The sequence below is a fragment of the Pinus tabuliformis genome, chromosome 1_2, assembly GCF_031772625.1.
Source record: "Pinus tabuliformis cultivar Carrire ecotype Pingquan chromosome 1_2, CPIR1, whole genome shotgun sequence".
Taxonomy (NCBI): domain Eukaryota; kingdom Viridiplantae; phylum Streptophyta; class Pinopsida; order Pinales; family Pinaceae; genus Pinus; species Pinus tabuliformis.
The window spans coordinates 182,606,187-182,678,275 of record NC_142298.1 but is presented as its reverse complement, the minus strand read 5'-3'; the positions used below and the strand labels follow the sequence as shown (position 1 = coordinate 182,678,275).

At 40.5% G+C, this 72,089-nt stretch overlaps 1 pseudogene; it reads left to right on the top strand.

Annotated features, from left to right (window-relative positions):
• The first annotated feature begins 38,011 nt into the window (after positions 1 to 38,011).
• Positions 38,012 to 67,524, top strand: LOC149205099 (putative magnesium transporter NIPA1; annotated as a pseudogene).
• Positions 67,525 to 72,089: the final 4,565 nt, after the last annotated feature.

Sequence of the window (72,089 nt, the reverse complement as noted above, 5' to 3'; positions counted from 1 at the left end):
CATTGTTTCCAGCTAATAACCCATGTTCAATGGGTTGAGGAGATGCTCCCGCAAAAGTACCAGAAAGTGGCTGATACCCAGAGGGAACAGAAGGACTGCCTACAAGAAAGATTCAGGAGATTGAGTGAACACGGACGACTGACCAGACATATTTACAGGAGTATATATACCTCCAGGCGGATAAGGAGTACGAGGTGTAGAAAACTTGACCCTGAGTTGTCTAAATAATTAGTTAACGAAAGATACCAAGTAGTGCTTCTAGGAGGACTGTAAAAGATGGATTCATGCTCCCTTAGATCAATAGTAGGTTGATCTTCAAGGATAGAGACGCCAAATTCTTCTTCTGGAGCAAGTTCTTCAATAGCTATCAAACCAGCAGGGAGATTTTCGGTGATGACTCTTTCTACCCTAGGTGAATCAAGAGCACTAGAAGTTGGAGTAACAGGTTCAGATATTTCAGGTTCTTCGCCTATATCACTAGTAGATGAAAAACTACCAGCAAGCTCGGAAACTGCAACAACTTCGGGATTATAACCTGTTTCTAGACCTTGGTAATCTGGATGGACTACCAACGACGACTCTCCTTCTTCAGGTGAACCTACTTTACTGCCACTAGGAGTTACAAGGACTTTCAAACCTTCGTAATGACCCGGGACGTCTTTAGGAGGTTCGCCCCGAAGTCTACGGGACTTCCTCAACAAATCGGCCACGGTAACAATCTCAGGAGACTTGCCCCGAAGTCTACGGGACTGTCTCGGTAATTCAGCCACAGTTAAAAACTTTTAACTACTGCACACGCAAACAAAGTAAAATCTCAAAGCAAACCACCTAAAGTCTCTAAAGAACCAAACAAATTCGAATCACACGCCTAAAGAATCTAGGGCGTTAAACCATACACAAACAGTAGCCTTCCGGACCAAAAACACTAGTTGGAGATGAAACCCAACATCGCCGAATTCAGTACAGAAGTGGCGGGTGGAACAGTTACCCCGGCAACCTGCTTAATGAATAGACCGGCACAAGTTCCTCCACTTTAACCGTCTCGAGTGAAGTGAACCCCCTGGAAAATCCAAGTGAGTCTAGCCGACGTCTGCTCCAGGTACAGTGGGATCTTCCCTCCACCGTCACCTCGGTAGAATCCTAAAGATAATGGTCACTAAGGTTACCAACAGCAACAAATATACCTGGGGGAACAGTCTATGACCCGATAGCACGCAAGGGCAGAGTAACAAGCTCAATCCCCTTGCCGGCTCCTTGACAATAATCCAAGGTTTACTGACAAGTGACCCCAGGCTCCTCGACAATAATCTGAGGTTTACCGTTTTTAGTACGTGCGTATCTGGCGTCTTTCCCAATGAAGGAGGATTGATCCCCTCACTGGTTCGGACACGGTCTCGTGCTTCTCCTTTAAGAGGAGCTTTCCCAGAGTACAATTGAAACAGTTGGATTTTTCCTACCACAAGATGAGCTACTTGTTTGGTTTTACTGTCTTGGAGAGTTAATTACTCTCCTACTCCAAGACACTAGCCTGATCTATATTGGTGTTTCAGAGCCCTAGTAAATAAAAGTTACTAAGTTGATTTTACTTTAAGCGTTAATTTTATGGCTTTTCTTTAGGACAAAAGGTAGTGGAGATGAAACTGATGGTGTGTAGACTCGACTGAAATCCACTAAAAAGATGCACTTAGGATGATTTATACTAATTTTCTTTTTCAATGAATTCCCTAGCTAAGAGAGTTGGAGAATGCAAAATTGATATAAAGACAACTTTCTTGGCAATGAAAAACAAAGAAACAAACTCTTTATCTTTTCCAAAGCATACAACAGATGACCACTAATTACTTCACGAAAATTCCTTATCTTTTCAAAGACTCAAATGCTACTAAAGCAAACTTTTCTTCAAAAGAGTTTTTCGTATTTTTCCCTAATTAACAAAGCATGTAAAACTTACTTTAACAGAAATCAAAGTTAAAAAATCTATGGCAATCAAATCAACTCAATTTCACACAAAAGCAAATCCAAGAGAAATGCACCTAAAAGTAAATCTAATGAGGCAAAAGCCTACCAAGTATGATTCTAGGATGTTTTACTCAGTCAAAATTTAACTAAGGACTAGTTAATGCAGAATCAAAAACCAGTCAAAAACAAAAATCAAAATCTTTTGTTCTTTTTCTTAAGAATAAAATTCAAAGTTCAATCAACAAACTTTTTCGAGATTCGGCAAAGAGACAACACAAAGGTAGGTTTCTCACAAGGGTGGATTCTATGAAAGGTCCGAGTCCTAAGAACACTGAAAAGACCAGGGAGATCCAAGGTTTTACAACTTCTAAAGCCAAAGTCACTACAGGACCAGTGCAAAAATCAAACCCTAGGGCAAAATCTCTATGAATTTCACTAAAACTCTTGACACTGATGAAACAAGCTTAGGTGAAGATTTATGACAGGTAACCAGTGGATCTGGGTAGAAAAAACAAATTAAAAACAAAATCTAAAAGGCAAAAAAGAAGAAAATTGAAATTTTCTCAATTTTGACAGGGTACGCAGGCAACCTGTTTGCACAGGTGCGTGTACGCTCTGTGCACAAAGTTGTAGTGCGTACAGGTACGCACTGTGCTTAACTCAGAGGGTGTGTACTGCTAGCAAAACTAAGAAAAACTAAAATCTAATTTAACCCTAAGCTAGCCCACCCAAATACACAGTCAAACAGCCAAAAACCAGAAAACAAACGACTTTTCTCAAATCAAAGTTTCACACAAAGGAAAAATCATTCACATCAATGGAGTTCCCCAGTATGGTCACCATTTTGTCATGCGGAAAGAGTCAATTTTGCGGACAAAACCGACCTCCCTAGAAGCTAAGGCTTTCTAGTGACAAACAAGACAAGTAAACACTACCTTTCTCTAAATATGCATTTAGAATACAAGTAATCAGGTGATAATAACATACCTTTAGTCCAACGCTTTGTAGTAGTCCAGCCTCGCCGATCCGGATGAGCTCCTCTTTCTCTTCGAAACCTGCATTCACTAACAAGCCAAAAGATTACATAGCACCTGATAAACTTATAAAATAACACATATTCATCATACAGACCAAGGAGTATATGAAACAAATCATGAATAACAATCTGTTGAGAAAAATGAGTTTATTTGTATTAAGTGGAAACAAAAGAAACCATTACAACCTGAGCTTTGGTGTTGTACAGGTCCCTCCTAGGGTCCAGCAAGAGCTTTCCTTTACTTTGATCAGCTCACCCACTTCCAAATAAGGCTAGGAAAGGATGGGAATCTCTCCTCTCAAGCTCTATAAGGGAGTCCTAATTCCAGCAGCATCTACCCTTAGGAATGTTCAGCTTTCAACCTCCCCTCCCTCTGGCCCAATGCCTATATTTATAGTGCTTTAGAGGAAGTTAATCAAGTCCACCATGAATGGGATAAGCCCCTCTTTGAATGGGATAGCTCCCCTCTTGATGGGATAAGTTCCTCTTTCATAGGGATACATGAACCATCCAGAGGCGCTCAATACACGTCAAACAAGCTTCTAGAATGCTCTAGAAATGACCACAAGTAACTTTTTGAAGTGAAACTTGCGCCTTTTGACCTTTACAGGAGTACGCACCCACCCCTTTACAGACAGAGCGTACACGTACGCAGGTATTGTGAACTTGGGGTGCGTACACGCAAGTAAGGCTAAGAGAAACTGCGTACCCAGAGATATATAGATTTTTAAAGACTTTCTCTCTTTCTTGAAGTTTGACATGAAGAGCAGAGGTATGAGACTTGCCAAGGAGGATAGTATGATAGTTGATAGAGCCATACTAACTGTAAATAGTCATGGTGACAAATTTTAGTGTAACAAGGTGTATTCTGAAAATAACTTTAAGATGTCTAAAGTTGCATTATGATAGGCCCGCATCCTAGGATTTTTTGCTTGATACTCACCTCTGACTTGCTTTATTACCAATTCGGAGTGGCCACATACCGAAATCCTTTTTGCATGCAGCTTTCTAAGAATCTTCAGGCCAGCAATTAGAGCTTCATACTCAGCTTCATTGTTTGAACACTCAAAGGCCAGCTTGTAAGAGCAAACCCTCACACTGCTAGGCACTTTGATTGGGGCGGAGAAAGGACTGCGTATCCAAATTCCAATTCCAGTGCCATCATTTCCTACTGCTCCATCAAAATCCATGGTCCACAAGCCTTCTTCCTCCTCTTGTAAGTGCTGGAAATCTGTTTGTTGTGCCTTGTCTGCTTGCTGTCCATTACTTTCAGCTAATTGCCCAACATCTTTATGCTTTTCTTGTCCTTCTTTCTTCAAAATTTCTCTGAAATTTTCTGTTATTTCTGGAATATCATCTGCTTCTACTATCTGACTATCTATATCATTTAAACTATCTGAAAACAAAACAAAAGACTCTAAATCTGTATGTACATAGTTAATAGGATGATTTACAGGTTTCTCCTTTCTTGTGATCATATATTTCATTTTTTGTTCCCGATATAATTTCCTCATTTGTCCAAACACTAGGATCGTTGCATAGGAGAAATCTAGCTGTAGTGTCCCTTTCAATTTCGCTACCCAAGACCTGGAAAGAAGCATGCCAAACCTTGGAGGAATTTCTACTACCACCACATCCATCAAAACATTTTTCATGGGAAGCTGATCCAAACTCACAACGAAGTCTTTGATAAGTCCTATACATCTTACTCTGCTGGAATCGAATGAATAGAGATCATGATATTGCCAGGTGATGTCCAGACCAAGCTTATCCATGATAGCCTTGGGTTTGAGATTGTAAGAAGCTTGATAATCAAACATGGCGTTGTGTAACACAAAATCATGTAAACTTAAACTGATATAGAAGGGTGGCACATCGCTGTCAGGAGACTCACCATTTGATGCTGGTCCAAAAATCATTTCAGGCTGATCATCTTCTACATTTACCATGTCGGACATTGGGTCCAAATTCAACATCTTAGATATTTGTCCTCTATAACTGTTGTTCTTCATTATTTCAGTCAAGGGGATGGATACCTTTAACTTAGAAATCTCATTCTCTAAGCTAAAAGCGGGTGCCTTTTCTACCTCTTTGACTGGGATCTCTTTCCTTTCTTTTTATTTTGATGTAGCTTGCTGTTGTGATTGTTCTGTTGATTTTGATTTGCTGCTCCCCGGACCAACCGCCTCCTTTCCTTTTCTTTGTGTAGTTGATGAATCGTTCTTTGTTGTTTCAACCTCCTTCTTTTTCTGAATTGGCTTGGCTGGCACATCTCTGTTTCTAAGTGAATAACGCTGCTTCTGTGCGGACAGAGCATTCATATACCCCCTTTGATATTCCTCTGATTCTTCTTCCAAAACAGGGTCACTAGGTAGAATGAAATCTGCATCTTTGTGTGTAGCTGAATTCACTGCACATTCTTCTTCTTCGGTAATGTAAGTAGGCAGCTCATCTGGAGTAAAGAGGTGGTTTTCTTCACCTATTACATTCCTATCCTCATCTGACTCCGGTCCATGCACAAAATTTTGCTGCAAAGGCGTTTGTATCGGCTGTTGTGCTGTCTGCTCTTGGGGTCGCTGATCTCTCTGTCTTATTCTATATTGTGGCTGCTACTGGCCACGGAAGTTAGGATTCCTAACTTGTGGCTCAGGCTTGTCGAGTTTTACCCTTTCAAGCATCTGCTCTACCTTTTTGAGTAGTTGATCCATTGAAGAAGACTCTTCTTTCACAGTGATTTTATTTTCTGCTTTCGCTCTAGCTCTTTTGGACAACAGATTTGCTTCAACGCTGACCGCAATTTTCTGCATGTCTTCCATTGTGGCCGGTTCTCTCTCTCTTAATTAGTAGTCCATGTCAGCATCAAAACCATATGGAAACATCATCATAGCTAGTCCCATAGGTGGCTTTAGATGATCTGGAATTTCGTTATAGACTGCATTAAATCTAACACAATAATCTTGGACCGACTCACCAGCGTTTCGTTTGATTTGTTCATATTCGGCTAGAATTTGAAGGGGATTCTTTTTCACTTCCCACCGGTTTAAAAATTGTCTTTTTATTTCAGCGAAGGTAGTGATACTTGCTGCTGGCAAACCTCTGAACCATTTCCTCACATCACCTGCAAATGTCTGTACAAAGAGCCTCATTGCCACGTTCTCCGCATCGATCTCATGGAGTTCATAGAAATATGCCATTTTGTCTACATGTTGCTGAGCAATAATGCTGTTAGGAGTGCCATCAAAAAACAGGATTTTACTTTGATAATCCGTTGGCATATCATCTAGAACTTGGGGCAGAACAAGGGGTGCAAAACGGGCAGCCATCATTCTTGGTGGATTTGGCCTTGGAGGTGTTGGAGGAGTGTGAACAGTTTGTAAGGGGCTTGCAACTGGAGTTTGGGGCTGTGTTGCAATATAATTATCAATTAACCTATTAGCTCTTTCTGTTTTGAGGTCTACAAGAAATTGCGGATTGGGGAGAGTATAATCAATAGCCCTTTCGGATTTAGACTCAAACAATGATATCTCAAACCGTTCGTCAAACTCAAGCTCTTCAAGATACTCAAAAATGTCGGGACATGAATGGAATTTGAACACGGGAGTTGTGGTGCTTTCTTGACGAAGGAGTCTCGGGATCAAATTGGGGTTTTCGTAAATATGAGGAGGATCCGGGTCTGGATTGGCTCTGGTATATCATCTCGAAGCCAGCGTGCTATTGAGAAAAATCACAAGACACAACCAACTTACTCAACCTTTCCAATCCTAAGATCATCATCTGGAAGCTTAGAATTATTATGAAACAAGGGGATTTGATTTCAGTTTCTCCCCAGTGGAGTCGCCACTATGTTAGCACCTAAATCTGCCTTAGGCTGAAGGAAGGCAAAAATTAGGGTAACCACAAACCACGCTCAGTCTGGTAGCTAGCCCTACCAGAGCAGGAGAGGGCTCTCTCCGAGTCATGCTCAGTGGATAGATAATCGAAAACGGTCTGAGATGACTTACAATGAAATATTTAACTTAGGCTAGTAATTGAATAGGGATTCGGGAAACAATTTTCATGAATGACCGAGCTTCTGGGATGGTATGGGACCAACAGTTAGCAAAGAACAGAGAATTTAATACAAAGGCACAGATTATTTCGTGAGGCAAGGTGGGCGGAAAATGTAACAATTTAGTTTGAGGTACCGCGGCATGAATAGGTTGCTGAAGAAAGTGAAAAGGGCATAGTGACATGAATCCTTTTCAACAGAAGAATAACACTGAACATGAAATTTTCCCACAGGCAGAGCAATAAAATTGAATTCTACCTAATCTCACTCAGAAAATTTCACTGGAAATGAACATGAATTGAATTATGAAACATAATGTAATACATATGAAAACATAACAGACACATTTGCTACACTCACGACCACAAGAATCTCATGAAACAGAGCCGCTGCTTTTCATTAATTCTCTGTCAAAAATACACAGTGAAGAAACAAAGTTTCTTTCCACAGTCTCCCAGAAGTTACAAGCCAACCAACCCTTTGCAAATAGTTTTCATACAATATATAGAAAGTGTAAGGAAGAGATAGAGCGCCCAAGGGTTGGGGAGTTACTCGAATCATTGCAAAATGGGGATGGAGAGCCAACCATCAGCTACAGGTGCAGCGCTACAAACATGACATTTGGCTTAGGTGACCGTTTGCCTTCTTTTGCCACTTGGATAGAAGCCAATTTGGAGAAAAAACACTTTAAATGCCGCCTTTGGTGCCAAAAAACTGAAGTGTAGATGAGCGGGCCAACTTGGAGAAGTCGCGAATCGAAATTTTGCGAAACGGAAGCAAATTGGGCAATTTTTCCTCTGTGCGCCGTGCTACTTTGGGGCCTATTTTGGGGCACTTGCAGGTGTCCAAAATGTGCCCAAGTGGGCTTGTTGGAAATCCTGTCCTGTCTACTTTCTGACCCCACTGGAATTTTTGAATTTGGTGCTCATTTTCCCCTCCAAATCTTCATTCTCCCAAGACTGCTTCATGTGTGTCAAAAAAGTGGCAGAGAGGCCATTGTTTGGTGTTTTTTGACCTTTTGGAGACTCATACCTTGCCAAAATTTCTTGTCCGGACACCAGTAGTCGTGATTTTCCATGCGGAATCCAAAAATGCAAACCATTCCTCATTTGGAGCTCTATAATTTTAGCGCGGCGCCACACAGGGAGAAAAACCTTGTTTTTTGCCCAAAAATTTGTGAAGTGACCAAAAATTCCGCAAATTTCTTGAATTTGGGGTGGAGTGTAGAAATTTTGAATAATTTAACACATATTCAATGGAGATTATCCTGTTCATGTACTATTGCGGAATACATACACAATACATAAGCTCCTCTATGTTGATCATCAATATAGCAGCATCAATAATAATAAAACATCAAGAGCATTCACACATTAACACAGTATGTAACCCGGGGAAAGCATCTCGCTAAAAACCCCACACTATCTGTATATTAATGATTGAGACCATGTAACGTTACAAAGTACAATGCTTATCACAAGCAATCCAGTACCAGCTCCACCTGTTACACACAATACAGCTAAGATCTGATCTCCAAATCTATTCCGCTGCTTGCCTGCCTCCACTGCTCAATACCTGCTCAAGAATGAATGAGAATGGTCTACGAAACTCATATTTCACCTCCAAAGAATCACTCACAATGTGTAAGACATGAGCAGAAGCTACAAACTGGGCAAATACATGAGCAAACTCATTGGCATACTCAATCCCTTGATTGTGCAAGATCTGATGCACAACTATAGTCACAACTGATAGCAATCTGATTCTCTAACACCTGTCCCTGCTGAACTGAACATGCACTGACATGCAACTAAGTTAACTGATGTATTCTATAGTTGTATTATGAGTTAATAATTATTTTAACAACTCATCATTAGTCTACCTGCAGTTAGACTAACTACAACTAGTTTAACCAAGTCAAACTGAACACAACTCCATCAACTCCACAATCAACTCCACCAAACTCAACTGATTGAGTTCTAACTGAAGTCATGCATGCAACAACTCAACTGACTCATAAGAAAAGTGTACTTCCTTCTGACAGCTGCATGGGCCACATCTATAGCTCAAACTAAAGTGCTCCAAGAGAATAAGATCAAGTTTATAGTCCAAATATTATTATGAGACAATAATATTTGACTTTTCTATTTTTGACAGCCAGTCTAAAAATACACTTTGATCACCCACACTGTGGTCACCCACACTTTGGTCACCCACACTATGGTCACCCACACTTTGGTCACCCACACTGTGGTCACCCACACTGTGATCACTCACACTGTGATCAAAAATAGAACTTGCGCCATAATTTGCCTGCGGGCCCACTTAGTCAAGGCGACTCTTTTCACTAAGCTCCATCATCTTGTTGCAATCTCAACACTCCCTCTCGACAAGATATGGATTATCAGCAACCCCTATCCTGCCTCGGTGGTACTCGAATTTGCTCCTGGTGAGAGCCTTCGTCAGAATATCAGCATCCTGATGCTCTGTTGGAATGTATGAAAGCAACATGATCCTCCGCTGCACACAATCTCTGATATGATGGTACCTGATGTCAATATGCTTAGATCTATCATGAAATACAGGATTAGCCAAGAGTTTAATGCAACTCTGGTTATTACAGTAAATCACAGTAGGATCCAAATGAGAACCGAACAAACCAACCAAGATCTTCCTCATCCATATAGCCTCGCATGCAGCCAAACTTGCTGCCATATACTCGGCCTCCGCTGAACTGAGTGCCACGGATCTCTGGTTCCTGCTGTACCAAGAAACTACTATCGATCCAATACTGAAGACCCCTCCTGATGTGCTCTTTCTGTCCATTGGGCTCCCTGCCCAATCTGCATCCGTGAAGCCACATAGCTTCACCTCATCCTCCTGTCTGTACCACAAACCATATCTCGATGTGCCTCTCAAGTAGCGCAATACATGCTTGCCCGCCTTCCAGAAGAGCTTGGTAGGCTTAACCATAGCTTGTGAAAGCTGGGTAACTGCATAGCATATATCAGGTCGTGTATTGACCAAATACATCAGCGACCCCACCAACTGTCGATAAACAGTGGCATCCACTTCTTCTCCCGAAGTGGCATCCTCCTTCCTCCAACCTCCAGGAAGAGAAGTATCAACAGGCTTACAGCCATGCATGTTGAACGTCTCCAGTATCTCCCGAGCATACTTTCCCTGAGAAACAAACAGTCCACCACTGCGCTGCCATATTTCCAATCCTAGGAAATAGTGAAGGAGGCCCAAGTCCTTCATCTCAAACTCTGTAGCAAGATCCTTCTTGCATGACAGTATCAACAACTCATCACCCGTTAGAATCAAATCATCAACATACAGTACAGTGATAAGCAACTTACCCTCCACCACAATCTGGTATAGGTTAGGATCCGCCTCGCTCTTGGAGAATCCAAGTCCTGTGAAATAACTGTCTATCCGTGTGTACCAAGCACGTGGTGCTTGCTTCAACCCATACGACACTCTCTTGAGCCTGCACACATGCGACTCGCTGCTGAAGACCTCAAAGCCTTCGGGCTGCTCAATGTACACCTCCTCCTCAATGACTCCATTGAGGAACGTAGTCTTCACATCCATCTAATGAATGTGCCATCCCATCTGCGCTGAGAGAGCAAGAATCGTTCGTCTGGAAGAATACCTTGCGACAGGTGAAAAGTTCTCCTCATAATCGATCCCCTCTATCTGTGAAAAGCCTCGGGCAAAAAATCTTGCCTTGTACTTCTCCACGCTCCCGTCAGCTGCCTGCTTGAACTTGTAGATCCATCTCGAACCCACCACTGATTTCCCTCCCGGTCTAGGAACAATCTCCCATGCACTGTTTCTAACAATAGAATCATACTCTTCCACCATGGCGTCTACCCATGCGGGATCCTCCACAGCTTCCTCGAAAGAGGATGGCTCAGTCACAACACACTTGCTCATCAGAGCCATGTATCCAGTGTACCGATCAGGTGACTGTCTCTGCCTGCGTTGGGCTGTAGGTGGTCCTACAACTTTCTCTACATCTTGAGCCAGTCGCTCAGCTTCTGTCAAGCGCTTTCGCCCTTTGATGGTTGGCGCTGCATGAGTGGTCTCTTCCACTCCATGAACCTCGTCCTGTGGCTGATCCACATCCTGAAGCTCATCCTTAAGAACTAATAGCTCCTCATTTGCATGCAAGTGTAGCTCCCTTTCAAGTGAACACTTCATGGCTTTCTCCTCCTGAAATTTTATATCCCGTCGCACAACAGTTTTACCACTGTCTGGAAAATACACACGATAGTTGTGGGGCGTATCAGTGTACCCCACAAATATCCCAACCTCTGCGGTCGGCTCCAACTTCTTCCTGGCATCCTTCGTCACATGCATGTAAATGTTAGCACCAAAAATCCTCAAATGAGAAAGATCAGGCTTCTTACCAGAATAAGTCTCCTCAGGTGTACTCATGCCAAGTATCCTATGAGTACAACGGTTCTGCACATAAACTGCTCTATTGCATGCTTCCGCCCACAAGTGAAGGGGCAGGCCCTGATCATGCAACATTGCCCGTGCAGCACCCACAATTGTTCTGTTCTTCCGCTCAGCTACCCTGTTCTGCTGTGGGTTATGGGGAGCTATGAGCTCTCTACGAATCCCTTCTGCCTTGCAGAAATCCTTGAACTCGTCCGAGATGTATTCACCACCATTATCGCTCCTAAGAGCCTTCACCTTCTTCCCCGACTCCTTCTCGACCAGTGCTTTGAATTCACAGAACTTTGAATATGTCTCGCTCTTCTTCTGCATGAAGAAGATCCAGCACTTACGAGAGAAATGATCAACAAAAATCACATAATACCCGTGTTTTGCTGTCGAAGCTGAGAAAGGTCCACACACGTCTGTGTAAATTCTCTCAAGGATCATCGTGGCGCGACTATCCTTCTCGTGAAAGGTGGCTTTCACAAACTTCCCCAAATTACACCCCTTGCACTGATCTGACTGCGCAAGTGTGCATTTAGGAAGCCCTGTAGTGATCTGCTGCAGTATCTTCAAGGCTCCATGGTGAAGGTGACCCAATCTCCTGTGCCACAACTCGCCATCATCCCGGCTCACCAATCCTTCTGCCTTGCTCGCCATTGCTGCGCATCCATCTACATGCAACTGATAAAGGTTCCTCACTCGAACCCCTATCTTCCGGGTCTCACCAGTTGTCTTGCTGCGCAGGAAAGTCTTTCCCTCGCTGAAAACAACATCATACCCCTTGTCTTCTAACATCGCCACTGAGATGAGATTCTTCGTCAATCCTGGAAAATGCATGACTTCCTTCAATACGAAGGGTTTACCAGACTCCCTCTCAAAGGAAATGGTACCGATACCAGTCGCACTGTATCTATCATCATCGCCCATCTCGATGTGCACTCCAAGATCTTTGTCCTCCAGATCAGAGAACAAATCTCTATCTCCCGTCATGTGAAAAGACGCACCACTATCCAAGAACCACACCGATCCCATCACACTTGAAACCAAGCATGCGATCAATGAAAAATCAAGCTCAAACTGTGACGCTAGAGCCTCTCCTGCTGAAGATCCATCAGCCTGCTTGTTCTTCTTCTTCTGCGGACAATTAGTGGCATAGTGTCCGTGCTGGTGACAGTGAAAACACTTCACCTTGGACATATCCTGCTTCTTGCCTTTCGCACCAAACTGAGAAGCTTTCTTGCTCTTCCCTTTCTTTGCTTTGGCAGCCAAAGCACAATTCTCTTCATCAGCTCCCTTTGACGAAGATCCATCCCTGGTACTCCGCCTGATCTCCTCCTGCACAAGATCTGACCATAGTCTTTCCCATCCTGGCAATTTCTCCTGACCATTGACAGAGTCCTGATAGGAATGCCAACTCTTTGGAAGACCAAGGAGAGCCAAGCTCACCAAGTCCTCATCATCGACAGTAACCCCCACACTTCCCAGCTCATCTCGACATTGAGTGAACTTCGTGAGATACTTGGGAATACTGTCACCCTTCTCGCATTTGATGTTTCTGAGTTTATCTTTGAGCGCCAGCTTCCTCTGATCGCTCTTGCTTTGGAATAATTCTGTTAATGATTTCCACATCAAATATGGAGTAGCCTTTCCATGGAGGCTGGACACAATGTGATCCTTCACGCCCTCCAACAGAATCCTTCGACATTTTGCGGTCTTCTTTTTCCAAACTTCCGCCTCAGCAGCATCAGTAGGCTTTGGGATATCCGTATCTATGAACTCCTTCAGCCCGTTATCATCCAATACTGCCTCCATCCTGTCCTTCCATGCAATATAGTTTGAGCTGCCCTCAAGAGCATACTCCAATCGCAATTCGTTGAAATACATTGCTGCGTTGTCACCAAGAAAACACTGCTGCAAATTCGAATTCCACCAACAACCAACTCAACCGCCTCGGATCTAAAATTCGTGAGAACACAATATTTCTCGTACAAAGATTGACTGTATGGGCATTCACCGGATATCTCACCTTCCAAAGGAAGGATGAATCCAGAGGCTACCTGGCCCGACTACAGACTCTGTCTGAAGAAATAGAATGTAAACACTTCTTGAATAGTAGATCTGATGATCAATCCTCGCTTGATATCCTGTAAAAATCTCTTCTACAAATCAAGCAGCTCCGATACCATGTAGAAATTTTTTCTACAACTATCTAGCTCGCTCTGATACCATGTAGAAATTTTGAATAATTTAACACATATTCAATGGAGATTATCTTGATCATGTACTATTGCAGAATACATACACAATACATAAGCTCCTCTACGTTGATCATCAATATAGCAGCATCAATAACAATAAAACATCAAGAGCATTCACACATTAACACAGTATGTAACCCGGGGAAAGCATCTCGCTAAAAACCCCACACTATTTGTATATTAATGATTGAGACCATGTAACATGACAAAGTACAATGCTTATCACAAGCAATCCAGTACCAGCTCCACCTATTACACACAATATAGCTAAGATCTGATCTCCAAATCTATTCCACTGCTTGCCTGCCTCCACTGCTCAATACCTGCTCAAGAATGAATGAGAATGGTCTACGAAACTCGTATTTCACCTCCAAAGAATCACTCACAATGTGTAAGACGTGAGCAGAAGCTACAAACTGGGCAAATACATGAGAAAACTCATTGGCATATTCAATCCCTTGATTGTGCAAGATCTGATGCACAACTAGAGTCACAACTGATAGCAATCTGATTCTCTAACACCTGTCCCTGCTGAACTGAACATGAACTGACATGCAACTGAGTTAACTGATGTATTATATAGTTGTATTATGAGTTAATAATTAGTTTAACAACTCATCATTAGTCTATCTGCAGTTAGACTAACTACAACTAGTTTAACCAAGTCAAACTGAACACAACTCCATCAACTCCACAATCAACTCCACCAAACTCAACTGATTGAGTTCTAACTGAAGTCATGCATGCAACAACTCAACTGACTCATAAGAAAAGCGTACTTCCTTCTGACAGCTTCATGGGCCACATCTGTAGCTCAAACTGAAGTGCTCCAAGAGAATAACATCAAGTTTATAGTCCAAATATTATTATGAGACAATAATATCTGACTTTTCTATTTTTGAAACCAGTCTAAAAATAGAATTTGATCACCCACACTGTGGTCACCCACACTTTGGTCACCCACACTTTGGTCACCCACACTGTGGTCACCCACACTGTGATCACTCACACTGTGATCAAAAATAGAACTTGCGCCATAATTTGCTTGCGGGCCCACTTAGTGAAGGCGACTCTTTTCACTAAGCTCCATCATCTTGTTGCAATCTCAACATGGAGTTTCCCTATGGGGTGTTATGATGGGCCAAGGAAGCCTCAGCCAAGATTCGAAGCCGATCTTGCTCTTTTGCCTTTCTTGTTGCTTTCCTCAATTTCGCTTTCAAACTCCTTATTCGGTCCTGTGCACTCATGTTTCGCACCCTGTAACGGAAAGCCATGTGTCTCAGTAGAGAAAGGTCCTGGTTGGCCTTGTTCAGTAGCCTCTCGAAATGCATGTTGACCCTCTCAAGGTTGGACTCCCAATCCTCATTGATTTCTTGCTCCAAAGATGTGAGCTCAACTCTTCTCCTTTGAGGAGCTTGGCGATGCTCACGAATGTTTTGCAGCTCCATAATCGCCTGCTGATCCTCAAGCTGCTTGTTTCTCTGCTCCAGGTACTTCATGTTCCACTTGGCCCTCTCCAAGTCAAGGGATAAGGACTCAATCACTGATTGCTGCTCCTGGATGATCTCTGTAAGCTTCGCATTTGTTGGTTTTGCATCTGTCTCATCATCATGAAGGAGAACGAAATCGGTCTCTCGTTCACCTGATGGCCCTTCCTCCTGCACTGGCTCCTTACCTCTGCCTTGCTCATGTGATACCGATGTCAGAAGCGAGGCCCCTTCCACCCCGGGTGGAGATAACACTCGATTTGCTGCTGCAAATAAGGGTCTACTGCCTCTCTGATAGGTGATGTATACTGGCATAGTAGCAGTCTCATGTCGCTCATACTGATGAGATGGGCCACCTATCTCATGCTTTGCCTCTGATACTACCTGTGGAGCGCTGAAGAAGTCAGGGGAGATGCAGTCCTCCCAAGCAATACCCTGCAATCCCAACTGATGGTCCACCAAAATCTGGATAAGAGCAAAGTGATAAACATTGTTGAGCTGCTGTCGAGGGGTCTTATGCTGCATGAAATTTTTCATCCTCTCTATGTTCCCGCAAATGAAAAATGGGAGGTTCATCATTCGCACCCTGGTAAAGTGCATGAGCAACCTGATGTGATAGGCGTAAAGGCGAGAAAACCTCCCCTCACAACTGAAGTATTTCATGATCAGTTTCATGAGCGGAGCACACTCATTTCTCAAAAATCTGAACGGGAAAACTCTCGTGAGCTGACTCAAACAACTAGCCTTAATGTAAGGCTCATAATGATGCCTCTCCACCTTCTTCTTCTTATGCCATCGTTCTCCAATGTTTGGTATGCCTGTTGCCACTGATATGGTTTCGGGTGTCAATGTGAAAGTGACCCCAGCCAAGATAGACTGTCCTCCATGTAGGTGAAGTGCAAAAAGACGGGCCAGCTCATGATGAACTCTGACATTTGCCACCCTCTGACAAAATTCAAAACATGCTAAGTGTTGGAAACAAGACATAGCAAGAGGGCATGCCTGCAACTCAGTGAGGATGTTTGGCTCATCTCTAACATGTTTGCCACTTCGGTGATGTCTCCTGGGGGCCTGTTCTCCTGAAGCTGTATCATTGTTGGTCTCCTCCTCATATTCTAATGAAACCTCGGATGCCATAACTGCTGTTTTGTAAACTGAATTTAGGCTGCCCTTTGATTTAAATGAAGCTGGTAGTTGCTTTGACAATCTTTCAATTGGATGAGCTCCACAAAATTTTTTGGGTGAATTGGGTGGTTTCTGGGCGTTTTACCCCTGTGTGCCGCGCGCAATGCCCAGTGCGCCGCGCCAGTGATAATTTTCAATGGTGGGCAGGCTCTGTGTGCGCCGCGCCCGGTGAGTGTGTCGTGCTCCTGTCTGTGTGCGCCGCGCGCTCTGAGATCACCCGAAGTTGCTCCAAATCGCTCTAATTCTTCAACTCACGACCTTGCACCCTTCTTCCAACACCTTGCTTGCACAATGAGCTTGTTTTATGGTGATATTTGTGTATATAGGCTTGGAGGTCATTTTTAAATTAACTTTTTCAAAAACCCACTTCTCTAATGTCTTGTTTTCAACACTTTTTTCACTGACTTTAATACACCTTGATTTTCGCTTTTTCTTTGGATTTTGGGCTCAAATGATGAAATTTTCGACACTTTTCGCAGGGATTGCATGACAGAGCACTTTGGCCATGGAAACCATGACTGCACCTGAAGAAATCGATTGTCGACCCCTTTTTTGAAAATTTTGTCACCAATAGCACTGTTGGACTTTTCTTCAAAACAGAGTTTTGAAGAACCGTTGATTTTTATCAATAAGATGATGGAGAGATGTGGATCATTACTTTGCAAGAGAATCACTCTAGCCTGCATGGCTTTACTGGGCATATTTCAAGACCAAACTGATCAATTCCTAGACCTAATGAACAAAAATGACTTTTATCCGTTGAAGGACCAGACCTTGACTATTATGGACGTTTTGATTATTTGACACAAAGACATAAGCTAGCAGGAGCCAGCCATGAGGGGAAATGACTAGTATGACCTTCTCCGTCAGATTATGGCATGCCCCTAGCGGAATGTAGCTGAGTGAATGGAGCGGGACACCTAAAAATGAAATGCATAAAGAGTTTTGATCTCTGACGGAGGACTGACCAGACCGACTCTAACAGAGAGAAAGCCGGCCAAGTCGAGGGTTCCTCCGGCAACACATATGCATTGTGAGAAGGTTCATAGAGCTGGGGGTAAACTTCGAAATTTCCAGAAAACTCTTCACTATAGTTTAACATACCTTCTGAGGCAGCATACGTGGACTGCCAGATGGAGCCTTCCTCCAGAGGATCCTCTGAATAATCAACTGCATCAATATCCATACCGACAACTGCACTAGGATGTGGGAAAACTGCCTTGAACAAGTTGGCCGATGGAAAAACGACACTGACAGGAATGAAAATGGTAACTGTAGTGCGAAATCCCCAGGGAGCAGGGTCTGGTGCAAGGTGATTGTAACAGGCTTTACCCTCCGGTGGAATGTAAAATCTGAGAGCGACCTGTGAGCGCTATACCCTCGCGGCGTAGAACAAATAATGTAAAAACCCCAACGCGTAAAAGTGAAGAGGGAAAATGGGAGGGTGAGTTCCAAAATGCTGACGAGGGTAGCTGCAGGTCGGGTGACTGATAGTTGCAGTACCCCATACCCCTCATCCGTTTCGTTCTGTCATTTTCCATCTCGGTCGTTCTGTCCAGAAACCCCGAACTTGCTCCATCGCTCCTCCCAACGGTTCCTTCCCAGACATCCATCAAAAATAATAAATTAATTACATGCTCTAAATAAATATAAATAAGAATAAACAAAAAAATAGTAAAAATCAGTAAAGCTATCAAAAAGTAAAAACAAAAGAAATAAAACAAGAAAGCAGTAAAATTGCATGTTGACACATGGAGTGTGTGCATGTGGTTCCCCTTCCAGTGTTTGCTCTATTTAATAGATGGGGAGGAAGATGAGAGGCATTCCATCATTCCATGATTCCACCATCCATTCTCTTTGGAGAATAGTGTTGTGAGACAAAGGATTCCCTAGCAGTAGTACGTTGATTGAGGGCTCGGGGGTGGCCAGTTGTAGCAAGATTTTGTGCAATTGAGCCTACGGTTGGGTGGAGAGTCGTCCCCAAGAATTTGTTGCAGTTAGCAAAATTCAACTAGTGTTCAACCCCGAAATCACAAGTGAGAAACATCATCGCCACAAGTAAGTTGTCTCTGCTCATATTTCCGAAATTTGATGTTAATTAGTTGATAAATTGCATGCTAATTATAAATCGCATGATTAATCTAATTAATTACATGTTTTTATTTCGGGGCTGTTACAGGGAGACCTATGCTGCAGTGGTCTCGGATTTAGCTCATAATGGCGAACCAATAGAAAATCATCCCCATGGGGTGGTTATATGGCGTAACAGTTGATATTGAAGGTGCGAGCGTGGTAGCAGACTTTGAAGTTATAGAAATCGTTGATGACAGTAATCCCTACCCCGCGCTCTTGGGAATTAACTGGGCTATTGATATGAATGGGGTCATTAATTTGAAGAAGAGGACAATGTCGTTTGAGAGGAAGTCGCTTTAGGTTATAGTACTGTTGGACCCTGCAGAAGGGGCACGATATACTGAACCAGTCTGTGATTATGAAGAAAGTGATGATGAACTGGATCAAATCTACAAAATAACAGCGCGAGATCAGGACTGGATCAATTCGACGACAGATGGGAGGATTGCATGGGACCGGGAGAGTTCCTACACCTCTGATTCAGATGAGGAGTTAGAGCATTGGCATAATTGCTTACATGAAGTGTCTACCTTGCGATGCAATATGATGACAAAGTCACTGCACTGTGTTTCATCGGAGGTAAGGAAATTGCCCTTTTATGATGGTTTAACTGACATAGATCTATTTTTGGATGAATTTGAGCGTGAAGTCTCTAAGGATCACCGCTTCCAAACATTAGAGTTGGCACTGCGCACTATGCCCACACGATGGTGGAGTATGCGCAAGGATAGTTTTGTTGGATGGAGAGATTACAAAAGAATGATGAAGCTATGGTTTGGGTGTGCTAACACCAGAATGACTGAGATATACAATGGAAGGGATGATCTGCATGATCACCTAGCAAAATGGACTAAAGCATGGGGAACAGAACCGCAGCCAAAGTGGGTACACATATTTTCCATACCTTGGACACCATTCCCATGAACTGGTATCTGGAAACGGAGCTCCGCCATGGCACCGTGGAATGGGACGTATTGAAGGAAGGGTTATTACTAACCTTCAACTTTGAAGATAGCTTTGCAAGCATCGATGAAGCGCTACAAGAAATTAAGGCGATTATCTTCAGAACACCGACGAAACCTATGAAATAGACCCAACCAGACTGGAGCACCTAGCTGCACCATGCGTTGGAATGCTATAATGTGAGAGGAAGATGAAGATCCTAGAAACATTAATATTCCAGAGGCAGAAGGGCACCGCAAAGTCGAGGGCCCACAAATAGAAAACCCAGACATCTCCACGCCTTTGAAGACAAAGAAAGTAAACATTGGCACTAAAGAAGAACCAAAGTTCGTGAAGATTGGAGATTATTGGGACGACGCTACCGTGGATAAAGTTGCTGAGTTACTCCGCGAATTCCAGGATCTCTTCCCTACCAAGATTTTGGATTTAAAGGGCATAGTTGGCGATTTGGGCGTTATGAAGATCACTCTGAAGCCAGACGCGAATCCTATTAAATAGAGGTCGTATCGTCTTAATCCTAAATACAAGGAAAAGGTTTGGCAAGAGCTAGATAAAATGTTGGAGGCAGGTATCATAGAACCTGTTGAAGAATCTGACTGGGTGAGCCCAATGGTGGTTCAGGAGAAGAAACAATGGGTGATCCCAATGGTGGTTCAGGAGAAGAAACAAAAAGTAGAAATAAGGATTTGCGTAGATCTGTGGAAGCTTAATGATGCGTGTGTTCATGACCCATTCCCAATGCCATTTACAGATGAAGTATTAGAAAATGTTGGAGGGCAGGAGGCCTATTCCTTTACTGATGGGTTTTCCAAGTATTATCAGATAAAGATTGCGTCAGAGGATAGGAGCAAAACGACCTTCACGACAGAGTGGGGTTGTTTTCAATACACGGTGATACCGTTTGGGCTTAAGAATGTGCCTACGATATTCTCCCGCGCAGTTATAGCAGTGTTCAAAGAGTTCATTCACAAGTTCCTGGAAATATACTTCAATGATTGGACGATGTTTGGATTAGTGAAGTGCCATGTTGCAAGTCTGTGCTTGATGTTGGATATGTGTCGTAGATACTAGATCGCGCTGAATTTGAAAAAATGCATATTCTGTGTTCCTTTTAGAATCTTGCTGGGTCATGTGGTGTGAAAACAAGGATTGATGGTGGACCTTGAAAAGATTGCAGTAATTGTGAATCTGGAGGCCCCTAGGAACGTCAAGCAGCTGCGCGCGACATTGGGACATACAGGATACTATAGAAAATTTATCAAAGCTTATGCTCAAATTACTGCGCCCATGGAGAAACTGCTAAAGGACGCCACATTCTGTTACGACGAAGAATTTCAGCGCAACTTAGATATGTTGAAATAAAAAATGGTCATAGTGCCGATCTTGGTATTCCCTGATTGGAAAAAGGAGTTTCACGTACATGTGGATGCCTCTTGCATTGTGTTGGGTGTAGTGCTAACACAGGTCGGGGAAGGAGAAATGGACCATCCTATAGCCTTCACAAGTAGGAAGTTATCGAAGGTTGAGAAAAATTATTCAACGACTGAGCGTGAAGGATTGGCTATGGTGTATGCGCTGCAAAAATTCAGGCATTATCTGTTAGGAGGGCACTTCAAGATGTACACAGATCATTCTGCCTTGAAATACTTGGTCAACAAGCTTGTGTTGGGGGGGAAGATCTGCAGATGGTTTCTACTATTTCAGGAGTATGACTTTGAAGTCATTGTGAAGCCAGGGAGGTTAAATGCGGGACTTGACCATTTGTTGCGGATCAAAATAGGAGAGGAGCCTAATAATCTGGAGGAAGGGTTGCTAGATGTGCAATGCTTTGCGGTGCATGTAGCAGATGACCATTTTTGCAACATTATTCATTTCTTGACTACGGGGATGGAACCAGAAAGATATACAAGCCAAAAAAAGAAGGAATTAGTAGTGCACGCGATCGATTTTTTAGTCATTGCAGGACATTTGTATAAAATGGGGCCGATGAAATATTGTGAAGATATGTACCGAACTTTCAGCAGGATAGAATTCTTGTTGAAGCACATGCAGGAGCTGCGGGAGGCCATTATGCAGGTAAGGCAATTGCGCAAAAGATTTTGCGCGCAAGTCTATGGTGGCCAACATTGCACAAGGATTCCAAGGCATATTGTAAGGCATGCGATGCATGTCAAAGAATTGGCAGACCCTCACGAAGGGATGAGTTGCCACTACATCCTCAGGTGTCCTTGTATGCATTTGAGAAGTGGGCGATTGATTTTGTTGGGCCAATTCAGCCCTGGGAAAGAAAACAGGTGTGCGCTATATTATCACCGCGACAGAATATCTAACTAGATGGGCAGAAGCACAGCTAGTTAAGGATTGTACAGGGGCTACGGAAACAAAGTTCTTGTTTGAGTATGTCTTAACCAGATTTGGCTGCCCAAAAGTCAAGATTTGGCTGCCCGAAAGTGTTGATGAGTGACTGGGGTACGCATTTTCTGAATGAAACAATCAACGTGTTGACTAAAGAATTCCAGGTCTAGCATCAGAAGAGTACACCGTATCACCCATAGGAAAATGGAACTGTTGAAGCCTTTAATAAGATTTTGGAGAACGCATTGGCAAAGAATCTGCAACGTGCAACGAAATGACTAGGATGTGCGCATACCTGCAGTACTCTGGGCTTATAGGACTACTTGTAAGAAGTTGATGGGGAAAATGCCATTCAGATTAGTATATGGGGTCTAAGCCATAATGTCGATGGAGTACATTGTACTTAGTCTGCACATAATAACGCTGACGGATATGGTAGATCGTGAGGCCTTGAGGAACGGTTCGTGCAGCTAATGGAGCTCGAGGAAGATCGATTTTTGACAGGATTCCATCAAAAAGTACAAAGGGAACGCGAAAAAGCGTGGCATGATCACCATATGCTTTGCATGTTCAAGATAAACGATCTTGTCCTATTATATGATAGTAAATTCACTAAGTTTCCAGGTAAATCCCAGATGCATTGGTTAGGGCCATATATTGTGAAAGAAATTACAGATGGAGGCACAGTTTAGCTCGTGAAGCTGAATGGGGAAGCCTTCCCGGGAAGAGTGAACGGGAGCATGTTGAAGTTGTATACTGGGGATCCTGCACAATGAGTATATGGCAGCAGGATAGTCTTAGTGCTCCAGTCAGTTGCAAGGGACTGCGATACTATAAACTATATTGCCTAGCTTGGTGGAGAACGTAGCGAGCAGGCTACGCGAAGCGTGATGAATATGCAACTCATGAAGATGCATTCAGGAAGCTGCGCCATGGAGGAATGCACCTCACAGCGCATTAGAAAAATGACCATTGGAGTTAGTGTTCATCACTTGACGACCATAAGATGGTTAAGTGGAGGGGGGTGGCGACAATTAAGGAAAAAATATTTGAGGATCTGCCGCCAAAACAACATTTATTGTCAGAAATTGGGGGGAACAGTCGGATTTGAAGCCCCCTATAAATTGCGCGTGCTGGTCCAACAGAGAACACTTTGCGCTCTCATAATTAATCTACAACGTGCAATGAAATGACTAGGATGTGTGCATACCTGCAGTACTCTGGGCTTATAGGACTACTTGTAAGAAGCTGATGGGGAAAACGCCATTTAGATTAGTATATGGGGTCTAAGCCATAATGTCGATGGAGTACATTGTACTTAGTCTGCACATAACAACGCTGACGGATATGGTAGATCATGAGGCCTTGAGGAACGGTTCGTGCAGCTGATGGAGCTCGAGGAAGATCGATTTTTGGCAGGATTCCATCAAAAAGTACAAAGGGAACGCAAAAAAGTGTGGCATGATCACCATATGCTTTGCATGTTCAAGATAAATGATCTTGTCCTATTATATGATAGTAAATTCACTAAGTTTCCAGGTAAATTCCAGATGCATTGGTTAGGGCCATATATTGTGAAAGAAATTACAGATGGAGGCACAGTTTAGCTCGCGAAGCTGAATGGGGAAGCCTTCCCGGGAAGAGTGAACGGGAGCATGTTGAAGTTGTATACTGGGGATCCTTCACAATGAGTATATGGCAGCAGGATAGTCTTAGTGCTCCAGTCAGTTGCAAGGGACTGCGATACTATAAACTATATTGCCCAGCTTGGAGGAGAATGCAGCGAGTAGGCTACACGAAGCGTGATGAATATGCAACTCATGAAGATGCGTTCAGGAAGCTGCGCCATGGAGGAATGCGCCTCACAGCGCATTAGAAAAATGACCATTGGAGTTACTGTTCATAAATTGACAACCATAAGACGGTTAAGTGGAGGGGGGTGGCGACAATTAAGGCAAAAATATTTGAGGATCTGCCGCCAAAACAACATTTATTGTCAGAAATTGGGGGGAACAGTCGGATTTGAAACCCCCTATAAATTGCGCGTGCTGGTCCAACAGAGAACACTTTGCGCTCTCAAAATTATTGGTGAAATTCGTTGTCTGTTGTCTATGAACCGATCGATTTGGGAAGATTTAGTCACGAGCCCTATGTTTGCCAAATTTCCTGAGATAAGCCAGAAGCTTATTCATGAGAAAATGTTTGCACCAAGTCCTGCTGAAACTGTTAGTACTGGCGATGTTGCCTCTGAGACTACTGCCCCAGAAGTTGTAAGTATGGAAGATCTGGCTACTGTTCCTATGGCGCTGATGTTGGCTAGGCCGAAGCCTACCCCTACCAGAGAAATCCAACCTGCCAAGCCCAAAAAATCCGTGAAAGATAAGTAGAAAAAGGTGCTGGTCTATGCCTCCCCAAGAAAACATATCGAAACCCAGGCAAAACAAAAGAAAGATAAGCAGCTAGAGAGGTTAGTGGACCTAGAGGCGGAAGAATTCAAGGGAACATAGGACATTGATGTTGAAGGGGTGGAACCCATGACAAGGCTACCTAAATATATCCCTCCGCGGAAGGGCAAAGCGAAGGTCACGAAAGACCTGGATGCTGAGAAGTTTACAGTATCCACGCCCCTGCTACCTGAGCAGGTCCATTTTGAAGGCCCTCGGCTCATGAGGATCCCATTGTTAAAAATGGAGGTTTGGGACCTCGCAAAACACACTAAATTTCTGCATTTGGTGACAGACAAATATATGCGGAAGGTCTATTATGAAGAAACATGTGTTGCAATATTGGAAATGCGGGAATGGGTCTGCGGTGTCGAGCAATCAGGGTTTCTCAATTGCTGTTGGTGCCACATTATCACCGCACCCCTATTAATAAGATATGTGTGCGCCAGCTCCTCACACTGGTTCACAATGGGTGCTTATGGCTAGGAGAGCCTATCCCCATCATGGACATGCTAATTCACAGAATCACACGACTTCCTTACAAAGGTGCAAACCCAACTAAGGATATTGGAGGAAAGACTAGGGAGAAAGATCTTGCAAAAAAGATGAAGAGGGAGTACGACCTCCTCAAGAAATCGCGAGGGTATTCTATTCTTTCCATAACAGACCCGATAGTTCAATTTGCTGCCCATATTTTAGCAGGGAAGGTCATGAGAAAATTTCGCGCGGATGAAGTTCCCGCACCCATAGTTTCCCTTGTTTTGTAGTTCATGAAAGGTGTGCGGTTTAATTGGGCAAGGTACCTCTGTCAGGAGTTCCTCACGAACTGCCGAGAAGCCCAGGACGAAACCAAATCGTTCCACTACGCTTGGTTGTTGCTTTCCATTTTGATCGTTGCATGGAGATTGCCGGAGGATAGCCAATTTCCTCCGCTCGAGGAAGGATTGCCGAAGGCAACACAATTTGCTTCCTTATGGTCTACAAAGGATGTTGCGCGAATCACAAAGACAGATATTTTGGATTCTAGTGGAAATGGATCTCCATATGGAAATCATTTAGCGTTCGAGGTTGTCCCCAACCTTGTTCATGCAACGGTCAACCTATGCGGCATTCAAGGTTGACTTCCACAGAATCTATATCCATGCATGGAAGGATCCAGAGCAGAAATGGCACCAGTTGCCCTATTTGGTGTCAGAAATGGACGTGCAGGAAATTGTAGTGAAATGGCCTACAGAGTGGCGTGCCCCGTTAGACTTAGATGCTGGAATAAGCACGGGTGCAGAAAGTTCTGCTGCGCAGAAGCGAAAGGAGGCTGCTAAGAAAGCTGTGCATACCCTAGCAAAACAGAAAAAGAAGGAAGTTGCAGAAAAGGCTCACATAAAGAAAGAATGCACTATTAAGGAGCAGGTGGAACAAGAACAACGTGAGTTACAGAAAGGTGACAAGTCACCTTCGTTGGAGACAAAGAAAGAAGAACTTCAGGACAATGTGGTGGAGGCGATGAGGGGCATAGCACCCCATTCATTTTGAAACGACGTGGCAAGGAGCAGCAGAGTGGAATGCGGAAAAAGGAGAAATATGATAAACCACAGGTTGATACCATGGTGTTAATAGAAGGCGATCTTGATGAGATCAACGATAAAATCAAGGCTACAACCACAAAAGTGTTGCATCAGTTTGAGCATCAATACATGTAGATGTTGGGGAGTGTCCAGAAGGATCTGCCTGAGCTGTACATCCAAACAAGCAGAATACAGGTGGGCATTGGAGAAGCGAGCGTGGAGAAAGCGATCCTGACACCTGGGACAAGCCAAGCAGCAGAGTTGGTAAGGACCCTAGATCTCAAGCCATACCATTTCCAGACGAGTCCATTCGTGCAGAGTCCATAGATGATCGTATTATACTAAGTATAATCAAGAACATAGGACTGAACATAGCGACGCTCTCCAACGAAACCCTCCACACGTTGCATATGGGGGTGGCAGATGAATTGAGAACCAGGGAGCAACGTGCCTTCAACCTCATAAGTGAGTACAAATTCACCAATGAGCAGATGTTCGTTGAAAAGACGTAGGCTTTGAAGGAAAAGGAGGCACTTCAGACATGTAGTTCAATTTTGGAGTCAGCAGTAGTAGAGGCATGCAAGATAGTGTCTGAGCTTCACATCCCAGAGGATGCACAGCCAGAAGCCAAAATCATAAAACTCGCCGCTAGTGTGCGTGAGGCTAAAGCAGAAGTTGGACGAGTCACTTTCGAGTTCAACATGAAGATTGTAGACGTGCAGTTAAAGTTGCAGCCCATGACTTCCCTTGAGGTCCGGGAGCAGCACAAACTCACAGTAAAGAAAGGAATGGATACCATGGATGCCACAGTCACTGACTGTTCAACAATGTTTGAGCAGGCTATGGAACTATTGACCAATCTGCAGGAGGACTTGAACCTGCAGAAATTGAACACAGAACAAAGGGAGCTGCAGCGCCAATATGATGAGGTTAGGGTGACTATGTGCACCTTAGCACCAGCGCAACGGCTTGCCAAATTATATGAAGGAAAGCAACTACTAGCACAGGTAGAGGAAGCGCAGAAGAAATAGGCCTTGCTAAAGGCCAGGTTGCAGCCTTGGTTAGAGGAGGCTTATCAAGTCATGACTTCCCTTCAAGATAAGATTAAGGGACTGCAGCAGACACATCAAACGATGAGGTTGACAGTAGAGGGACCAACCACTAAAAGATTGGTCAAGGAGGTTCGACAGGCAACGACACAAAGCACTGCTGAAGTTGCAGTGATCTAGTTAGAGCTGGGAGATCTTTGTAGTATGATTACAACGGCAACAAAGTGACTCGAGGGAAAGTCACGATATTTGTGTTGGGGGCTATTGGGATGGGGTCCCCTAGGTTAGTTTGGGGTTAAGATAACCCAATTTTTGGTACAATTTTGTAAATAATGTAAAGTCTCCGCGATTTGTGGATGTGGAGCACGTAGATGAATAGGAATCAAAGGGGATTAGCCCCTTGTTTTGGATAAGTTTTGAGTCGGTTTTGAGATTCACCCATGGTCCGCGGACCATGGTATTGTATGAAAAAGTCTATAAATAATGAGTCTTAGTGAAAGGAAGAGGTAACTAACTAAAAAAAAGAAGATAGAGAGTTGGGTTGATTGAAGAGTCTAGGTCAGGAAGGCTCTGCTTCCCGCACTTAGAGAGGAAAAGAAAGGCTTCATAGCTAAGTGCGCGGAGGCCTAGGTAGAGTCCGCAGTTGATTGTGCGGACCCTTGCAGCTGTGTGCGCAAGGTAGTTTTGAGTCTGTAATCCTGAATTTAAGATCAATAAAGACAGTTTTCGAAGAATTCTTGAGTATTTTTGTTTATCTTTGTTAATGCTATATGTCGTCAATGAATGATTTGTTTTATGAGATATTGATTGAATTTTACACGATTCTCTTGAATAAGTGTTAATGATGTACGCAATGCATGTCTAAGTACTTTCACAAAGACTCTGATGAATTCACTTATGTTTACTAATAACTTAAGTAAATCTGCGTGAACACTAATTTAGGAATGCTCTCTGATGCACGTAAGTAGGAAAATTAACAGTTAAAGGTTCGCAAGGACTGATCGTAGACCTTCACAAAGGTCTGAAGGCTGTTTTAGAAGAGTGCAGGAGCCCTAAGAGTTTATCAATTTGCACAAAGGCAAATCTGAGGCACTAAAAGACATCACACTAGTCTCTAGATGCAGAAACTTGGTTCTTGCATCCCCCCATACTGCTTCGGGTGAGAGTGCAGCCTGCGCTATGTGGGTGTTTCCGAAAGGGCTAGTAGTGTAGGGTTTCGTTGGTTGGCGCAACTAAATCCAAACCTAGGTCAGGACCCCCTAAGCCAACACAAGGTCGTAAGGGGAGTACAATTGGGAGTTCTAGAGAAACCCTCTACAAAAGTACATAGATAAGGATTACAACACTAGCAACCCACCTTTATACATTGGGAAGAGCAGGGCAGAGTTCTCCAAATGCATCATGTTTGGTGACCGAGTGGAACAACATGAGTTGAGCATCGAGTAACATCAACATAGTAGATTTGTAGGTATTCATCCTTCTCAAGGCATGGATTGGCGAGAGATTATGAGTTGGTACTCTATTGATGGGTTGATTTCTAGGAGGATACTCACAACTAAGGACATCTTGCAACTTGGGCCCTTTGGCATGAATAGTGGTGGAGGGATGAGATGGTATCATAACCCACAGGTCCCAATACTTAGGTGGCATTGGAATCTAGGAGAATCCATTGGGGGTAAGATCAATTGGAGGATTGTTTGGGATCCAGGTGAATCTATCAAGGGAAGGATTGACCAAAGGATTGCTTGGGATCCAGGTATTGGAGGCATAGAATAACACATTGGGTTGTAGGGGATCCTGGTATTAATGTCCATATGATTTTGTTGTGGATAGCAATGGATTGCTTGAGGGCAAGCAATCTTTGGGTGGGAGGACTTGTACTATTCCATTTCCTGGATATGGTCAAACAGACAGAATCTACCCATGGTATTTACTCATGGTATATGCCCACGGTATTTCCCTTCGTTTTTCGAGGGAAAATAATAAAATAGGGTCTTTAGAGAGTCCATCAAGCCTATAAAAGGGGATAGATCGAAGCATTTGGACCATTCGGGTTTATCTATCTTGTTATGTTTTTCTTAAGAATTTCGCATGGCTAGTTCTAGTTTGATCCCAAGGACGAAAACCCCGTGGTCGTTATTTTGTCTGGTGGATCCATCCAGGGTCCACGATTGTGCTTTAGTGCATTTGTCTTCTCTTTGATAAGCAACCATGCATGCCATTGCAGGGGCTTGAAATTTATTGTATGGCATGTACTATTTCTTCAGTTATTAATATAAATAAAGCTGCATTTTCAGATTTGTTTTGTGTTCGGTGTTTTTACTGCAAAAATTTTAGAACATCTAGAGTGTACCAGATTTGTTAGAAATTTTGGTGTTTGGGATATTACAAATGTTGGCATTATGATACATATGTTGTACTTGATGGCAACCCACTCATCTCAGATGATAAATTATAGTGCAGCAAAGTTCACGCACTTTCATGAAGATAAAAGTTTCTTTCATGAAGAAAAAAAAGTTTCCTTCATGTAGAGAAAAGTTCACGCACTTATATGCAGAGAAAATTTTATTTCATGTAGAGAAAAGTTCACGCACTTTTATGCAGAGAAAAGTTTATTTCATGTAGAGAAAAGTTCACGCACTTTTATGCAGAGAAATGTTTATTTCATGTAGAGAAAAGTTCACGCACTTTTATGCAGAGAAAGTTTATTTCATGTAGAGAAAAGTTCATGCACTTTTATGCAGAGAAAATTTTATTTCATGTAGAGAAAAAGTTCACGCACTTTCATGCAGAGAAAAGTTCCTTTCATGAAGAGAAAATTTCACGCACTTTCATGGTTGGCTCATGGTATTAGTCCGACAGTTTTTGATCCTATGGTTTTGGTCCATGGTATTGCATCCAAAAGTGTTGATCTCACGCACTTTCATGGTTGGTTCATGGTACTAGTCCGACAGTTTTTGATCCTATGGTTTTGGCTCGTGGTATTGCATCCAAAAGTGTTGATCTCACGCACTTTCATGGTTGGTTCATGGTATTAGTCCAACAGTTTTTTGATCCTATGGTTTTGGACCGTGGTATTGTGGAAGGCCTAAGACTATAAAAAAGGAAGGAGATCATTTGGCAAAGTATCATCGAATGAATTGAATATCTAATAAGTGCTAGATATGAAATATTTGTGATTGGGTTATGGTGCAGATCTAGATCTGAATGAAAGAGGAACCTTAGCGCATAAAGAAGGATAAGTTCTTTTGATGGGTCATAATCTTTATGCTTGAATAGTAGTATCTTTGCATGATTTTTGATCTGTTATATGAGGAGCATGCTTGATCTATAAATCTGACAATCTGGGTTAATTAGTGTCTGAATATTTGAAAGAAGGAATTATCCTTTATAGATCTGCACGCAGGTTTCAGGTTGTTGAAGTAGCGTATATCTTTAAATTATGATCTAGCTGCCTCTGTCTATTGCTGCAGTATTCTGGGTTCAGAATTTGGTGTGTGGTTGCTGTTATTGTGTTCTGGGTACAGCTGTCAGAGAAGTGTTTACTTGATTCAGTGTTAATTGGGAAAAGGAGATTGTTTGATGCAGATATACTTGATGATTGATTGATGTTCATGGATCCAGTCTGAAAATTTATGAAACGTGGTCCTTGGAAGAAAGAGAAGGTTGTAGCCTTCAGTAGGCCAGCACCTACGTACTAGTATCTTGGCTAGTACAAGATCTAAGGGGGTTGTAGCTCCCTTCCAGAAGAAGCTGGAGAACAAGAGAGGGTTGTAGCTCTCTGCAGGTTGTAGCCTGCGTACTGGTAAAGGACTGCACCAGTACAAAATCATTGTAAAAGGAGTTTCTAATTGAAAGAAGATAGAGACATATTGCAGCAGGTGGTTTTCACCCACATTGGGTTTCCACCTTATATCTGGTGTTCTTTTGTGTGACTATTTGCTTTTCTTGTTCCTGCTCATTATTTTATGATACTGACATACAAAGTAATGATCAATATTTGAAGAATTATTCAAAGTATAAATAAGGAAGATAGATTGATAAGAATTTGATAATACTGATTCACCCCCCCTCTCAGTATTATTTCCAACAATTGGTATCAGAGCAGGTCCTTCTGAAGAAGCTTGGTCGCTTGAAGGAAGATCTAACATCATGAGCAACTACGAGAGGGAAGCATCAATCAGGCCACCGATTTTTGATGGAACAAACTTCGTATATTGGAAGGTAAGAGTTACTGCCTATCTTCAATCTTTGGGTACAGAAGTATGGGACATTATAGAAACAGGGTATACTTTTCCATCAGCTACTCCTACAGATTCAGCTGAGAAGAAGAAATATGAAACAAATGCAAAGGCGGTTAATACTCTTCTAGGATGTCTATCTCAATCTGAATTCGTGAAGGTTATGCAATATAAATCCGCAAAAGAAATATGGGACAAGATTTTTTTGAGCTACAAAGGAGATGAACAGGTAAAAAGTGCAAAACTTCAAACCCTCAGGATTCAGTATGAGAATCTCAGAATGTATAATGATGAAAGTGTGGCTAACTATTTCCTTCGGGTAGATGAGATTGTTAATTGTATGAAAAACTTGGGTGAAGAAATAAAAGAGGCTGTTGTGGTTGAAAAATTCCTAAGATCATTGTCCCCCAAGTTTGAATCTAAAGTGTCTGCAATAGAAGAAAAGGAAAATCTACGAACTCTTACTATGTCTCAGCTACACGGAATTCTAACTGCTTATGAAATGAGAAAAGGAGGTCCATCAGACAGGAGAGAAGCTGCTTTTAAGGCTTCAAGCAAAGGAGACTACTATGAATCAAGTCACGTGCCAGAAGAAGAAGAAGAATCAGATTTTGTCAGAAATCTTCAACGGGGTACTGGAAGGTTCAGAGGTAAGCTACCTTTTAAATGTTTTGCTTGTGGAAGAGTAGGTAATTATGCTGCCAAATGTCCTCATAAGGATAAGATTGACAAAGGAAAGGAACCTGCCAGATGGAACAAGAAACAGAATGCAAATAAGAAAAGCTACTACACTCATGAAGACAGTGATGGTCTATCAAATAGTGATGAAGATGAACGAGGTAATGACTATAAAATTTTAATGGCATTTGAAGATGATGATTACATGGATGCTATAGATGTGGATAGTTTTTATGAAGAGATTTCTAGACTTAAGACATGTATAGAAGAAAAGAATATGATCATTGATACTCTACAATTTCAAATTGATGAAAAAGAAAAATATCTTGAAAAGTTAGAAGGTGAAATTGTTGGCCTCAGAAAAGAAATTGAGAAAACAAAGGCTATTAATCTTAAGTTTGTCAAAGGATCTGAAACTCTGGATGAGATCATCAATGTACAACGTTCTCCGCTAAACAAGACAGGTCTGGGGTATAATGGAGAAACATCTCAAGCATCCACCTCAAAGAGTTATCTTGATGCAGCAAGAAGGAATGAGCAAAAGCACAATGGAGATCACCAGGTAAAGCAGGGACGAATTACATCAAGAACGAACAAAGACTATCAGGTAAACCAGGGGCAATCTGTCTTAAGGATGAACAAAAGCTACAACCAGCCACAGGTAAAATCTTCTCAATTTGCTTCAAGAATGGATGACAATAGAAATTACAATCATTTGGCCGGTAGATTTGATAATCGCAGAAGTTTCTTCAATGGGCAATGTTTCTCTTGCCATAACTTTGGTCACAAAGCAGCTCAATGTGTTGCATATAAAACAATCATGACTAGAGAAGCTCAAAAACAAAGAAGTATGATCGGGATTACAAAAAGGACCTATAACAACTTTTCGGCTCTTGAAAATGAAGTTGAATGTTCTATTTGCAATAACTTTGGTCATGAAGATTCTGAATGCAGGAGCAGGTTTCAGTAGACAAAGGAACAAGCCTCAAGCACCAGAACATGGAGAATAAAGGAACCACAAATAGAAAGATGTGGGATAGCATTTTATGCAGAAGGACAAGAAAATCTATGGTACATTGACAGTGGATGTTCGAAACATATGATAGGTGATAAAGAAAAATTTGAATCATATTCTGCTTTAGAAAAGGGAAAGAAAGTCTCTTTTGGAAATGATACTCCTGCAGCTATAAAAGGAAAAGGCACTGCTCAGTTAAAAGAAAAGGTCAAAACTGGAAATGTTTTGTATGTTGATGGATTGAAGCATAATCTTCTAAGTGTCAGCCAGATGTGTGATCAAGGAACCGAGGTGATATTTAGATCAAACGGATGTCGTGTTCGTGATCTTGATACAGGTGAAACAGTGATCAAAGGTAGAAGAACTCCAAATAATCTATACATATTTGAAGAAGGACAACAACAATGCTATTTGAGCAAGGATGATGAACATTGGTTATGGCACCGGAGGTTGGGGCATCTAAGTTTTTCACAAATAAGGAAAGCATGCAAATATCAGGCAGTTCGTGGTCTTCCAGATATCAAAATTCCAGACAACACCATATGCAAATCATGTCAGTTTGGAAAGCAAACCAGAACTAACTTTCCAGAGAAGGAAGGATCAGCTAGCATGCCTCTTGAGCTAGTCCATACAGATGTATGTGGTCCATTTAGGAAAAGGACACCTCGAGGAGAAGAATACTTGATATTATTCATTGACGATTTCTCCAGGTTTGTTTGGTTAGGACTTATGAAGCACAAAGACGAAGCATTCGAGAAATTCAAATCCTTCAAAGCCTTGGTTGAAAATGAATCAGGTTACAAAATTAAGTGCCTCAGGTCTGACAGAGGTGGGGAGTTTACCTCAAATGAATTTTTCGATTTCTGTGAAGAACATGGGATAAGAAGAGAATTCTCTACAACTAGAACTCCTCAGCAAAATGGAGTGGTGGAAAGGATGAACAGAACAGTCCAACAAATGGCTCGTGCTATGCTGGATGAGTCTGGAACTCCCGCAACTTTCTGGGGTGAAGCCGCATATGCTGCGGTTGTTATTCTCAACAAAACAAATGTCCGAGTGAACATCACTCAAACTCCTCATGAGCTCTGGTATGGTGATACTCCTTCGGTAAAGCACTTCAAAATCTTTGGGAGCAAATGCTATATTAAGAATACTGATGAGCAACTTGGCAAACTTGAACCTAGAGCAGATGAAGGCATTCTTCTTGGTTATTCTCCACACAGCAAAGCATATAAGTGCTACAATAAAAGACTTGGAAGAATTGTTGACAGCATTGATGTAGTGGTTGATGAAAAGGGATACATTCCTAGGCAAGTAAATCATGAAAATATCGAAGAAGATGAAGACTACCCTCAAAGACAGAATGATGAAGAAGAAGAACCTCAAGAAGCACCAGAGGAACAAATAAGTATAGAAGAGAAGACTCCATCCCGGTACGTTCAGAAGAATCATCCAGAATCTCATATTTTGGGGCAAAAAGAAGCAGGTGTACAAACAAGAAGAACAATTGCAGAAGCTTCAAGATATTTGGCATTACTCTCCTCCACTGAACCACAAAATGTAAAAGAGGCATGCAAAGATGAATGTTGGGTCAAAGCAATGGATGAAGAACTTGAGCAGATCGAAAAGAACAACACTTGGGAGTTGGTTCCTAGACCAAAGGATAAGAATGTTATAGGGACAAAATGGGTCTTCAAAAATAAGTTGAATGAAAATGGGGAAGTAATTAGAAACAAGGCAAGACTTGTTTGTAAAGGGTATGCGCAGCAAGAAGGAACAGATTTTGAGGAAACTTTTGCTCCTGTTGCAAGACTTGAGGCCATCCAAATGTTCCTTGCTCTCTCAAGCTTTCAAAAGTTCAAAGTATTTCAAATGGACGTGAAATCAGCCTTTCTGAATGGAGACTTAGAAGAAGAAGTATACATTGAGCAGCCAGATGGTTTCATTCTTGGAAATGATCCAAATCTTGTATGCAGACTGAAAAAGGCTCTCTATGGTCTTAAACAAGCTCCAAGGGCTTGGTACTATCGTTTGAACAAATATCTTCATCAACAAGGTTTTGCAAAAGGATCAGCAGATAGCAATCTTTATATAAAAATTGAAAATGACAAATTGCTAATACTTGTTGTGTATGTAGATGACATTATCTTTGGTAGCAATGAAGAATCTATGAGTCAAAGCTTTGCCTTGGTGATGCAGAAAGAATTCGAAATGTCCTTGCTTGGAGAATTGACATATTTTCTTGGCCTGCAAATCCAACAAAAGCAAGGAGGGATCTTCTTGTCTCAAACCAAGTATCTCAAGCAGATTTTGAAGAAATATGGCATGGAAGATGCAAAACCAGTATGTACACCCATGGTTACAGGATGTAGCCTCAGTGCAAATGATGAATCAACAGCAGTACATCAACCAACCTACAGATCTATGATTGGAAGTCTACTTTATTTGACAAGTACCCGACCAGACATCATGCATGCAGTGGGAATAGTTGGAAGATTTCAGGCAAATCCAAAGGAAACTCATCTTCAGGCAGTAAAGAGAATCTTCAAATATCTTCAAGGGACTCAAAATTATGGCTTATGGTATCCTAGAGATACAGATCTCACACTTCATGCTTATACTGATGCAGATTGGGCCGGAAGCGTGGATGACAGGAAGAGCACAAGTGGTGGTGCATTCTTTATGGGTTCCAGATTAGTATCTTGGTTCAGCAAGAAACAGAGTTCGATTGCCTTGTCTACAGCTGAAGCAGAATATGTTGATGTTGCATCTTGCTGCACTCAACTCCTTTGGATGATGCAGACCTTGCAGGATTTTCAAATCACTTGTACACCCCCCATCTCCATCTTATGTGATAATACAAGTGCAATCAACATTTCAAAGAACCCAGTCATGCATTCAAAAACCAAGCACATACCAATCAAGTATCACTTTCTCCGGGAACAAGTGCTTGAACAAAAGGTCAAGTTGGAGTATGTTCCTTCTAAGGAACAGGTTGCTGATATACTCACCAAACCATTGCCTAGGGAGACCTTTGAATACCTCAAGCAAAAGCTGGGGGTCGTTGATGCATCATCTTGTTGATGAATCTCTTCTCATTGTTGGTTGTACGCAAGGTTCATTTGAAGTATATGCGTACATGTGCTGGGTTGCAGATTGGTCAAAGATCGAATGGCACAGGTTCAGGGGGAGCATATCATGCATTGTTGGCATTATGGAGGAAGTACAGAAGGAGATCATGGATGCTGGTCTGAATATTGCTGCAATACGTCTCTATCTCTTTCATGGTCATTTATGGTGTTTTATGGTTCTTCTTTGCAGATCTGGTTTATAGTCAGGGGGAGCATGTTCTTAGGGGGGGCATAACCCTTTGCCCTTGATGTCAAAGGGGGAGAATGATTGGTTGTTGTTGCCATCAAGTCCAAAGGGGGAGATTGTTGGCATTATGATACATATGTTGTACTTGATGGCAACCCACTCATCTCAGATGATAAATTATAGTGCAGCAAAGTTCACGCACTTTCATGAAGATAAAAGTTTCTTTCATGAAGAAAAAAAATTTTCCTTCATGTAGAGAAAAGTTCACGCACTTATATGCAGAGAAAAGTTTATTTCATGTAGAGAAAAGTTCACGCACTTTTATGTAGAGAAAAGTTTATTTCATGTAGAGAAAAGTTCACGCACTTTTATGCAGAGAAAAGTTTATTTCATGTAGAGAAAAGTTCACGCAATTTTATGCAGATAAAAGTTTATTTCATGTAGAGAAAAGTTCACGCACTTTTATGCAGAGAAAAGTTTATTTCATGTAGAGAAAAATTTCACGCACTTTCATGCAGAGAAAAGTTCCTTTCATGAAGAGAAAATTTCACGCACTTTCATGGTTGGCTCATGGTATTAGTTCGACAGTTTTTGATCCTATGGTTTTGGTCCGTGGTATTGCATCCAAAAGTGTTGATCTCACGCACTTTCATGGTTGGTTCATGGTATTAGTCCGACAGTTTTTGATCCTATGGTTTTGGCTCGTAGTATTGCATCCAAAAGTGTTGATCTCACGCACTTTCATGGTTGGTTCATGGTATTAGTCCAACAATTTTTTGATCCTATGGTTTTGGACCGTGGTATTGTGGAAGGCCTAAGACTATAAAAAAGGAAGGAGATCATTTGGCAAAGTATCATCGAATGAATTGAATATCTAATACGTGCTAGATATGAAATATTTGTGGTTGGGTTATGGTGCAGATCTGGATCTGAATGAAGGAGGAACCTTAGCGCATAAAGAAGGATAAGTTCTTTTGATGGGTCATAATCTTTATGCTTGAATAATAGTATCTTTGCATGATTTTTGATCTGTTATATGAGGAGCATGCTTGATCTATAAATCTGACAATCTGGGTTAATTATTGTCTGAATATTTGAAAGAAGGAATTATCCTTTATAGATCTGCACGCATGTTTCAGGTTGTTGAAGTAGCGTATATCTTTAAATTATGATCTAGCTGCCTCTGTCTATTGCTGCAGTATTTTGGGTTCAGAATTTGGTGTGTGGTTACTGTTACTGTGTTCTGGGTACAGCTGTCAGAGAAGTGTTTACTTGATTCAGTGTTAATTGGGAAAAGGAGATTGTTTGATGCAGATATACTTGATGATTGATTGATGTTCATGGATCCAGTCTGAAAATTTATGAAACATGGTCCTTGGAAGAAAGAGAAGGTTGTAGCCTTCAGTAGGCCAGCACCTACGTACTAGTATCTTGGCTAGTACAAGAGCTAAGGGGGTTGTAGCTCCCTTCCAGGAGAAGCTGGAGAACGAGAGAGGGTTATAGCTCTCTTCAGGTTGTAGCCTGCGTACTGGTAAAGGACTGCACGAGTACAAAATCATTGTAAAAGGAGTTTCTAATTGAAAGAAGATAGAGACATATTGCAGCAGGTGGTTTTCACCCACATTGGGTTTCCACCTTATATCTGGTGTTCTTTTGTGTGACTATTTGCTTTTCTTGTTCCTGCTCATTATTTTATGATACCGACATACAAAGTAATGATCAATATTTTAAGAATTATTCAAAGTATAAATAAGGAAGATAGATTGATAAGAATTTGATAATACTGATTCACCCCCCCCCCTCTCAGTATTATTTCCAACAACAAATGGCTATGCTCTTGGTGAATTCATGTACTTGGTTGTATGTGACATTAGCGGGCAATATTTTTATATTGGGATAGGTTCAAGTTTGATTATGATTTCCTGCTCTTTGTACATGTGTAGATGGCTACACATATCTTCTAGAACCTCTCTGGTGTTAAGGAATGATCACCAGTAAGTTTGTAAACTTTTTGTGTTACATTGAATGTTGTCATATATAAAGATGTGACATATACATAACATAAAGAATTTGACCTGTCATGGGTACTCATTATCATTTTATTTTGTTGAAGCAATTAGATAATGTGTTTGGTGACCTGATAATAGTGATTAAGGGTGAGGCTGCGAATTTTGTAGGTTTTGTCTTTGCTCCAGTTGTTCTGGTTACACCTCTGGGTGACTATCATTGTCAAGTGAGTAAAGTCCAGCATTGCACCTTTGTCAATTTTGTAAGACCACAACTTGCATGCTAGATTCTAAGAATTACTTGTGTTATTGTAATGCAGTGTTGTATTGGCGCACTTTATCTTAAAAGAGACCTTGCATTAGATGGGTATACTAGGATGCCTCATATGCATAGTTGGTTCTACGATTATTGTAATTCATTCACCCCAAGAGCGTTTTATTGATTTAGTCACAAAAATTTGGCATCTGTTACTCAACCTAGTAATAAGCTTCTCTTATATTCTCTTAAGAAGACATCCTTTTCAAATATCACTATGTTTTTCTACGTGTTTTATGGAGCTTGGATTGCTTCAAGATGAAAAGGGAAACATCTTTGTTATTTTGAATGGACATTTAATTTATTCTTCCTTTCATCTATCAACATTTTTGTTATACATGGTAGTCATGACCGTTGTAGTTATGGTGCTAAATTTCCACTCTGTACCACACTACGGACACACATACATGTTAGTGTATATGGGCATTTGTTATCTAACAGGCTCAATAAAGGTAAAGATACTTTCTACTTTTAACTTCTATTTACTCTTCCTATTCAAACCAGACATTCTTTTAGCTTTGGCATGTCCAAAGGAAGGGAAATTCGACAAACTAAAATGATCTCTTTGGATTGATTCCTTCAATATTATGCTACCTTAAAATGTTGTGATGTTTCTTTTGCAGGTCATGAGTATAAAAACCATGGGAATTGCCATAAATCTTATCACAAAGGGAACAAATCAACTTTTTAACCTTGGAACATGGTTCTTTACTATGATGGCAATTACATGTGTTGTAATGTGAATGAATTATTTAAACAAGGTTAGTTACATCTTTTTTGTATTTTGACATGTCTGGAATAGAATGCTTATACCATGTCATTATCTATCCCCATTTCACGTATTCAATGTATAAAAAGCCTTCTAGGGTGCCTTTTTGTCTAGGTTAAAGATCCATTATTTTAAAGCAAGTTTCAAATCTTGGAAGATATCAAGGAGTTGAGTGGTCTCACCATATCACATATAGACAATCAACTACAGAAATAAATTGAAATTTAGCATGCTTGATTGCTTATATTCATACTTGCCTTGTTTCCCTTTCTTGCTTGTGTGCTTACATATATTTTGTTGGAATGTTCACATGCTTGTATCTATGCTCCAGTCCATCCATTTTATGTGCACTTTCCTTGCAAATGTGCGCATCATGAACTAATTAATACCACAATAATAAATAAATTATTCTGAATAATTATATTAATTCTAAATAATGTTCATAGGATATTATTATTATTTTTTAATTTTTAATTCTGTGGAATTTTTTTTGTGTTTGCATCAATAAAAAAGATACGCGGATGCTAAATAGAATTTCATAATATCTGCAAAGATCATACTATTCTCTCTAAAGATCCTAAATACATGTTCTATCATCACCTTAACCTATCATCCAAAAATATCTCCTAAATTATACTCTGACACTTAATACTCTTGAAGAAAACATATTTTTCACATTATAATACATTACTTCTTTAAGCCCCAAGAGTTAGCTCAATCGGTCAAATCAAGTGCCTCGCCAATGGGAGGTCATAGGGTCGAATCCCGAAAGCTCTTGGGGTCAGGTCAGTAAATAGGCCGAGGGGTGTGACCCCCTTCGGGTGGGGTCCACCCTAGCATTGAACAAACCTAGACGTAGCGGACCCACTAACCATGGGTATCTGTGAACCATAAGTGAAAAAAAAAATACATTACTTCTTTTTTGTCAATTTAGCCAGTAATATATTAATTAGTATAAAAAAGGACATTTTTGCTAGGCTATCTATCAAACCTCTAATGATTGTATATCTATTGGTTTCCAATATTAACAGAGCATTCCATCCATCTATCCAAATTTCCATCGTAATGGTAGAGTATAATGGTTATCTAAAATAAACTAACATCGAATTCCAATGTTAGTGATAAAGAATTGAACAAACTTGAATATTTGATTGGATGATTATGAACCTGGGACAATTAACAAGCTTTCTTTACAAAAATTGTCGATGCTTAATTAATCATGTCACTGGCTTGTCCTTTGTGCATGGTTTAGATCTAAGATCAACTGCAACCATGTTTTCCAATGCAAAACGCATTGGGGAGAAGCAAATCAATGCAGAAGACTACTTCATCCTCAAGCTTTCAGCAAATCCATCAACATTGACATCTAGGAGTGATGGTCTTGAAAACATTATTAGGCATGTTCTTTTTGGCTACTTCAGCCAGAGAAGTGGCCTTTTGATTTACATGAAGGGTTCTCATTTTACTCACATTCAATCCACTGGAGGTTATGCGATTTACCGGGAAACGACAATAAATTCATTCTTGGAGGTCTACAAAGTTGTAGATGGTGTCATGATTGCTCATTTCGGCCAAACAAATCTTTCCTTGTTCATATTCAGAGAGGTTGCAGTGAACCACACAAAGAATCGTATGGAAGAGGTGTGGACGATCGAAGAAGTTGCCTTCAATGTTCTTAGACTGTCTGTGGATTGCTTTATTCCTACTGTAGAAAAAATGTAGTCCTATGAGTAAGACCTGTAAACTTCCTTGTGAAGATGGAGGAAAATTTACTATTGGAAACAACATATCAAAGGTGGCTACTTTGGGAAAGCCTCGGCAAAATATTGATAGTATAGTTTGGAGAGTGGAAGTCTAATCCTCTGCTCCACCTATTTGAGCACTTGAGCCATTTTCAGAGTTAGATTTAAAAGCAATGTGGAATTTTTTTTCCACATGTCATCAAAGTGCATGTAAGGGCTCTGGAGTGTACAATTTTTATTTTGGTTTCCCTAGCCGAGAGTGCAAGAGCCATGCCCACTTCAAACTGGATGACATTTTCACATATCGAATCAGATTTCCCTACAAATTCTACTTGAATTCTCTTTTGTGCAGGCAGGATATGAGAGACATCTTGCTACATGAATATATGAACTACGCTGAATAATCTTGCCTTGGGCAATTTATTAATGAAATGAAGATGATTTAATATTCCCTTTGAATCCATTGAATGATTAGTTGATTCAGCCAACATTGTTTTTGTTAGCTTCACTGCAAAAGAAAAAAAATATCAACCAAAATTTTAGATGCAAAATTGATTTATCATGCCCTTCCACATCCACATCCTTGTTTCTTGCAGTGCTACCTTTCTGTCACTCTACATTCATCTACATTTCTATCTGCCTACTCTTTCACATTTTAGTGCAAATGCTAGTTGCTATTCTTATGAGGAATACAAAAAAAAATTGTGTATGTTGGAGATCATTTAGAGTAATGTTGATCAAAGCATTGGATGCTTGTCTTGGAGTATGCTTTCATCTTGCAAATTCTAGGCTATGGGCATTTTAGTAAGGCTATATTCTTGGCCTTTACAATTTTGACTTGGTATCACACTTTATTTGTGGAAATATTTCTTGGTAGGTATCATTCGTCTCTAGTAACACCTTGCCTATTATTATTTCCATTTGTTAGTATAGATCAATTGCCTTGAAGTTTTTGGTGTCTTTGGCTTTGATGTTGCCAATGTAAGTATCTAGTTTTTTCCATTGATGCGTTGTTTGTGTGTTTATATTATATCCACTATATCACATGTTTAAAAATGCTTCATGCTATGCAACCACATTGAACTTCATTAATTGTTCACTTGTTTGTTTAACGTTGGGGACATTTATTTATAGTTTGACGATTGTACTTTTATTAATGACACATGACCCCCATTTATTTATAGTTTGACGATTGTACTTTTATTAATGACACATGACTGATATATAACGTTTAGTATCGTTGTTGGAGACTGATTTCTCTTGCATTATGAGGAATAATTTGGTTGAAGACATGTTGTAGTAGGTAAGCCCATTTTAAAATCGGTGCTTAAATTTTTCGATAATTTATTTATTTATTTATTTTTAATAATTATGTTGATAGGCATGTTTATTTTAGAATAGAAGATTCAAAATTTTAATTTAATTATTAATAATTTTTAGATGAATGGTAAGAATTTAATTTTAATATAATATTCTAGAATATTCTTAGTAGTATACACAAATTAAAGACTGGTATTTATTTCCAAAGTAATTATGCCTTTTTCCCCTTCTAACTAAATTTCTTAATTAAAAAAAATATGAATAATGATTTTTGGGAATATGGTATTGTAACAAAGTCACTTTTCAAAGTAAGAATCTTTATGATAAGTCCACCGTGAAGGGTTAAGAAATTTATTATGCAATTTTTTTAAAGTATATATGTTTAGCTTATATAATTTTTTTTATCATTAATAATAATAAAAAATATTATTATTTTTAAATAAACTTATAATTTAATTAATTGTTATGATTTTTTTAATTTTAGCAACTTGATATATATGCTGAAGTGTTTTGATACTTATGGATTGATGCTTATCAATATTACTAGCCATTTAATTTGTATGTTGTGTTAGTCATAATAATCATACTATGTTCTTTTTAGCTCTGTTTTTTATATTTTCTTTTTATGATTGGTGGCTAAATAATCACATTGGTTAAATTAGCAAATAATTGATCTTATATTAAAATAAGAATGCAATTGTGTTTAAATTTTCTGATAATCATAATAATTATATTGCATTCATTTTAGTTTGTTTTAGAGTTTCTTTATGCTTGATGGCTAAATAATATTGTTGGGTAAGCTAGCAAACAATTTAAGTTATATTAAAATAAGAATATTCATGTATACATATTGATTCTTATTGCTTTATCACTCAGAAATTAGGCTAGTAGTAAAAAAATATGTTTTTTTGTTAGTCTTTTTTTTTCTCCGCGGAAAATCAGGGTAGGTCCACCCTAAGGGACCACTTCCCTTGACCAAACCGGTCAAAGCCTAACTCCAAGGGCATTGAGGAGAATTGAACTAGTGACTTCCCAATGGAAAGGTGCTTTAACAACATGACCTCTACCAATTCAGCTAACCCTTGGGGGTTGTTAGTCTTTTTTTCAAAACAAATTGTTTATATTATTTTTTATTTTCATTTTTTTTATGTGGTTTACGGAACTTAGAGATTAGTGATTACTACGTCCATGACATATTTGTACTAAACAGATCCACCCAAAGGAATCACTTCTTGTATGCTTAACCATGGAACCTAACCCCAAGGGTGTCAAGAGAATTGAACCCGTGACCTCTCAATAGCAAAGGTGCTTTAACGACAGGGACTTGACCAATTGAGCCAACCTTCGGGGATACAACAAATTGTTTATATATATATATATATATTTATCTTAAATATATAAAGTGTTAAGAGGGATTAAACGCATAGTCTAATGAGATGGAGGAGTTGCCTAGAAAGTTATGGAAATTCCAGTCATATTTAGAGAAAATCCGGCAAGGCTTTTTGTAAATCCAAGTTATAGTTGTTAAACTTCAAAAGTTGAGGTGTCCTAGACGTTTTTGATGGTGCTGAATCCATTTCCACCATCAAAAACATGATTCAAACAATGCCTCTACAAGATATTTTGAAATTTTTTTGCCCGGATTCCGGCCACTTTTGGTCGTCCGGGCAATTCCTCCACCTCGTTAGACGACTCCTATTTTGTTGAGATGCAAATCTCTTTTAGAGCATAAAACTTGAAGGAATGTTTGCACCTCGAGATATTTGATCCCTCTTGGCACTTAATAAATTTTGGGTTAACATGGATCTATGTTGGTGCTAAAATTATAGAGATTTACATAATTGTTATTTCTATTAGGAATAAAAAAACAATAAATTTGTGTATGTTGGAGATCATTTAGAGGGATGTTTATTAGAGCATTTGTTGTTTGCCTTGAAGTATGCTTTGATGTTGCAAACTCTATGCCAACGATATTTTTAGTTAAGGCTATAATTTTGGTATCTACAAATTTGACTTGGATTTGAACTTATTTAGTTGTGGTAGTATTTTGTGGAAGCTCTCATTCCTCTCTTCTAGCACCTTGCCTATTATTGCCTTCATTTGTTAGTATAAATCAACTGCCTTGAGGTATTTGGTGTTCTTAGATTTGGGGTTTCTAATGTTTTCTATCTAGTTTCCTATCTCGTCATTTATATTTGCATTATGGATGAACTTGTGTTCCATATTTATTGCCTCCCTTGTTGTCTCTATTTCCTCTTGAATGTTTGGTGGAATTTCCTCCTTATATACCCCTCTATAAACTCCTTTGCCCCTTGATGAGCTCTAGTGTGGATTGGTCTACCTTTATCGCACTCACCTTCCTTGCCTTTGAAAATGGTGTTATTCCTTGAAATTTTAACCCACAAAGGAATAATGACCCTTGAGTTGCTAACTACCTTTGGTGGGTTTCTACTTGACCTCTCTACCTTTGTAGATGACAAATGGTGATGCAAAATGTGGATACTAAGGGTCTTAGAAGCCCACTTTATTGATGACACATTTGGCTATGGTGCTAATGGAACTAATATCAACAAACTAACTAAATGAAGATTAGGAGGACCCCATAAATTCTTACACATCTTAATTTCCAAAGTAGACATTTCTTGGAGGAGATGGTTGTGGTAGCCCAATCCCTCTTCCTAATTTTCTCTTTCAGTGTTCATTTTGGTTGATAAATGACATAGACAACAAAACTGCCCAATCCTTCTTCCTATTTTTCTTTTTAAGTGTTCATTTTGGTTGGTAAATTCCATAAACAACAGATGTGTGTTATCCCTAGCATTATTATAAAGATAACACCCCTCTTGCGAGATGCCATGATTACTAATCACCCTTCATTGTTCGCACTCCTTGCCATAATGGCTTGCATGCATATGAGTAGATATTGATTTGACATCTGTCTCTTCATAACATGGGGTGGTGGTGGATGTTGCAATGTGATTGTAAAATCCTTATTGTCATTTTAGCATCCATATCCAGTTCATTATGTTGGCCTATATCTAATTAAAGCTAATGTTTTTGACAACCAATGGTCACTCTATCCCATAATTCTTATTAGTTGGAATTATGGATTACCCTAATCTATTTCCCCCATTCCTCTAAAATCTCCTATTTCAGGTATGACGAAGTCTAATAAGCAATGATAAGAAATAGAGAAGGGGTTGAGACAGGCTTTCATTAAGCATGTCGTTGAGGTCGTCATGATTTTGTGCCACTTATTGGATTTTTTTGTGCATTTTTGGGCTTGTTTTGTAATAAAAGATGGGGAGGGGAGGGGGACCCAATGGAATGTAGGTAGTACGCCCAAGTGAAAACCACTCGATTTTCATTTTGTACTGCCCTTTTTAATCAACAAGCATGTTGTGTTTGTGTGTGTGGGGGGGGGGGGGGGGGGGGAAGGGGCGGGGGGGCGACGAGTTGAAATTCACTGTTATCATTGCTATTGCACTAGTCTAAATAATCAAAACTTTGATTTCTATATCACTTTATTATTGCAAGTACAATAGAGACCTAATCCTTTGTTTGAGTGAAGTGACCACATATTTCCTAGAGTTTTCCTAAACCTTATTTTTTGGCAATAGAATGATTGGCCTTCAATAGAGTGTCACTTCAGTGTCATTATATTGCCTTGTTGTAACAATATTAGTGTTGGATTCATGTACTTCATCAACACAACTCTTTAATTCTCTTATATGAGTAGGGCTAAGTAACCCCAGTTGTCATTTTTGATGTTTCACTTCAACTAGTGTCTTCAATGTTATTTACTAGCAATGTTTGAATGTTTTTTTAGCTTTAGAAACAATCTCACTCATAGAAAGCTTAATTTCTCCACATGATGAAATTAATTGATATCATTGCTCTTGCACTAGTCTAGATATTCAAATCTTTGATTTCTATATCACGTTATTATTACAAGTACAACAGAACCCTCATCCTTTGTTGGAGTGAAGTGACCACATATTTCCTGGAGTTTTCCGAAACCTTATTGTTTAGCAATAGAATGATTGACCTTCAATAGAGTGTCGCTTATGTGTCATTATATTGCCTTGCTGCAATAATCTTAGTGTTGGTTTCATGTACTTCATCAACACAACTCTTTAATTCTCTTCTATCAGTGGGGCTAAGTAATCCCAATTGTCATATTTGATGTTTCACTTCAACTGGTGTCTTCAATGTTATTTACTAGCAATGTTTGAATGTTTTTTTTTAGTTTTAGAAATAATCTCACTCATAGAAAGGTTAATTTCTCCACATGATATCAATTTGGTACCTTTTTTGTTCTGATTTGAAAATGTCCCGATGGTAGCCCTCTCTAAGAAATGCTCTAACAATATGTCCTTTTTCCACCCAATATGCACCAAAATTTCCCTAGGTTGATTCCAATATGGATAACATCACTAATATTATCTCCATAAAACTACCAAGAAAGTGTGAACTTGAATAGAAATATGGAAAATAATGAAAATCATGGGTCATATCAAGAAACATTATTGCTTTAACCACAAGTATTACTGATTCACAAGAAAAATCTACATGTTCTAGCCTCTTAATTCATCTAGAATGTTTCAAAGGAAATGCTACCACATGACCACAATATAAGTGTAACTATTGCTTGTTTGCATTTTCCCATTGTCTTTAATGTCGCCTTTCTCCATGGAAAGTTTATCTTCAAACAAATTTGTTGATTTGGATTTATGAAGGAACACATATTTAAACAAAAAATATAGAGATACAATGAAACTAAAATTCAATTAATAAATAACAAATGTTGAAAACAATTTACATGCAGAATGAAAGCAACCTAGCTTGAGTGGTAGTGGCTTATCTCTGAGAAGAGATGTGATGGATTGATTTGTTTTTGTATGATTAGTTTTGTTGTGCTAAGAACAATTACAAATTTCTAAACATATGCTTTCTTATTGCTTCTTGCACTGGGGTTTCCCTAGTTGTTTGTGCATGTAAATAGGTAAATTTCCTTAAGTTTAAGATGACATTCATGAGAAAAATAGCTTCAAAAACAAATACTGAACAACAGACATTTAAAGTACAATAAACCATCAAAGAGACACTTTAACACAATATTTTGATGGAGTTCACCCCTCTTGGGCTACATCTCCTTGGTCCAGCTTCCATGGCTTGGATCTCTATATTAGCTCAATGTGGCAAAATGCTATTTTACAAAGCTCTATGGATCCTGATACTTGCATCAATGTGTTCAGAATGTCCAAATTAGCCAGGAACACCTCTTTCTGAGCTCAATTTGGTCGAAAATTTCCTTCTTTATGACTTAGACAGTTTTTTCCTACAATTTCTCCTCTAATTATGAACTATCTCTAGTTAGCCCTGCTAAATCTAGAGGCAAGCCCGAATTTGGGGGCATTGCCAAACTTACCGTCATTTTAAACTGCATTTAATTAATGTTAAAGTGCACTTATTAACGTTAAACCCACGATTAGTATTAACCATAACCGTTATATTTGGTGGTTTTGATGGATTGTTCACATGCGAAGTTAAAGTCGCATTAACTGCCAGGGCCGGAGCCGACGGGTTAGTTGACCATTTGATGTAACCCCCAGTGCATTCACATGTCAAGACACTAACTATCGTGATAATGGCATGCCAGAGCCACCGGGGTTAACGCAAACTCTTTGTTGTTTATACAATTGTGTTCACATGTGAGTTGTTTGGAGTTTGTCGAAGCCATCATGTTTCATAACCGTAACCGCTTGTAGTTTATATGTATGCGTTCACATGGGGGTAGGGTTGGTCTGGGGGCTGGCCCTCCCCTAACCGCCAACCCATAACCATTGAACTTCAAATATAAACAGAGATGATACATGGTAAGAATCACCTGGTAGAGCAGTTGGTAAAGTCGCACGGACGGTGTGCCAGAGGTCGCAAGTTGGACCCAACCTCCAACCAAAATTTTTGTTCCATTGTGTCAACTATCAAGACCCTTGGGAGGTGCCATGTGGTGGCCTCTAGGCTTGCCATGTGGCATTCTTCCATTGGTCCAAAATAAACCAATAGAAACACGCCAACTCATCACCTGTAAAACCCAATCAAATAATGACACTTGTCCATCTATAATTCGTCATTGACCAACTTTGACCATGCCTAGTCACATGCCACGTCAGCAGTATGAACTGTTGACTGTGCAGTGACTGGGCATTTTTGTTGTTGTTGTTGCAAATTTCCCCTGTTTAGCAAAGCGATCAGAACACAATAACTTTCTCATACGAACTCGGTTTTTGACGAAACGAGTTGCGTTAGGATTGTTTTTCCGTGATGGATGCAGTCGTTCGAGTTTTGAGCCATTCTGAAAACTTTGATTTTTGAGCTAAATATTGAGCCCCTGATCATGGCTACATGCCTTTTGAATTGTGTTATAATGAAGATCTGAGGCCTTTTTATCATGAATAAACAATGAGAAACCATAAACATACAAAAATCTAACCCTAGGAGATGAAGCGCCAAAAGCTTATGGGCCCCGATGGGGTTAGTTGGAACGTCAACTTCTTGGGGTCGTAACTTTGGCATACGATCTCTGTTTGGTGTGAAAAATAGATTGTTAGAAAGGTCTATCTGAGGAAAATAAATTTGAACTACAAACATCAATCTTTGACATATGTTTTCCCATTTTCCAAAAAAACATCATTTAGGGACTCAAAACAGCTCTAGAAGTTCAAGATCCAAAAATTGCCAAAAATAGAAAACTACCGAAATAGGAAAATGTGCTAAAAAATAGGAAACTATTATGAAACAATGTTGTGGTCCAAGTGGATTAGGCGGGTGGCTACCAATATCCACTTGGATCATTAGTGTTTACTCTGATATTTATTCCCACTACAACCATATTGGTAGCTACAAAAGTTCCATTCTTGGCACCAAAAAATATAATCACAAGTCACCAAAGAATAAGAGTGTTGGCTTGTAAAGAACTACAACCTTACCTTGCGAGTCACCTTCAAAAGAAGACAATACCCTTAGTTAATTGAACACCTTCTTTCTTGTAGTAGTCCTCATCGACAACTACTATCTGAGGTGTAAATTGTAACACTACCTCCCACCCCCTTGGACCTTCCAAGATGAATGGGAGGTATTACTTATCTTAACCCAACCTCCATGGTCTCATTATGAAAATGGGGTTAAAAAATTCCTCCCTCTCCAAATTTAGTGGAATCAACTTTGGATTACAACATCACGTTTATATCATCGAGAGATTTTTAGTGATATAAATTGTATCAAAATTCGACACCTGTATCAAAATTTGTAGCCATTTAAATTCTGGCTAATGATACCCTACCATGTCAGCAAACAATGCCACGTGGATCCTCCCATTTTCATATACGGTGTTGCCAAATGGCCCATGACTTCCACCATCGCTTCCGCCACATCACTGCACAACCACGTCCTTCGCACCTTCGCATTAGTCCTTTGGCATTACCCTGCTAAGCCCCTTGGGCATGACAAAGGCTATTAACGTCAAATATTGAGTATTATTGCCATTCTATGGCCCCTTCAATCACATCCTCTCCCCATTTTAACCATTTCTATAGAAAGAAGGATAGCAACACGACAACAACTTTTCTCTGTCAAATTCCGAGAAGATCTCTTGTCTCCTAGCCCTGTAAATCGTGGCCCATCTTGTAAACATGCACTTTGAACCTCCCAGAGTCCGCAACCCGTGATGGTAATTTTCTCATCAAGTGTCGAGGATATTTTTCCATCCCTCGACTCTGTCAATCATGACTTATCCCCTAAATTACACACTTGAACATCCCGGGGTTTGTGACCCACGATGATGTCACATTTATGTCATCCCATGATGATGTCATGCTAACATCATCTTGTGATGATGTCATTCTGACATCAAGTTTCCATGTGGCCTCCTCTGAAGGTGCCACATTTCATTCAGTTATTGGCCATTCTTGCCTTCCACATGTCACATTGTCTATGTGCCATGTCAACATCTCTTCCATGCCATATTGCCACATAGGCCTCCATATTGGGTCTAACCAGGGTCCTAGCTCTGTGTACAAGTCACCCTTTATCATTATAAGATTCACCATGGATCCCCACCTACAAAGACTTCAAATCAAAATTCCCTAACCAAACACTGCGACACAGGACCTTCCAAGTATCTTTGGTTGTGACAATAATCTTCCCTGTCCTTTGACATAAGAACTTTCCATCTCACGATTCCCATTTTTAGGGACGGCACCACCCAAGCAATTACCACCCCACCATGGCTTGTGGCACGACATAAAATGTGGGCCTTTGATCAAATGAATCACTCCCATCAAGTACTCCACTACACTTAGTGGATTTTTCTCCCTCTTATGTTGTAGTGGTAACTTAGCAGTAGAGCCCATTGGCCCTCATGCATGGATTTTTCCCCTCCATACCTTCATTTCATGAGAATTACACCCAGCCAGACTCGAGGGGCCATTAAATCAATTCCCCAACATGGTCTCAAGTCATCACCACCTCCATAGAAATTCTTGTTAAGTCAAAATTTGTATGCCATGTATTTCATCCACCATAGTTATACATCCAAATTCTTGGTCAATAACAAGTCATGGACTACTGAACGCATAGCAATTGAACAGGGAGCATCAAACTCCTACGGCATGAGAATAAGCATTAATACCATTCATTGAGATGCACAGGAATCATGCGTTCCTTTCCAACACTACATGCCATATATATATATAATCAACAACAATAACATTCACATTAAAACAACCTACCTCCTACCACAGAGGCTCCATGCCACTTTTAACATGCAGATCATGGAATTCACAGACCAAAAAAACACATGTGAAGGCTTATAACATTTGACTAAGCCATGCAATTACTATGATTATACCGGCAACATAGAGATGACTAGATCCCTCATATCACAAGGATGAGCATGCATGAACACATAATCAACATTAGTGCACCTCATGCAACCATTCACAACCAATAAAATAACTCTGCAACCATTAAAATAGAAAATGCCCACAATTCGTAACCCTTATCATGTCCCTGAATTCATATAAGCATATCATCCACTTATGATTTACACAACAATCCCAACAATAGTCATGGACTAAATTTGTCCCTTACACACAACATATGAACTATATTACTAAGGAAATCATATGCAACCATGGTCACAACAGTGAGTTGTCCTGACCTTCAAGATATGAAGACAACTAATACATAAGATATTAGGATAATCAAGCAATCCATAGACACCTTACTCATACAAGTTAGCTACCAATCATACTCATATTAACAAGAGATAACTAAATGAATATAGGATAATGAAAGAATTCCTAGTTATTGTAGACCACCAAACATGCATACATCATCTCTCCTACAATGATTCAACAAGATTAAATCCACCTAGCTCAGACAACTCATAATCGCCATAACACATTAGAAGGCCAATCACCCTAGCTATATGGTGAACCAAACATTATTACTTTAATGTTCCATGAAATAATCATTGGTCATTCCAACAAAAGTATTTACAAGGAAATAAAGGCTTATTTGATCTATATAAGGATGTTGGTAACTAGAGCCTGGGACTTTGACTCTCCTTCCAACCATAGGTTAATCTAAACTGCAATGTTTCTTTCAAACAACCAACCCTAAGCCAAATTCAAATCCTGAGTAGTGAAGTGTTCAAGGGAATATGCTCCAACCATTCAATGAGACACAAGAGTCCAAGGATCCCTTAGTCATTCCACCTGCAACCCCAACAGGGATTTCCAACCACTATGGCTCCTTCTCCCCAAAAAAAACTCGTTGTTCCTCTCATTTTCTTAGTCATGCGTACCAATATGCCTTCAACCAATGCCTCTACCTGTGTGTTATTTTCTCCCATAATTATGTCATTGTACTCATTGCCAAAAATGTTTCTCCCGTGCCTTCTCTTGACTCATTCTCTGCTCTCCATGTGTGTGTCTCTTCACCTTATTTGCTTGTCTCCTACACTTCCCCTTGCATGTTGACCACATCAACACATTCCACGAGAGCTAGACTGCCCCGTCCTTATGCATAAGTTCCCATATAACATTGAAATTCTTGTCCAGGACTTGTCTTCAATTTTCCACATGAGATAAGTGACATAAAATACACCTACGATTTTAGTCATTTCCCCAAGCAATTCTCCCAACAAATTCCACTCAATCTTTGAATCAGTGTCCTCTCCTCAGCCAGTCACCTTATTACATTTTCCACATTATTTACATTAATTTACAATTCATAATAATGTTTACAAGATGAATTAGCAAAGGCACTGTCACAAACCCAACCCCCTTAGAGTAACATTTTCCTCGATGTTCAGTACTTGAACATAAGTTTAACAACAAGATTTATAAACACATCTCGTTTACAATTACAGTTATAGTTGTTGACTCAACAAATAGAGTAGGTATAACGCCCCATTAACTCAACCATTTTCTCAAGTTGCTATTTTTGGTTCACGGTGATCTCAATGCACATCATCTGTTTGCTTACATGGATTTCGAAGCATTCTCCAACTCCAATGTCCAACCATGTTGCTAAGTTCTTCTTCAGGGAAAATTCTTGGCTCATTACTTCCCAAGACGCACCCAATGCACCTCTGATCCTAATCAAGATGCATATGACTCTTTTAAAACAATTTATTTTCAAGTTCTGACATCCCCTTCTCTACTTCCTTAGTCCCTCAGGTGATCCAGATCCTCTTTTGTGCAGTCACTCACCTTCCAAGTTTATGCCTCCCCTTCTTTACTTGCTAGTCCCTCGGGCGATCCATCCATTGGCCAAGGCTTCCTCACAGAGGAAGAGTCTTAATAACCAATGAATTTCCCTTCCTCAACACTCTAATTTCAATCATGGCATACCCCATGGAAAACCAATGCATATCACTGGGTTCTAGTGTCACCACAATGGCCATGTTCATGAAGTCTTCAACTCTAGCGCATCGTTGCATACTCTAATATCTTCAATATTTTGTTGTTTAACTTGCAACCAACTTCATATTCTCGTGTTGGGAATTTTGATGTTACTCCTACACCATGAACATATTAGTATTATGAGATTCATCGCAAGGGAATTTCCAAACTACTTTTGAGCATAACTATCTCAACATTCATGAGATTAACCTTGCAATTTTAATTCAATTCAAATCGCAATAAAATCATATTATATCATAATTTCAAGTCACCATAAATCATAACTTTAAACTAAGTTTAGATTGTAACAAATTCTTCATTAATTCGACAATTGGTACTTATCTTTATGATTACTCTTTGCTTCTTTGTCTTCATCTTAAATCTCAACTATATAAGCATTTCTCAGCCCTAAGGAAAGTGATCAACATAGCTCCATGTGATCTTTAACTTTGTCTTCATTCTCAACTATCTAAGTGTTTCTTAGCCCCAATGAAAACACTCACCATAGATCCATGTGATATTTAGTCGGTTCAGTATTTAACTCCAATTCACTAGGTGTTTCTTAGCCCAAAGGAAAGCATCTAGTAGCGCTCACACTACTCCACGTAGTCTTGTGTACAAGTCCAAATAAGCCCCTCCCCCCTCACTCGCCTCCCAAAAAGTGTGGGAACGACCTTCTAGGTAATATTCTATTGACAACGATATTATTTATCCACCATTTCCCATTACCACCACTCCCATCACAATCTCCATTATCATCACAGTCTCCTCAAGCTCAGGGAACCCCACATTTTGGGCAGTCTACCTATCTCCTCAGGTTCAGGAAACCCCACACTTTGGGCAATCTACATGTCCTCAATCACACCTTCGACAATGTAGGTGTGATTGTTTGGTACTTAGGTGGTGGAAGTAGTTGAAATGTACGCACTTAGTGGTTTCCTATCCTCAAGATAGCACTTTAGTGGCATGTGTGACCAATCCTTTGTCCAAGGATTACAATTAGTAGTTAGCATACTTGTTGATACAAAAATCAACATTTCATGGTCATAAACATAATATAAACATGGGAACATCATGATCATAATAATAATTAACAACAAGAATTCCCACTTGCTCAATGGATCCCTCACATAACAAGGGATCTCATTGGATAACCTCATCATGTTATCCCGAACATGCCATTCTTATATTAATCATGTTTTTATGAGTGTTAGCCAATCATCCTTCCACAAGAATGATTCACAACATTTTCTTATCATACAATGGCATTACATACATTCATTTCATCATTAACATGTTCCTGAAATATAACACATTCACATAGTGTTAAGGTTAGAGAACCTCCTTGTATCTATGCAAAGCATGCTTAAAATTGAAAACAACAGTTTCCAAGTTCATCCAAAGGAATTATCACTGAATTCATTTTCTTTTACTTTTTACCTTGTTGTCCTCATCAATGCTATCAACTAATTTTATCTATTGTTGCAATATTAAACAGTTTATTTAGCTCAACATGTCCTCATCCATGTTGTTCATATGCTATCAGTTGTTAGCCTTTGTCATTTTTCACTCATGCTCACCATAATTCTTAGGAGCATCATCATGACATACTTATCAGCAATGGGCCATTACTTCCCACTTGCCCAATGGTGCTCCACTCAACCCGGAAACCATTAAATAACCTTCTTGTGTTACCCAAACATAATAAATTCAATTTCTACTCCATTTCATCCACACAACCATGATATTTTTAAATATTGACTTCTTATCTTGCTACTATGATGACACTTAACCAATGGCTTTTCAGAACAAACATCATCATCATATCTTCATTGCATCATAAGTTAAAGAATGCATGTGTACATATCATTCATGTAGTCTCAAGTTTGGAAAAATTCCATTTTTTTTATGCCATTCTCATGTTTGTCATGTTACTATCCATTTGTTCTCATGGACCCAACCAGTCCACCTGACAAGTATATCATCTTCCTCTGTCTTCCCTCATCAATTACCTTATGCTTAGGTTTACTTGAGGGTCTTGCACTTCCGATGGGGTTTTATTCAACTCTTCTCTAGAGCTCCCTTTCTTTCTTTTCCACCCCCAATAGCCAATCAAGACCCAAACACAAAAGGCAAGAAGAAAGAAGAAACAAAGAACACTAAAATATCACAATGAACAACATATAATAACAACTCAAGGTAGCATGGCCATGCTCAAAGTCAATAATCAATACAACAAAGAAGATATGAAGGCAATAATAAAATACAACACATATAATACATTCATTAACCCAAAACAACTCAATCCCATGAGTTCTGATGTTCAATGTTTCCTTCACCACCATTCATACACATATACACAGAATTAGACTGAGTCTTTTCCAAGGTTCTATGGCAACCTTAAAATTTTAACATCCCTTGAAATAGTTAATGGAGGGTGCTTTCAATATGTGTGTGTGTGTGTGTATCAAAGAGCTTGAAGGGGTACTCCCTCCTCTCATTCTGCATCACACACTGCTGGTTCATGTGCTTGGAGTTCACATGAACTACGCTTCTTCTTCTTTTGTTGTCAGTTAGGATAATCTCTTCTTAGGTGCTCCTCTTCACAATGCCAACATGAAATTAGTTTCCTTTCCTTTCAGCCTTATGAGGTCTCTTTCTAGCCCTATTAGCATGAAATTCCTTTTCTGAGGATGAGGCTTGTTGCAACAAATCTTGCATGTTGGACATGTATTTTTGTATAATTGAGCTTGTCTTTGCCATCCATTTTTGCTTCCTGGCAAGCCTTTCAATTTCTACCTTGTAGCTCTTCAACTCATCCTTCAAGCTCCCAGAGTTTTTTTTCTCTTTCATGGGAGTTTACCCTCTATTGTTCATGCTGGAATTGGTTCATTCTATGTTGCACCATACTGTTGTCCATACTTTTATTTCTTACCACGGTTGATTTCTCTTATGTGATGTCACACACACCCAATTGTTAGTCATATCAACCCAAACAAATTAGTATACCTTATCATGCTAATACCAAGAATCTTGACTTGTTTTTGTTCACACATCTAAAATCCATGCCAGTCACATGTTTCAAGATTCAAGAATGCATTTCAGCGTGCTTACAACCATGTCATCACAAGATTGGAAATCAACCTTTTTACCAAGACTAGAAACCATGACATTTGAAAGCTTAAGAGTCAGTTAGAAAATAATCTAACACATCAGGATATGTTATCTCTATAATTTTCACAATATTGATATCAACAAAATTATGCATACAACACACAGACTGCAATCATCACATAATCATCAATCACAGTGCTACAACCAACACCCACTTGCACACCTAAGTAATCACTAGAAAACATTGCAATCTATAACAAAGTTCCAAAATTTTGATTCCTCAAGCTCTAGTATAGGACCTTTGTTTTTCTCCTTGAGCCCATCCACTCCAAGTGTTAAACCTGGATGCTATAACATTACTTTGTAACTAACTGCAACATATTATCATACTTCCTAGGAGTCCCAACTTCATCTCCATAGGTTTAGTGTCAAACCTTCTGCTTTGATACCACTTTGTAACAATACCTCCCACCTCCTTGAACCTTCCAAGCTGAATGGGAGGTGTTACTTTATCTTAACCGGACCTCCATGGTCTCATTATGGAAATGGGGTTACAAAATCTCTCCCTCTCCAAAATTAGCAACATCAAATTTGGAATACACCATACCATTCAATTCATTGATAGATTTATAACAATATAAACTTTATAAAAATATGACACCCAGATCAAGAGTTGTGTCCATTTAAAGTCTGGCCAATAATACCCTACCATGTCAACAAGCAATGCCACGTGAATCCTCCCATTGGCCTATTTGGCACTGCCACATTCCCCACTGCTTCCACCATGGCTTATGCCACACCACCATGCCTTCCACGCCCTTTCATTAGTCCTTTGGCATTACCCCACCAAGCCTCTGAGCACGATAGAGACGGTTAATGTCAACGGTCGGGTATTATTCTCATTCCCTAACACCATCAATTGCAATCTCTCCTAGCTTGAACCATTCTAATAGCGAGAAGGCTCGTGGCACAATGACAAATTTTCTTTATCAAATGTTGGGAAGATATCCTGTCTCCCAGCCTCTTCAATTGTGGCCCATCCTATAAACATGCTCTTTGAAACTCCTAGGGACCATGACTTGCAACCTTAATTTTCCCGTCAAATGTTGGGGATATTTCCCATTCCTTGGCTTTATTTTTTTTTGTTGAAAAGATCGGATATTGATTGTATTTCCAAAAGGAGAAAAGGAGCATGCTCCTATTACATTTGATGGAGGTTGGAGTCAAGCTGTAGAAGAAAAGTGGGAACACAGTCCCTAATATTATGCTTGAGTCCCAAAATTCTATTGCTACCTATAACTATTCTAGCATACTACCGTACATATTGGCCTGATAATAAGATAAATTTACAACGCATATTACTTAAAATCTATTTGTAATATTTGAAGATGCTCAGTGTTGGTTTATTGAGTGCTCCTGATAAGAATTCTGCTTTTTGCCTTGACAGACTGAATTTTCTCCCTCCTGGCTTAAAGTGGAGTTTTTGATGTAGGCCACAACTTCTTCCAAGTGCACACATTTGTTTTTTAATGCAAGTATTTACGCTTTCTGGCTTTCCATATTCCTTTTTTGGTAGCTGAATTCCATTTTCATCTCTGTTATGAGATCTTGGAGTGCTTCTTGGAACCTGCTAATCATAAATTTGTTGGCCTTAAAGGTGGCACAACCATCATTCCTAATTTCTTTCTCTATTGGGTTAAATTCCATCTTTATACCCTCTTTCTCTGTGATTTTGTAGTGCTTCCTGTGTCTCTTGTATATGATTTTCCTTTGCTTTCTGCTGCTTGTTTTGTTTTTTCCCTTCCTTTATGATATTGGAGAACTTTGTGAGACTTCCTTGTTGCTGTTGGGCATACTGTTAGTTTTGAAATGGGTTGTTCTAAAGGCTTCAGGGTTGAAATGGGCTGCTAGTTTGGTAATGGGATGTTGTTCATTTATTTCTTTCTCACACAGAGAAATAGAGCAGTTAAAAAAGGATGGCTGATGGAGAGTTGATGAGAGAAGATCTCAGATTTATAAAAACTGCGGATCTAGTGAGGCGGTGGGGCAATATGGTAGCACAGGCAACAATGAGCTTCTTATTACAGACTGGAGGGGGGAGTAGAGCTCGTGCTTTGATAAGTGAGGGAAATGGGGGTCACTGGAGAATAGGCACTTCTTTTGATCCTTTGCACACAGAGGAGTGAATCGAGCGAATGCACTTATGAAGGGAGACTCAGAGTGATGACGAAGAGAGTAAGAAAAAATGGGTGAATGGCTCAGAGGATGGATCAGATGAAGCGAATGCATGGAGAGGATTTCCTGAGGTGTGTGAGCGGAATGATATAGAAGTATTTTTGAATACTCTTTGACAAAGATACAGTCAAAAGAATTAAGGGAGTGCTCGCTATTTAAGGAGGGAATTATGCATCGATGGATGATGAGGAAAAGACAATTCGCATCACTGTTCCGATACATAAAATCTTTATCCACCTTGATCTTCGGGCTGAAGTCGAAAGTGGATACTCTCAGCATTTTCTATTGAGATACACGTGATTTTCTCATGAAATGGATTGTTGAAATATCTCTCCACTGATTTGTTGATGTCCTCTTTCTGATCTTTTCGTTGGTGTTCTGTCTTTTTTGAGGAAAGCATTTTTTCACATGGTGACTGATTTGATCTAAGGGATTGACTTGTAGTATATCTCCTCATTTTCCCTGATGTCTCCTTCACTTCTATCAGTTGCCTTATTTGCATATTTGTCTGTTGTTTTATTATGCTCTCTCAGAATATGCTTAAAAGTAACCTTGCCTGCATTGTCCAGATTGCTTCTTATTCGTTTGTATATCCTATTCATGGCTGAATTTGAAGGATTTTTTTTGCTTTCCATTGCCTCTATGATGACCGCTGAGTCTCCCATTATTAAGGGATCTTTGATGGCTCTCTTTTTAATTATCCTTGAGCCCATTAACAAGTTGTATGCTTCTGCTTTGTTGTTTGTAGTTTCTCCCAGTCCCCATTCATAGGAGACCATCACTTTCCCCCATGGGTCAATTATGATACCTCTCGTGCCTGCTTTCCCTGGGTTGTTTTTAGATGCCCCATCAAAGAACAAGCAATAAACTTTTTTTTTTTCTCTCCATTTTGTGAGTTCTTCTTCATTTAATCGGATTTTCCAGTTCTGAGCTGTAGGAGTATGCATGAGACTTTTTTCCCGTTGTTTTTTATTGTTGCTTTACTGATCCAGTCTCTTTCTTCTTGCTGTAGGAGGTTGTAATCAATTGCAGTAGTGCCTTTAGTATTTAGGAATTCAGATATCAAGCCCCAAGTTTTTGATAAAATTCTCCCTATTCTTGGTGTTTGGTCTTTGAAAATACTCTTATTCCTTAAAAGCCATATTTTCCAACACAGATGATCCAGACTTAAACAGGAACGCAACAAATTACAGAGATAACCATAAACACAGATATGTAGTGGAAATAATGCTTCATTTCATTAATTTAAAATACTGAAATATGCTTACAAATAGTAATGGAAATAAACTAGCTAGGGCGATGGTAGCTTATCTATGAGAAGAGATGTGGTGGCTACATGCCTATGAACTGTGTTACAATGAGGCTCGAAGGCCTATTTATTGTTGAGAAACAATGGAAAACCCTTAACATTCCAAAACCTAACCCTAGAAGATGAAACGCCAAACTGTGGGCCCCATTTGGGTAAATTGGTACACCAACTTCCCAGGGTCGTAACTTTGGCATACGATCTCTGTTTGACGCGTACAATAGCTCGTTAGAAAGATCTATCCGAGCACTACCACTTTGGGAGGCAACATCAGTCCACAGACCCATGTTACCCTAGATTTCCCAAAAAAACGTCGTTTAGGGCCTCAAAACGGCTCCAGAAGTTCAGGACCCGAAAACTGCTAAAAATAGTAAGTTGTGCTACAATTAAGGAAACTAAAAATGCTGAGAGAAACAATGGTGGGGGTCCAGGTGGACTTGGCAGGTGGCCACCAATATCCACCTAGATCATTCCTCCCCCCTTAGGAAGAAATGGTCCCCATTGCATTGAGTTCCTCCATGAGATGAGGAAACTTTTGCTGAACTTGTTCCCTAGTGAGCCACTTGCCCTGGTGAAGGAGTTGGCCTGCTTTGACAACTCGATATAGTTGGATATTCTGTTGGTGAGTGTTCTTGATCTATGTGTCCATGATTTGATCAGTTGCAACTTGTTCCATGCAATCTGGATTTAATTCTGTGGGTGTGAGCTGTTCTGCAATGTCGGATGTGTCTAGCAATGGTGGAAAGTATGGCCGAAGGCGGTCCACATTGAACACTGGGTGTAGGCCAAGGAACGGGGGAATTCTGAGCTCAAATGCATTGTCTCCCACAACCTTAGTAATGGTGTAAGGACCATATCGAAGTGGTCTTAGTTTCCGATAGGATCCAGTAAGGCGTTCCTTTTGCAAATGCCACCAGACTTTGTCGCCCACCTGAAACTTGCGTGGCACCCGATGTTGATCATGTCGTTGCTTGTACTTGGCATTTGATTTCTCTAGAATGTCATGGACCTGCTGGTGAATATGTTGGATGCGCTCAATGAAGCTAGTGGCCTTATCTGTTTCGGACTGGACATGAGCTGAATTTATGTGAGTAGCTGCAAGTGGCATGGCCACATCAATGGGGCATAGTGGCTGGAATCCCAAACCCACCTGAAAAGGGATATGGCTAGTGGAGCTGTGAAGAGCTCGATTATAGCTGTGCTGAACATAGGGGAGGCTCTCGTCCCATGTGCGTGGATGCTTTGAGTTATACATGCGCAAAATGTGCACAATTATCCTATTGACAACCTCTGTCTGGCCATCAGTTTGAGGATGGAAGGTTGTGGACTTCGTGAGTTTGGTGTCCAGCATTGACCAGAGACTGGACCAAAATGTACTGAGGAACCGACTGTCTCGATCTGAGATGATAGACTGTGGGATCCCAAAGTGCACCCACACTCGTTCAAAGAAGAATTTAGCAGTGGCTTCTGCTGTGATACTCTTCTTGCAGGCCGCCATAATGGCCATCTTCGAGAATTTGTCGACGACCACAAAAACAAAGTCATTTACATGCTTAGTGGAAGGAAGGCTTGACATGTAATCCATGGAGATGGATTCCCAAGGTCGACTAGGGGTAGGCAACGGGGTATAGAGGTCGTGCTTCTTGATGGTCGGTTTGGCGATGGCACAGGCAGTACATGATCTGATGTACTTCCCAATATCCTGTCGAAGATTCGGCCAATAGAAATAATTTTGCAGTACTGCCACTGTTTTCTCGACCCCAAAATGCCCAGCAGCCCGACTGTAGTGTGCTTCCCAAATCATCTTGGCATGCTCGCTTGAAGGAACACAAAGGTGACCCAGTGGCATAACAGGGCATCCTGGAGGTGAAAATCTGGAACATGTCAACCCTCCAAGAGTGTCTGGTATGTGTGGCCGAATTTTGGGTCGCTTTTGTAGAGAAGTGGCCAATAAGAAGTCTCGTGCCCACAAGAGTTGAGCACGGTGGTTAACGCCACGATCAGTGGTCGACTGAGGCAATCTACAACATTATTGGTGTTGCCCTTCTTATACTTGATATTCAAGTGGAACTGTTGCAGGTATGTAGACCACTTCCGATGGCGATCATTCTGCAATTTCCCTTGGGTCTATATGAACTGCAGGGGTCGGTGGTCTGTGTGGATGATCGTTTCCTTCCCCAAAATGTAATGCTTCCATTGTCGGTAGGCCTACACAATGGAATACATCTCTTTATCATAAGTGGGGTACTTCCGGACTGTGTCTGAAAGTGTTTCACTGTGATATGCCACTGGATGTCCATGTTGAGTAAGGACTGCCCCAATTGCATAGTCAGAGGCATCTATCTCAACCTCAAATGGTTGTTGTAAATCTAGTAACGCGAGCACTGGTGTCGTGCAGAGGCGATCCTTCAACTCTATGAATGCCTTCTATTGAGATTCAGACCAAAAGAATTTTTCTTTCGCTCCTCCCTTGGTGACTTGACTCAAGGGCCAAGTAATATGAGAAAATCCCAACACGAACCTGTGGTAGAAGTTGGCAAGACCTAGAAAGCTGCGGAGCTCTGTTAGAGTGGTTGGAGATGGCCAATCTAGAATGACTTGGATCTTGTATGGATCCACATGCACCCCCTATTCATCAATGATGTATCCCAGATACTGAATCTGGGTCATGCCAAAAGTGCATTTCTCCAAATTGGCACATAGCTTGTGTTGCCGCAGTGTTTGGAGAACCTGTCGGATGTGGTGGAGGTGCTCTTCCCAACTCTAGCTGAAGATCAGAATGTCATCCAAGTATACTACTACAAATGATTTGGTGAATGGCCACAAGATGTCATCCATTAGCCCCATGAAGGTTGCAGGAGCATTCGTCAATCCGAAAGGCATAACCAACCATTCGAAAAGGCCCTCCTTGGATTTGAAGGCAGTCTTCCACACATCAGAGGGTTCGATTGGTACCTGGTGATATCCTGACTTCAGATCGATCTTGCTGAAATATTTCGCCCCCTTTAGTTGGTCCAGGAGGTCATCAATCCGCGGGATCGGGTACCTATTACGGACAGTGATCTTGTTCAGCACCCGATAGTCAATACAGAGTCTCCACGTCCCATCCTTCTTCTGTACCAACACGATCGGGCTCCCACAAGGCGATGAACTCGGACGGATGTGACCTTTCTGCAAGAGCTCCTGAATCTGCCTCTTGATTTCATCGTTCTCCAAAATAGAGCGCCGATAAATTGGTCCATTGGGTAGCGGCGCACCTGGGGTCAGATCAATGGAGTGCTTGACCTGACAGTGCAGAGGAACCCCTGCGGGGGAGGTGAAGATGTCCTCGTACTCCTCCACGACCTTGTCCATCTGTAGTTGTCGTGCGGAGGGGCCCTGTCTGGAGGCCGCGGCCACCGTCTTCTTCTTTCCTTGAGGGTGTATCATCAGGAAAACAAATTTCCCGATTTTGGAAATGAGCTTACTGCATTGTTTTGCAGTAATCAAAGAGATGGCGGTAGGTGGTGCTACCTCTAGTATCCTGTACAACTTATTTCCCAATGTAATAATAACAGCACGAGGCCTTGATTCATACACAGCATGTCGCTTCCACAAGTATGGTTGTCCTAATAATACATCACAAACTTCAAGGGGAGCAATTTCACACAATACCTCATTCGTGAAGGGCTTGATGTTGTATGGAAGGCGACACTACTGGCTCATGCGAAGATCTCGTCCTTGGTGAAGCCACCCGATGGTGTACGGTTGTGGATGTGTTGTGGTCGGTAAGCCCAACCGCTTCATGACCTCTGCCAAAATGAGGTTCTTTTGGCTCCCGCTATCAACAATGAACTGCAGCGCGGAGCCCTTTAACCACATCTGGGAGTGGAAGAGACGCTCCTCCTCCTCTGGATCTTCGGGTTCATTTTTCTGGATCTTGGCGGTAGCAGCAATGGCGTTGGGATCCGCATCAATGATCTGCTTCCCTTTGTCATTTCCCTTGTCGGGTTTTGACTCAGAGTCGGAACATGCATCTGATTCTGAAACCTTTAGCTCAGCCACCAGTGACTGCTTGGCCCGACACTCACTTGTGTTGTGAGTGGAGCTCTTATGGAACTCACACAATTTTCTCATGTCCTTTTTCGGCTTCGCGGCGCTGTTCTTTTCTTGCAGCTTCGACGAGTTGTCTTTGGTTGCCCCGCCTTAGCTTTTTCCTTTGTTCTGTGGTTTAGGGGCACCTTTCCCCTGCTTTGGATTCACAGATCCAAAGTCTCGCTTCTTCTGTTTAAACTTCTGCTCGACCTTGACGGCATATCGGTATGCTGTGCCGAGCAAGGAGATGTTTAGGAATTGTATTTCTTCCTGGATGTACTTGTGCAGGCAGCCGCGGTATTTGAGTATCAAATGCTGCTCTGAATCCTTGATACCCAACTTTGTGCGAAGGGTATGGAAAAGATTGGTGAACTACGGCACGTCTTGGTCCCTTCCCTGCCGCAGCGTGGTCCACTTTATGTATTCATCCTCATAGCTTCCGACAGGGTAGTACTGCTCCTTGATGGCATCCCGGAATGAATTCCAGGTGGGTGCGGCTGAAAATAGTGAGCCAGTACTTTCATCCTTCTGCTTGCAGTAGGTTTCCCACCAGTCCTTGACGTGGGGGGCTGCTTTGAGAAGAGCGAAAACAATCTTTTCGCGACTCGAAAATTCATGAACAGAAAAATAACCCTCTAGCAGATTTAACCATTTATCTATAGCATCTGCGTCTATCTGACCCTAGAATATGGGGATTTAAAAATTAACTTGTACCTTAAAGGGCGTTGTATTTCCAGAGTAGCTGTTGGAAGCCGATGCGTCGCTTCTGGGTAGCTGCTGAAGGATCTGGGCAAAGCTATCCATCATCGCGTTCCGTTGTCGCTCGAGGGCTTCTTCAAGCAAGATTTTGATAGGATCTCCTGCCCCCTCATATTTCTTCTCATCCGCCATGGGAGGCCGTCGGGATTTGCGAGGCTGGTCTTGCAAAGGTTCAACCAGTTCAAACCCTAGCTCCTTATATCCCGACCTTGTTGGGGACATGCAAAGAAAAACAAAGAAAGAGCAGACCGCTCTGATACCACTGATCCGGACTTAAACAGGAACGCAACAAATTACAGAGATGACCATAAACACAGATATGCAGCGGAAATAATACTTTATTTCATTAATTTAAAATACTGAAATATGCTTACAAACAGTAATGGAAATAAACTAGCTAGGGCGATGGTAGCTTATCTCTGAGAAGAGATGTGGTGGCTACATGCCTCTGAAATGTGTTACAATGAGGCTCGAAGGCCTATTTATTGTTGAGAAACAATGGAAAACCCTTAACATTCCAAAACCTAACCCTAGAAGATAAAACGCCAAACTGTGGGCCCCATTTGGGTAAATTGGTACACCAACTTCCCTGGGTCGTAACTTTGGCATACAATCTCCATTTGACGCGTACAATAGCTCGTTAGAAAGATCTATCCGAGCACTACCACTTTGGGAGGCAACATGGGTCCATGGACCCATGTTGCCCCAAATTTCCCAAAAAACGTTGTTTAGGGCCTCAAAACGGCTCCACCTGGATCAACAGAACTGCTGGAAGACATTTCCAGAACCTGTTTATTGTTGTCTTTTTCTTTTTCGAGTAGGGGTATGCCTTTTCCCAATCTCTAAATAAATCCAAAAAAAAATTGGAGAAATTTAAATTAATTTCCAGGGGGCTTGAAAGTTGTTTCCAACACTCTTTAGTTACTATGCAGTCCAAAAAGAGATGTTGAATGGTCTCTTCCTCCTTTAGGCACATAGGACATCTGGATGGACCATGAAACCCTTTTTTCTTGAGATTTTCAGAGGTGAGAATTTTCCCTTTTAATAGGGTCCATATGAATATTTTGATTTTAGGGAGGCTTTCAATCTTCCATACTGACTTCCATGGAGCCCAATCGTGTTGGTTCTGCTATTCTTGTAGAGCTGTGTAGCATGTCTTGACTGTGTAACATCCCCCGCTTGGATCCCAAGCAAAAGTGTCTTCTTCCTCAATGCTTGTTGGTGTTGCTCCTTTGAGGTGCTACCTAAGATTGTCCCATTGACCTTTCAGATTTGGAGGAATTCTTGTGGTGTGCCATTCTTGCCAATTTCGATCTTCCCATTTGGAGATTGAATGTAGAGTTTTCAAACCTCTATCATTCATCCATTTTTGAATGTCTTCATGGCCTGGAAGGAGGTTTAGGGGCTCCTTCCCCATAATTTTGTCCTCCCATATTAAGATCGTTTTCCCATTGCCTGGAATTTTAGAAATATGATTGCTGATTAGAGGTGTTATCTTCTTCACAAGCTTCCAAACTTGTGTGCACGGTCTAATTGGAATATTTTCAGTCAGTAACTTTGTTCTCGATTGGCTCATGTATTTTGTGGCGAGAGTTTTTTTCCACCAACTCTCCTTGCCTGTTATCATCCTCCATATAATTTTCATTCCTAATGCAACATTCATTAGGCCAGGAAGTCTTATGGATAATCCTCCTTTTTCATACGGTAATGTGACTTGCTCCCATTTTACCAGACTAAACTTTTTGTTTTCTTGTCTCCCTCCCTGCCAGAGGAAGCCTCTTATTATTTGTTCCATTTGCTTATGGGCACTTGCCGGTGCTAGAATTGTAGCGTACTGATAAATTGGTAGTGTCGTGAGTAAGGCTTTAATCAGAATAACCCTGCCTGCCATGTTAAGCCACATCATACCCCACTTTTGGATTTTGTCTTTCATTTTTTCAACTTGTTTTATCCATAGTTCTGCTTTCAGATTCTCTTTTGAGATGGGTAATCCTAGATAAAAGAAGTGAGTCCATCTTTCTTGAATGGGAATCTCGAGAATTTGAGAGATCCTTTGCATGATTATGGGGGAGGTGTTCCAACCATATATTCTGCATTTGTGTTATTTAAGAGACCACCCGAGACCTGTAAAAAATCATCTAGAACTTTTTAAAATCTTCTAGCAATTATGATTGAGGCCCCTCCCAACAAGAGTGTGTCATCTGCAAATAGAGAATGATTAATTCTTTTGACTCCTCTTGTGATTTGGAGTCGTGTAATGTTTATTTCTCTCCTTTTCTTTTCTAGAGCTATGCTTAGAGTTTCTACAATTATAATATAGAGGAAAGGAGATATAGGGCATCCCTATCTCAAACCTCTTGTGCTCTGCAAGAAGTCACTTGCTCTTCCACTTATAAGTGGTGTTATCCACAGGTCCGTGATGCATTCCTGTATTACCTCTATTATTTCTTTTGAGAACCCGAATTTTTTTAGAGCAACCAATAGATATGGTAGGCTGACCTTGTCTAAAGCGTTTGCCATATCTAGTTTTATGATAATTCATTTTTCTTTTCTTTGTATGCTTAGGTGAATGGCTTCTTGTACAACAATAACATTGTCGATAATCTGCCTGCTGGGGACAAAGCCTCCCTGATTTTCGAATATTATTTCCGGGAGCACTTTCTTGATTCTATTTGCTATGATCTTTGTTACTATATTGTAGGAGGATTTACAAAGGGAGATTAGTTTGAATCTACTAAAGGTTGAGGGATTGGCTTCCTTTGGAATTATTTCCAGATAGGATGACTTTGTGCTGCCTCCCATTTTTTTTTTTTAAACATTCATTACCATTCTTAAGAAATCCTTTTTTATGGTTTTCCAATGTTGCCTATAGAAGGCTATTGTGAATCCATCTGGCCCTGATGCCTTGTCTGGATGGAGGCTCCATATTGCTGCCACTACTTCCTCTTCTGATATTTATTTACTTATTTCTAGATTCTGTTCTTCTCTTACTTCTTTTTAGTGTGCTAAAGGAAGTTCTTGTAATCTGTTGTTTCTTCATTCGCTGTCAGGAGATTTTTAAAGTGGTTATGTGATGCTTTTTCAGCTCCTTCGCTCCCTTTATTTCTTGCCCATCCACTTGAATTTTGTCTATATGATTTCTTTCTCTTCTTATTTGCATTGAGTTGTGGAAGAAGGTTGTGTTTTTGTCCCCTGCATTCAGCCAAAGACTTCTTGACTTCAATCTCATCTCTTCTTCTTCTCTTCTATTTTCTCTGTAAATTTCCCAGAAAAGCTCCTTTTCTTTTAGATAATCTTGTTTGTCATCCTCTTTATTTTCCTTTGCCTCTTGCATGTTGTCCATTTCTTTATTCAGCTCTGCTTTCCTTTTTTTTTCGTATTTCATTTTCTCTTGCCCAAGTTTTTACCTCAATTCTCAATTTTTTTAATTTTGTCTCCCACACAAAATGAGGTGAACCTGTAACCTTCTATGCCCATACATCTGATATTAAATTTTTGAAATCTTCGTTGCTTTCCCATATTGGGCTGTATTGGAAAGGTAGAGGCCCTTGGTTTTTCATTTTTCCCAAAACGATTGCCATCGGCTTGTGGTCAAATTTCGTGGTGTGAAGAATTTTTTATCTTGCTGAGTTGAAGATTGATACAATATTTTCTTGAACCAATATATGGTCCACGATTTCTTTTATATTGCTTTTTCCCACCCTTTTATTATTCCATGTATATTTTCCATTTCTTGGTGGGATGTCAATTAACTTGTTATGTTCCATGATTGTTTCTAGAGCCTTCCTGGATGGGTCGGCATGGTAGGACCCTTTGAATTTCTCCTTAATATTTCAAACCAGGTTTAGGTCCCCTCCGAGAATCACCTTTCTATTTTGGATTTCATTTAGAGTCTCTTGTAATGTGCTCCAGTAATATTCTTTTTCCCTGTAGTGATTTGGAGCATAAATATTTATGAAGTTGTATTGGTCCTTGGTGTTTATTTCCTTAAGGTCTGTTCTGATCAAATGTTGCTCCTTTTTTTGTTGCATCATTTCCCATTTTCCTTTCTTCCATAATGTATAGATTCCTCTTGAGGCCCCTATAGCTTGTATTGTTGTTCCTTCATAATTTTTTAGTTTTTTTTATCATTTTTTCCACTTCTTGGCTACTTGTTTTGGTCTCCTGAATCATGAATATATCTGGGATTTCTTTTGCTATTATATCTCTTGCTGCATTAACTTTGAAGGGTGTTCCCAATCCATGACAATTCCAGGAGACCACGATCATTACTTATTTGTTTGGTGGGTTGAGGGACCTTTCCCTCTGTGCTGATTTTGGGTTTTGTCATTATTTCCAGAACTTTTCCCAAAGAAGGAATCCATTGATTGTTGCATGCCTAGAGCCATCTCCTTAGCTGTTGCTTCATCTCTCAACTCCTTGTTATATTTCCTTCCTACTTTTTGTTGATGTTCAAAGGTTTGTAGGGACTCCTTTTACTAATTTCTGGTTAATATTCGATCCACTGATGGGGGTGGGGGGAGCGAATATTTGAAGGGACTAAGGACATGATAGGGGAGATGGTTGGATGTGGAGGGGATCTTGGATGTGGAGGGGATCTAGGTGAGGGGGGATCTGAGGGCTCTTCCAAGAGACCAAAGGGATTATAGTTTATGAGAGATGATGGGATTTCTATGTTATGTGAAGGCGAGGTGGGATCGATAGCAGTTTGAGGCTGTGATGAGGGAGGGAGGGGTTGTTTGGTGGATGATTTTTTCCGTTTTACTTGTTCCCATTTATTTTCTGATTCTTTTGCATTTTCATTTTTTGTCTTTTTTGAACATCTATTTGTGAAATGACTATACTCATGACATACCTTGCACTTGAAGGGGATTTGTTCATAGTCCAGCTGTTGTATGTGTGTCCATTGATCGACTTTGATTTTTATTTCTTCTGGGAGGCCTTTCCCTAGGTCCACTTCTACGCAGATCCTGGAACATGCATGCATGTTCTCCTTTGGTTCACATCTGTCTATGTATTTCCCCACTGCATTCCCAATGGCTTTTACTGATTCGTCTCCCCAGCAATGAAGAGGGAGGTGAGGTAATCTAACCCATACTAGCACAGCACTGGGTACATCCATTTCAGGGTCAAAATCAGGGGTCCATCGATTTAGATATAGTCCTCTCATGTCCATGAAGTATGGGCCATTCCTGAAGATTAAATCACGGTCTTCTTTTGTTTCAAAATGGAAGGTGTAGTACCCTCTTCCACAAAACCTTATGGATATTTTCCCATTGATTGACGAAGTCCAGTTTCTTTCAACCCATTTCTGAATAGACTTGGGTGATGGCCATAAACCTATGAACTGTCCAACCAAGCCACATTCTGTAAGGGACAACGTTGCTCGTCAAGGAAGAGTAGGAGGAAGGGAGATTTCAGGAATATCATCCAATCTCTTGACAAACTTAGTTACCGATGGCCTGTTTTTTGGAGGTCCCATTGCAGAAATGAGTGATGCAAATGCGTTTGCAGTATCTTTAGGTTCTTGTTGGTGATCTGGAGGAGGCTCTCCATTATTTGAAGGGTCCATTTGCTCAAATGGCGCAGCGGGAGGCCACTGGGGGGAGGTTGTGGGCAGCGTGAGCCCATGCTAGGTCACGCAGATCGCACAGCAATAGGAGCCATCATTTTTCTTAATCCCCAAGATCAAAAAAAAAATCCCCCATTCCTTGGCTCTATTAATTGCATCTTGCCCCCTAAATTGCACACTTGAACCTCCTAAGGTCCATGACCCATGATGAAATCATGTTAATGTCATCCTGTGATGATGCCAAGTTGCCACATGGCCCCCTTTAAAGGTGCCACATGTCACTTAGTTATAGGCCACAAGGACATTCAACAAGGTCATTATTGCCTTCCACATGTCACGTTATCTGTGTTCCATGTCAACATCTATTCCATGTAATACTTCAACCTATGTCTCCATCCCAGGTCCCACCAGAGTCTCGGCTCTGCGTGAAGGTCACCCTTTGTCATAATAAGCTTCACCATGGATCCCCACGTATGGAGACTCCACGTCATCGCGCCCTAGCCAAAAATTGTGACACAAGACCTTCTGGGGATCTGCGATTATGACAAAAATATTCCCCATCCTTTGACGAAAATACTTTTCTTCTTATGGATCCTGCCTACTGAGACCGAACCAACCAATCAATTACTTCGCCACCAAGGCCCATGGCGCGACAAAAAATCTAGGAATTTGATAACATGAATGAATCCCATCAAGTGCCTTGCTACACTTAGTGGATTTTTCTCCCTCTTGTGTCGTAGAGGAAACTTTTCAATAGAGCCCAATGAACCTCATACATGGATTTCACCCTACCATACCTTTAGTTCATGAGACTTACACCAAACCAGTCTCAAGGGGTCATTAAACCAATTCCCTAACATGGTCTCAATTCATCATGACCTCCATATAAAATATTGTTAAGTAAAAAAATTTAGGCCATGGATTCCATCTACCATAGTTACACATATAAACTCTCAGTAAATAACAATTCATGGACTACTGAAAGGATAACAATTGAACAATGAGCATCAAGCTCTTACGACATGAGAATAAGCATTCATACCATTCATTGAAATGCACAAGAATCATGCATCCCTTGCCAACACTACATTCCTTATATATATAATCAACAACAATAACATTCACATTAAATAAATTGCCTCCTACCACGTAGGCTCAATGCGATTTTTAACATGCAGACCATGGAATTCACACATTACAACAACATATATGAGGGCTTATAACATCTGATTGAGCCATGCAATTACTATGATTATACCAATAGAATAGAGATGCGTAGATCCCTCATATCACGAGGATGAGCATGCATGAACACATAATCAACATTGGTGCACCTCATGCAACCATCCACAACCAAGTAAACAATTATGAAACCATTAAAATAATATATGCCCACAGTTCATAACCCTTATCATGTCCCTGAGTGCATATGAGAATATCACCCACTTATGATTTACACAGGGGTCCCAACAATATTCCTGGACTAAATTTGTCCCTTACACATATCATGTGAACTATATTACTAAGGAAATCATATGCAACCATGGTCAAAGTAGTGAGCTATCTCGACCTTCAAGAAATGAAGATAACTAATACATAAGATATTAGGATAATCAAGCAATCCATAGATACCTTGCCAATACAAATTAGCTACCAACCATACTCATATTAACATGAGATAACTAAATTAGTATAAGATAACAAAAGAATTATTAGT